The 63,802-nt window shown below is 37.8% G+C and overlaps 2 protein-coding genes across 2 annotated transcripts in view; both read right to left on the bottom strand.

Annotated features, from left to right (window-relative positions):
- Nucleotides 1-8,250: 8,250 nt before the first annotated feature.
- TBC1D15 (TBC1 domain family member 15) lies at nucleotides 8,251-43,036 on the bottom strand. The gene is made up of 17 exons (XM_064701949.1): nucleotides 42,930-43,036; nucleotides 31,913-32,011; nucleotides 31,607-31,681; nucleotides 30,736-30,874; nucleotides 28,750-28,960; nucleotides 24,561-24,660; nucleotides 23,363-23,560; nucleotides 21,768-21,896; nucleotides 20,167-20,270; nucleotides 19,803-19,897; nucleotides 18,286-18,402; nucleotides 15,410-15,510; nucleotides 14,603-14,702; nucleotides 14,153-14,250; nucleotides 10,013-10,129; nucleotides 9,299-9,385; nucleotides 8,251-8,614 (listed from the first exon to the last, which is right to left on the bottom strand). The coding sequence occupies exons 1-17, from the start codon at nucleotides 42,951-42,953 to the stop codon at nucleotides 8,408-8,410; spliced, it is 2,001 nt and encodes a 666-aa protein (XP_064558019.1). The 5' UTR covers nucleotides 42,954-43,036; the 3' UTR covers nucleotides 8,251-8,407.
- Nucleotides 43,037-54,974: 11,938 nt separating this feature from the next.
- Nucleotides 54,975-63,802, bottom strand: part of RAB21 (RAB21, member RAS oncogene family) — a 12,650-nt gene continuing 3,822 nt past the window's right edge. The window contains exons 2-7 of the mRNA XM_064701948.1: nucleotides 60,721-60,780; nucleotides 60,443-60,550; nucleotides 58,729-58,792; nucleotides 57,904-57,958; nucleotides 57,379-57,467; nucleotides 54,975-56,473 (exon numbers count right to left, since the gene is read on the bottom strand). Of these exons, the coding sequence (XP_064558018.1) occupies nucleotides 56,334-56,473; nucleotides 57,379-57,467; nucleotides 57,904-57,958; nucleotides 58,729-58,792; nucleotides 60,443-60,550; nucleotides 60,721-60,780 (516 nt within the window). The 3' untranslated portion in view covers nucleotides 54,975-56,333. The remainder of the gene's footprint in view (nucleotides 56,474-57,378; nucleotides 57,468-57,903; nucleotides 57,959-58,728; nucleotides 58,793-60,442; nucleotides 60,551-60,720; nucleotides 60,781-63,802) is intronic.

Genomic DNA, 63,802 nt, shown 5'->3' with positions numbered 1-63,802 from the left:
AGTCATTTTATCGCCACCAGAGATATCAATTGCCATATTTCAGCATATTTTCCTTAAAAATAACTGTAACATTTACCATAGCTTAATTAACTAGAAGGTGAAATTAACAGGGCAGAGAAGCTAGTATTGCCCAAAAAACTATTCAAATTTAGCCCTGGCTCTCCCAGATCACCAAGTCTTTGTCTCAAGGCACACTTCAGCAGAAAAAAGAACTCTCAAGTCATCATGGGGCAGAACAGAGAAAGAAATTAAGTTATGAAAAGGTATCAAAAAAGCATAGAGAAAGATGGCCTCCACAAGGATCTAAAATGTAACCACCATTATTCACTATCAGGTCAAAAAGGCAGGGCAGAGAACAGATGTGCTGATTATTAATGTAAGAGATGTTGACACAAGCAGAAAATAGAAGTCCCAAAACCCTTTCAAATCACAATTTTGTTGGTAAAACAAGGACTTTGTGAAACAACTGACAAGTGGACTAACCAAAGGAGACTTTTCAACAAAGAAAGATGTACATTCTCTTTCTGTTTACTAGAGATACACACACACACACTCTCTCCTAAGTCCAACTCTCTGAGAAACCTAGGTCTACTGAAAAATCTATGATGAAAATGTACACTTCATTTTTAAGTCATGAAGATATGGATTTTCAAGCAACCATCAAAACTATCCTCTTTTAACACTGAGGGGATTTTAACCAACTATCAACCATTGGGCAAGGTTATCCACCAAAAGATAAACTGGCTAGGAAGACCTGGGTTCATAGATGACATAAGGAACATGAAGCAAATTCAGTTATTAATAGACCCAAGAAGAGGGAACCTAGAGCAGAAAGACAGTTCTTTCCCTGTTCCAGTGAAAACTGGTTTAATCAGGAAACTATTTCATTACAAAGGAAGTGCCGTCTTCTACTACACTTTTACTAGTTGTAGCATAAGTCCTTAGTTCATCATTACCTTCAGTTCAGAAGAGGAGCTTATAGGAGATGCAAACAAGGACCAAGCTACTAAATACAGGTAGAATAGCACATAGATGAAAGCTGTGGTACAAAATTCAAAGTCATTAATATAGGACATCAAAAGCAACTTCTAAAAAAATTACTGCAGCAGCAGCTATAAGAAGTGAACTATCAGACCAGTGAACACAAGGAAAGGACAAAACAAAGAAAGCCCTTAAAATTAGCTAGGTATTCAAGGTACTTTTTTTACATCAGTCTTTGTTAAAGAATCAGCTGTAACCAGATGTCTATCATAACTAATAGCAAGGGCAGAGAGATAAGCTCTTTGCTTTTAACAACATGAAACAATGTTGAAGAATACTCATGATGAGTCTGATCATAGCAAATGAGAGCACAGAAACCACTTACAGAGGAGACTCATTAAACCTCTGCCATCAATAACTGTTTTAAGAACTATGGGGAAGAACAAGTGACAAAAGACTGGGAAAAAGCCAAAATTATGTCAATCTCCAAGAAGATAATGGGGAGGAAGAAGGGCTGAAGAATTACAGACCAGTCTGTTTTCTCAAACAAATGAAATTACAAGTACTAAAATTATTTGTAACGATCCAGAAGATAACAGATGATTAAACAGTCAGGACAGATTTGCTGAGAACAAATTGAGTCAAGCAAATTTCATTTCCTCTTATGACAGTCCTGTAGACAAGGCAAAACAATGCACGTCATTCATCTTGATGGTAGTGCAGCATTTGGCATAATTTCTCATAACATTCTCACAAGAGAGATAAGGAAAACAGGTGCAGATGAAAGTAACAAGTCATACAAAGGGGTGGGTTCAGTTAAATGGAAGGGTGCAGAGAACAGGAGAGCCTCAAATACCTACCTTCACACCTAAACTATTTAGTAGAAGCCTTACATGAGCATTTAGAGTGCAGCTGTAAATTCCCAGACTGTACCTACCTCAGAAATGCTGTAATGGTTACAAAATTTAAACAGATGCTGGGGCAGAGAGGGCTGCTTGCAGATAAGCAGCTGCACAGTCACCAGGGAAGGCTGACCTCATGTGAGGGAAGTCAGAAGTTACAGAAAGTCTCCAGCTGCATGCAATCACTCTATCTGTGCTGGAAATCCACAAACACCTGAAACTTGTTTGCATGATAGAGTGCAGGATCTCCAAAGGTATCCTGCAAATGGAATAGATAGGCATCCAGCACAAGACATGCCTTCCAACAGGAGATACTGTAGCTATTCAATTATTGACAAGTTTTTAAAAATACCTTGCAATATGACAAATCTGAAATTTTAACAAACTTGTTGTATGCATATATACAGGCATTCACTACATGATGATAAAACGTGGTATGATTTATCTGGCTAAGATAATTTTGGCCTGAAATTTATCAGCTCCTTTATGTTGTTCACCATATGCTGCACAAGTTAATCACAATGGCATAAAAGGTGCAGCACCCCAGGGCAGAGCACAAAGAGCTGGGATTGCCACTTTTGGTCACAATAGTAGTACTGTTTGTTGCTTGAGGAATTATTAAGTCCCTGAACCCAATATTTTGGACTTTTAAAGACTTCCTTGTTCTCCTGCATCATGTGCTGGAGCAGTAAAACCAGAGGAGTGGGTAGAAGCTCTCCCAGAACAATGCCCAAAGGTAACATGTACTGTTGGAACCTAAAGGTCATCTGGACCAATTCATACACCAAGAGTGCTTTGGAAAAAATCTAGTGTTGCATCTCACTGAGTTTTGGCAAGCAAAACAGAACATCGCCACACCAGTTGTATGTAGTACGACTTTTTTGCACCAGATCTGGATGGGTGCTTAAAAAGTGTCCTCTTCAATATAGCAAGGAGTTTTTCCTAACATGATCTCACTCATCACCAAGAATCATCACACCCAAGGGGTCAGGCCGGGATGCCTCATAGCAGCCCGTATGGTGATGTGTTTGGTTTGTGCCTGGGTCAGTGTTGGTAACACAGCAGGGTTTAGCTGCTGCTGTACACTGCACAGTGCTGAGGTTCTCTGGCTGCTTCCCAAGGGTGGGCACGAGCCCCAGAGCAGTCACAGCCAGGACAGCTGACCCAAAGGCACATCCCACACCACATGCCATTGTGCTCTGTAATAACAGCTCAGGGAAGGGAGGAGGAAGCAGGTCATGGCATTTCATTCATGATCATGGCCCTTATCTTTCCAAGGAATCTGTGATGAGATCTTGCTCTCCAGGAGGTGCATCAACACCTGTCTGCTGATGGCCAGTAGAAAATCCTCTTTGTGCTTTCCTTGTGGGAGCAGCATTTGCTTTTCCTGTTACACTTTCATTGCCTCAGTCCATGAGCCTTCCTGCCTTCCTTTTATTTTCTCCCCATCCCATGGAAGAGAGGACAAGGCAAGGGGCTGGGTGAGTGCATGGCTGCTGGCCAGGGTCAGCTGCAATACTCTGAGAGGACACAAGTGACCAGCCTTTGCTGAACTGCTCTAACCTGGGCAGCAGTTTCAGCCCTGCACACAGGGCTCTGCAGGGGTTGGTTAATAACAAGAAACACCTGCAAAAACAGTCTAAGAGCCAATGTTAAGGTAGGGTATGAGGCATGAGCCTGTATAATCAAAATATATACTATAATTGAATTCTTTCAAAAAAGAACCCCATCTAGAAGAATGGAAGAATGGAATTACTAGAATTCATCTATTTGAATTACACAGAAAGTCTGAAATATATATTTGATTCAACTGTGAAATTGATTTTGGATGAGGTAAAAATTGACATCCTACAATATATCTTTTGTTTTCAATTCATCAGAAAAATTCAATTTTGGCCAAAGATATTGTGATTTAACATGAAAAAATAGCACATTCTCTAAAAATGTTTAAGAATAAAATCCTCAGTTGAATGAAAATTTAAATTCAAGCTTAGTTTATACAAGGCCTGCATTGCAATAATATCACTTATTTGAATAGCACATTTTGAAGTCCCACTAAACATGAAGCACATCTTATCTTTTAACACCATAAAAAAAAACCAAAACCATTTGAAAGATTCTTTAAATCAAATATAGTATCACACATATATGAAATGTCTGTTAAGTGCTCAGTTATGTATCTGTGTCTCATCACCTTACCAGTGCTCACATACAAAGCTCATGGTCACACCAACTACCAAACTAGACGCAATTGCACAGACAGAACCAAGGGTTAGGATTTCCAGCTTTAAACTCAGCTACCATACAGCAGCTCATGGAATTTTTCTTGTAAGAACAAGCACTGACTTCTGTCACCATGCTTCTTTCACACAGAGATGGCACTGGCCACTGAACAAATACTCAGAAAAAAAAAATTGAAAAATATATTTTAAGATATTTAGCCAGCCACAGGTAAAACTTTTATCAGTCACTCTTCTGCAGCCCAAACTTCAGTTTTATGTTGCATCAATGCAATTACTAAAATCAAGTCAGAGGAACATTTAACACATAAGCAAATTATTAATCCTTACTCAGCCCACTTAATTGCTTTTTTCCAATTATATTTGTAACATTAATCAATTCACAGATGCACTTTTAAAACGTTGCTAACCTCTTCAGCATTGTCATCTCTGCTGTCCAACAGGGAATGTTTTGAGGAAAACATAGCTTCCACCTACAGAAATTCAGCTCCATACTTGGTATGGCTTCATTAGCATCACAGTAGTATGCAAAAATCATGCTAGCCATACCAAAACAGGTTCATAATCCAAATTCTTAATGCTAAATTATTTAAAATAAAATCTTTTCTTCAAGTTAGGCAACTGTCTTGTAAGAAAAATTGATTTAGACAAGTGAGGAACAAGTGCCTCACATATTTTGAATGAAAATATTATCTCAACAAGTTGAAGCTAGAAGAACACTTACACATTTCTGAAAAGTTTCGGCAGTGGAGCTTTTATTTGGCATTCAAGAATGTATTTGAAAGTAATGAGGAAACCAGTTCCTCACTGTTTGGCTGACTGGGGCCAAGGAATTTTGTCAAGTAATGTGTAAGGAAAAACTAAAGAGAATAATTAATGAGGCACCAGCAGCATTTTAAAACTGTCCACTATAAAAAATTAAAGGTTTTAAGAAAAATCTTGTTAGCAACAAAACTGGGCTCCGTTGAACACTAACACCTTAATTTGAATTAAACTACAGATGAAAACAAAAACATTGCTAATACAATGTTTTAGCAATGGTTTGTTTTGATCTGTAGCTAAATTATCACAGTATTTCTACATCTGATTCTCAAGTAATCAGGACCTGTTGTAACATATATATAGCCTTGAATTCCTTATGAAGATTACCTGCAACAACCAAAACAAAACCTCCAAACCCAACACAGGATTGAAGGCCAATGGTTACAACATTCACTATGTGCCAACACAGTCACTAGCTGAACAGGACAGGCATTATTCAATGTAACTGAAGCTTTAAGTGATTACTGTGGGTAACCTAGGGTCATCTTTTTACAGTTTTTAACTTCCCAGTATCAAAACCATTTCATAAACATTCACATCAGTCCACATTTCCAAGAAACTTCCACCTCCATTTTGTAAGCTATTTCCATTTCTCTGTTTTGTAAGCTACCATCTTTCCCACAAATAGTATAAAATAACTCCAAGAATGTAATTTCAAAATGAATAAGATTTCCCAAAAAGGTAAAATAAGAAAAAAATGTATTTGAAAGAACTTCATCAATATAATTTTACCTTGGAACAGATAACACTGGAAAACTGCTGTGACTAAAAAATATGAAGTTTTAAACCTCATCCACTGAAGATAATTATCTTCAAGTGTCAAGGATTAAAAAACAAAACAGGTTTGCAAGAATTAAACCAGTATTGCCTCTTTTATGGTCTGACAACTGTGGCCAAACTGTGTTCTGGTTTAGTTCACATTTATTAATTCTAACCAATCTAAGTTATTTAAATACAAAATAAATTTAAACATTCTGAACTGTCAACCCAAAGCATTTTAGCCATCATGATCTTGATTAAAGCTTCTCAGAGTGTTTTTGAAGTCTCCACTGAGACTAAAACAATCAGGAATAGCTTGGTGAAGGATGAGGTTCCTCCTGCAAGTCTTTGCAAGGCTGCCTGTCAGCAGGAAGGAAACTACAGATAATGAATACTGCAAGAGGCCTTTTATCTTATTGTTGGGAAGCTGAGCAAGCCTAACTACCCTGTGCCCTTCACAGCAGCTGCTCACTGTTAGCACACAAGCAACCTTCTCATCTTTGACATCCAAGTGCTGAATACAAAGGGAAAAGATGAACAATTATACCCAAAAAGTAAAGGCAAACTTTATGGGCTGGTAGATTTTCTTAGCAGCCATAGCTATAATCCTAAGAAATTACAGAATTCCACTTAAATATGTCTTTCCCAAACATTTGACTGTGTTCAGTCAGTTATGGCATTCTTCAAGATCTTAGTATCTTGAATCAAGATTTTTTGTGGCTGCACATGCTAAATAACTAAGAACCATGTACAGTTAACTGACAGCTTGCCCACTGCATTCCTGTCCTAGACATTTCTCTCCTCCTACCATAGCTGCATTGAACATAATTTTGGATGAAAAACATTTTGCAAGTACACTTCAAAGTGAACTAGGTGCTCCAAAAAATACTGAAACTAACTTGCTTAATATCTTTGAACCAAAGTGTTGAATATCTAAGTTCTAATGCCTTTCTGTACCCTATGTCACATTAAATTAACTGCCAAGAAGTACAATGCTCACCAAGGAACAAAGGCATGATGCTTCACAGTAATTTCCTGGGCAGGAAATGAAAGGCTACAGATAACACTGAGCTGTGCATCCTTGACTTTCATGGCATAGGACTCAAGTTCTTATTAACTGATGAGAGATAGCACATTGACGATATTAAAACCAAAATCTGAACTGATTCAGCTGTCCAGTGTTTGCTGACAACTGGTGAGAGAAGTTGAATCAACTTCCAAATTATTTTAACAACTTGATTTATCTATGAAAGCCTATTGTATTACTTGTATTTGCTTAAGATGGCACAAATAACATTTGTAAAAGTAAACTGCTCCACAAGAAAAGAAAGCCTTGCTATACCCCACACTTCAACTACCTAGAGAGGAAAGGCGTGTTTCGCTCTGTACTAACAAGCAGAAACCCCACAGCCCTCCATTACCAACAAAATATGTCATATCCATGGACTAAGCACTAGCTCTCCCCTCTGTCTCATGTTCTTACATTAACAACCAGACAACTAGATTTTTTCTCTAAATATGATTTAATTAAAAACACTAAATCAGCTTTGACTTTTATTTTATATATGTACAATAGTTACCAAATAATGAATACACTTAATCAGTTATGTTAAATTTCACATAACGTCAAAGGACATCAGCATGGCATGGAATAAACTCAGCCTTTTGCAGATACAAAAAAATGCATTAATGTTAATTGTGATTACTATTTTGGTGTGTGGTTTGTTGGTTGACTTTTTTATAACCTGCTTATCAATTCTCCAAATAATGTTGCCATAAAAACACTGTAAGTGGTTAATTGATCAGTTAATATATTAACAAGTATGAACATTAGTAAAGTTTGCAAGGTATCAATTGCAAAATTACATCGAGTGTAGGACAGAATGTATTCACATGAAAGTTAGCTTCAGTTAGAAAAGTTTTGAAAAAGAGCCCAGGTTGGAGCTGTGCATTAATTTGGTCAAACTGATTCATATGAATGAACAGTCAAGTTTATTTAGATATTGAAAATACAACTATCCTTTTTAGTATTCACAAACAATTGTGTATATAGTGTGTGTATGTGTGTAAATATATATATATGTATATATAAAGTGAAGATATGTTAATGTAAAAATATACTGTTCATCCACTCCCAATTACACAAAATTCAGTATTTGGACATTAAACTGTGCAAGTATGAATGTCCATTTCAAATCTACATTCAACCAGCAACAAATACTTAGAAGTATTTTGTAAACATTTGAGATAGGGAAAATCCATTTACAAAAGAATCCTCCTTTAGCACATCAGCATCACTTCAGCTTCAAAATTTTGTACAGCAGCTTCAGCTGGCATATTGTGAATCTGCTTAAATCAAAGAGCTCACACTGTCTTAAATCAATATGTGTGAAAGCTCAGTAAATGCAGAAATTTCTTTCATTCTTAATCACCATCTATTTCCAGTTTACCAGCAAAAAGAAAATGCACTTGGCTACAAAAATATTAAGGAATGTTATTGAAAACAAAAGGCTATTTTGGTAGAAGAAACTACAAAAATAGTTAAGTTGAGTCATGTTGTAAAGCTTTAATGCAAAAGCATTACAGTACAGATTTTCTTTACAACCTTAAAGCTTAATCAACACCAAATTTAAATATCCATCTCTCAAGTGCTTGAACAAAATGTGCTCAGTGAAAGTCTCTCTCCAAGGGGACCAAGGGTAATTAGGCAGGTGCCAGGCTCTGGGTCTCAGCCGCCTGTTGAGTGCCGTCCCTCGTCCCGTTGGCAGCAATCACAGGGGTTGAGATACTCTGATACAGTGACGTTGGACAACTCAACTCAGCTGCACTTTCATCCTCTCCAGTATCTGAATCCGGTGTTACCGAACTGTTCTCTATCCCCAGGATCTCACTGACTGTTTGAGGCAATTCCTAGAAAGGAGGCAGCACGGGAAATATTAAAAATCACTGTAATTAAATGCAAAAAGTTAACAACAAAGTCCCCTCTGTCCATCCTGCATTCCCAGGACTCATTCATGTGAGAAATCATTCATCTGAATTTAGCTGCACTGAAAGCATCTCTCTCAGCAATACTTCCATTAGAGTTAACATTTTCTGTAGCTGCTTTTCAAGAAGACAGCAAAGGGAACACACTCAGGAATTGATTCCTGATTAATCCTGATTAATATAATCTTCATTACAAAAGTTAAAGTCTAGTCAACTATTACAATTACACTTCATGTTATTGAAATTAGTTTTATTGAATGATCCACTAGTTTTTGCCTAACAAGTCTGGCATGCTTTCAATGCAATGCACCTTTCAACTAGTTTTTCTCAAGCGCACCAAACATCAAATTTCTTGGAGTGAGGTTACCTAGTGAGAGTTGAGAAATCACAACCAAAAAGCACAATTCAACTTTCTCCCAGTGAACAGTACTACTCTATAAAATCAATTATTCTTGCTTACAGACTTCTCAAACACAGGCACTGCACAGCTACCCAACACGCTTTACTGTACCCAGACATTCAGTTCTTTCACAGGTCATACATGAACACTTACAGCTAACTACATACTTTTCCTGTCTATAAACATTCACAGTAGATAGATATCTTTACCTTGCAATTCATCATCTGCATAGAAATTGCTTCTGCTTTGCAGAGGATATATTCCACATCGATTTTCATAGACAGTTCATTGATATGCTAAAAATAGATTCACAAGTTATAGTGAGATAAATTATAACTTTGTTTCACCCAAAATACATTAATGCTGCACTGCACTGCTAGTAAGTATCACCTTATTAACCTGCCTCTCAAGCTATGAAATGCTAGACATAGTCTATAAGCTTTGAGAAATGGCTACTCAAAGATACAGTATGGGACAGCTGCTTTTCACGGGCATCCAAGGTCTGCAAGAGGAATCCATCGTGCCTCTAAATGTGACAAACTACCTGGCCCTCCTACATACCTCCCCCTGCAGCTCACATTTTCAGAGATGATAAAGTAGATCATAGAAGATAAAGCAAAGGTTAGTATTAAATATAATAACTCATCTGAGGAGAGAACCATTTTTGATCTATTAATGATCTTATCACTAAACACAGACATCCAATAAACCATTTTGAAAGCCTGCAGGATAGACACTTAACCCTTCAGAAAATGGTATCCACCTTTCCCTCCCCCAGTACAAACCACAATCATACTGCACAGTTAACTAAAAAGTTAAGTAATATTTTAACTTCGTACCCAAAAGACAGCCCCATACTAGCCACTGGGAAGACAATTCTACTGCAGCCAAAACCAGCACAATAATGCATAAGAATTTGGTACCTTTAATATTTCATTAAAGCCATAGTGCTTGTCCATTATTTGCTGTTTTTCAGATTCTAGGATAGCACAACAAAGGAGAAGATGAAAATTCTGACAAGGCAATTCCGTCCACATGACCTGTTAAAATATAAAAACCCCACATTTGAAATGCTCATACTTTTCTGCTGAAAAGTAGTTCTTAGAATATAAGTCCTCCAGCTAAATAATTTAACTAACAATAAGCTGTTTTTGAAAGCAACTAAGTATTTGTAAAATTATTTGGAATTTTACTTTTGGCCCTTTAGAGATAACAGATAACTGCAAGTCTGAGTCACCAAATGCTTATCTGCTTCTTAAGCCATTGTCCACTATATCCTACTAAACTGCTTTAGCTTGTGGTCTTGTGAATGTGGGCTCTGCCTCTGCTCATGTGAAACTGAAGTAAGTGAAGCTAACAAATTATTTGCTTAGAGTATCTGCATTAAGTGTGAATTGGCAGAAGAGTGCCATGCCCAGCAACAGCTAAAAAGGCTCTAATGTTTATAAATAAGGTGCTAAAGTTGTTCCCAATCCTGAAGACATGTACATACAGGTACGTGGCGGGGGATGGGGGGGGGGTGGGGGTATTCCCTTCCAACTGCAGACACATCAGCTTTTGGTCCCATGGAGGACACAGTTCACTGGGACTGAAATGGGTAACCTCAGTACTAATACCCTATTTTAGTACATTCACAAAAACATTTTTTAAAAGTATTTGAAAAGAACATGTATAGTGGGCAGAAAGCTGGAGAACAATTTTGCCAACAAAACCAGAAAGAAGCAAAAGTCTGCTTGCACAAATGCCCTGACAGATAAATGGATTTAAAACAATGGATTTACTCTCAAAAAAGGCAGGTAAGAAATCAGACTGCTGAAAATTTTTTACTTCATTAGTAAAAAACTTTCTTCATCATTATTGATGGAATGAAGCCTTATAGCTGAGCAAGAGCTTATACTAGAACTTTCATTACTAGTACATGTAACCTGTAAACAGAGTTGCATAAATACCAAAGATACCCAAAGAAAGTTCACCCAAAATAGAGTGCAATTAAACTTGAATCTTTCAATTAAGACCCAGTTCATAAATTAAATTTCGCATCTTTATCAGACAACCAATATTCTGTTAAAGCATTCTCTCACTCCAGTAGAAAGATTAGAATGCAAGTAAGCTGATAAAAAATTGAATGAAAATGCCTGTAATCTACCAAACACAGTCTGCCTACACACTTGTGCATTGATTTGCTTTAACATCATGTTGCTGCCAAAAAAAATCCATACAGTTTGCTATTGTTTCTGATAAACCTTTCGAAATCTGGAGCAGAGCATGCACTTAAGGTTATGTAAATGTGTAACAGCAGCATCACAACATGCTGCAAGGGTGGAAGAAAAAGCAGCATTTAAACTATAAGTATGAAACTAAAAATATAAAAATAAGGAGCAGTAACTTTTTTTCCTTTTTCTTTCTGATACTGCTACACAATTAATGACTCGTTTGTCCCAGCACTACCTCAGCAGCCATGAATATTTGTAACCAACGTATGTAAAGAAACTTACTACCAACTCATTCTGGCTTTATGTTACTGACTGATACTAGAATAACATTAAAGCTAGATATGAATTAGTTGTAATTTTGTTACAAAATCTTTCTTCTGGGTTCCTTCTAAACCACCCACTGTGCAAGCAAAAGATGAAGAACTGGCTGGAATTACCAGGTGATAGTGCCTGTCTCTCCAGTGTCAAGGAGAGACTGAACTACTTTCAATTTTGGGGCAGCTAGGAAGTGGGTCGGTAGGCTATCTGGGCTGTGTTTGAGAGACTCTACTAAAATGTGCTAAAGTTAACCCAGAGCACTTTAACCCACACACAAAAGGCATTGCATGTAACATAGGAAATAACTGCACTCACATAACATGTCTCAGCTTACCCACACATGGTGGAATGTCACCTCTCTATCACACACAACTCTGTCACACAGCAATGAAACAATCACATTTTCTACCACAATGGTTATGGCTCTTGCTCAGGAATTGCAAAGGCTGGGAGTTAGCCTCTACTCCAGATTATAAGAACCAATATCTCTAATTTCCAAGGTGAATGGAGATGGGAGAAACCAGACAAGTGAAGAATCTTTTGATTCCTTTTTTTGTGATAAAACACTACAAGTCATGAAACCAGTGGGAATAGGGAAAAAGTGTCTGATGCTTGCTAAGTGGTTCATACGAGTCACAGGACAGAAATAGAGATTCAGAAATATTCTGAAATTAACAGATTAGACAGAAAAAGCCCCAGAATTCCTGGAACCTTGGACTAGAATTTCAGATGGTACTTCTCCTTCATCCCATCCTATGCTCTGCAAGAGTATGTTATAGGGTAATGTTGCCCTCAAATGGATTCCCTCAATTCATGTGCTATTACAAAACTGGACATGAGGTTTGCTCAGCCAAATACCCAAAAAAGGAGTTAATTTCTCTATAAAGGGAAAAGGCCTCCTGTGACTATAGCTTGCCTTTGTAAATCCCACATACTTCACTGATACCAGTGGAGCTGCATGGCTAGGCACAGGAGAAAAAACAACCCACTGTAAGATGGACTGATCAAAGGTGACTCTAGCCTTCACATAAAAACATTAACATAATGCCTTAATTACTTTGTTTTAAAAAGGAAAACAAGATATTCCCTTTCCCATTCCCTATCTCCTAGCAAGGAAATTGAATACTTGTAGTAAACTTACATTATGATGTGCTATAAGAAACCTACAATACTATCATATATCAAAAAGTTTCCACCATCTTCCTAAGAGAGGAAAAAAATACTTGAGAGAGAAATATAGTGTGTTTCTTTCCTGTATGTACACATATATACACCTTAAAGCAGAGGTGATAAAAACATGCTAGCCTGGGACTATAAGCTATAAATAAAAATACTGTTGTCATCTACTTAAAAAGAAAAATTAGTCTTTAAAAAATACTGAGAAAACAACATAATACTGAGGGGAAGAGATGAGTGCATCTCCCCTCCCAAATCATTATCATTTATACCTTTGAATAAGAGAATTCTTATAGTTTTTTACATATTGGTTTCCTTATTTATGGATGTTATCCATAAACTTTTTTGTCCTCTGGTTGAAATACCACCTCAATACTCTATGCTAGTGAATTCCACCAACTGATGATAAAAAGCTAAAAAGATTTACTTTAGACAGTTTAAATACTGGTCCTCCTCTTTATGTGACTCCTTTTTCATTAGTGGAAAAAGTGAATAAAAGTATCAACGTTATTTTTCATCACACCAGAAACAACATTATTTTTTATTAAGTACAAACTTCATGCATCTCAGCCCTGTTCTTTTCATTACCCCTCTGTTCCTCAGTACATATGCTGTTATGTCCTATAAAATACTCCCTCCATTCATCTGAACATTTATTCTGTTCCTCTGAGTTCTCAGTGCATATTGTGCCCGCATTTTCAATAATAAAGCTGAACTGTTGACAGACTTCTCAATTTTCCCAGAACGAAAAATTAAATATAAAATATTGGTTAATCTTAATTATTTCATCTGATCCCAAGATCACCTATATCAAAAAAAGATCTCATTAACCCAGAATGATCAGAACTTGAACATTTTGATGTTTTACATAATGTTGTTTGGCATCACAAGGCCTTATCATCAAGATTAACAATCTTCTGACATCATCCTCTTCATGGCTTTGGCTAACACAAACTGCCCTGACAGTGCTTCATTCAACTTAATCTACAAAGAATCACCAATACCACGAATTAATCAAACAAATGCTTTCTTTTATCATGAGTTGTTTTCCATTAACAGTTAACTGCTACTCTCCACTTACTACTTTCACTTAAGAGTATCAGTTGAAGGCTCCTGTCCTAGAATTTTTTACAGCCAATTTATCCAAACCAGCTCTAATAAGTATTTTTTCATGAATTTCACAAGTTGTTCTTTAGGCTAAAAAGGCAAGAAATGCTCACTTGTCCTCAGGTCATTGTACAAAATCCTTTTTTTTTTTTAATTTATCAGAGTATTAAACATTTTGCAAAATGATTCATGCTTTTTGTTCTAAAGTCCAAAAACTGCTGGAGTTTGTATGATGAAATATTTCCTTACCTCCCAGAGTCGAAGAATATCTTGAAAACTAAATTCCCTTTTAAATCTGATAAGAAGCCACCGGAAGCAAAAATAAAGGTAGCCTGAGTCTTGAGATTCTAGGAATAAGAGTGTGACATTTCAGAAGCATCAAATTTGGTTCAGACAACAGGTGAAAAAATAAAAAAAACCTACACTTTACAGGTACATGCTTACACCACTAATTTTTAGGATGGCATGACCTTTTTAGAATCAAGATATTTGCAAGAATACAGCATATTTTTAAAATTGGTAACAGGATGACCCTGTCTTTTCAATAAGGATGGAGCAATTATTTAAAGATTTTAGGCATGATAAAGTTACAAGTGCTTTACTATACTATACTCATATAGTATTGGAATTATATTTACACTTGTGAGGAACAGAATGCAGGAAGCTGTTTCAGTTACTGTGCATAAATAATACACCCACCTAAATAACTGCAAAATCCACTGTCTAGTAAACGAAGCAAGTGACTCAGCTGAATAAGTTGTGTCTTCATACCCTGCATCTGCTCTTCAAAATTCTGATGCTGTATGGAATAAAACATTAGCACTGTCACTTTTATTAACTCAATTTTGAGATTTGCAGCTATTTTAAAAGAAGTTTTGCTATTGCAACAGTGGTTCTCTCCCTTTAGGTATTTAATATATAGATATTTAACTATTTAATATATAGATATTTAACTGTACTTCTACCTGCCTTTTACTGAGAAGTTTAACTGAAGCACTGAACTGTATTTCTTTGCTAACATTTTCGTATGCAGTAAATGATAGTTTAAATCTGATTAAGCTCTGTACTTCCCAGCAGCATGACTGCATTCAAACAAAAAAATATTCTCTTTTACGTTCCTATCAGTCACACAGTCTTTTGCCACATGCACAACTCATAAAAGCTTCAGTTTGTGGGAAGTCTAAACTGCATTTACCAAAACCCAAAAGGCAGGTATATAATGAAACCATTATCGCGAACAAAATTCTGCGTGAGGACTCCTGATAAATACAAATTTGTCTGTGATGATAACTCTGGAATTCTTAAGGAGCCAAATATGCCTGTACTGTACAACAATACTATTGCAAACCCACAACAACATCAATCAACAAAAGCATATTGACTCCACACATAAAATGACTGCTTTAAAAGAATTCAAAAAACCCAGTGAACTTTATAAAGTAAAATTAACCCCAAATACTATCTGTAGCTTATCTGTTTATGAGAGCTAAAAAAGCCTTATTTTACCATTTGATCCATGTATGATACAAAGCACCAAAAGGCATCTACTTCATTCTCCATAACATACAAGACAGGTGACAGCAAGTCGCTCATCCCCTGCACATAACCTTGATGGAGAAAAACCAGAGGGGGGAAAAAGCAAAAAGAAATTTCAACTCAGCAGTTAAACAGTAAATTTTCAAGTGTGATGAATGACTGAGTGAAACAAATATTAGCACATGCACATACTATAATTCTCCAAATCAACTAGCAGTAAAGACAAATTTGTTTTAATAGGCACTAGTATCCTGAAGATCTGATAAGATTTACAAGTCATTTCTGCCAATCTAAAGAGAACATAAAGCAAACACATTGTTCCAATAGCTGTTAAAACATGTACAAACTGAGTTTGTACACAACTTATTTTTAGTAAAAATGTTCCTATTTAGAATTCAGGAGCATATATTGATATTTTTAAGATTAAGTCTCTGCCTTGCACCATCACAAGTACAAACTTGTATATAATTTCCTTTCTATTTGTACTTGATTTCTTTCTTCTACACATCTAAAAATTTTGAGTATCTTTGCACTGCCCCACCCACTCCCTTAAAGAAGATTTTCTACTCAAATTCATTTAAAGAGATATAGAGTTGCAATTCCAGAAAAGCATAGTGCAATAGTCCTTATGAAGACAATTTGCATTTTACACTTATTTTTTTCCTGTCACTGAATATGCTTTAAAGATTCCTTTATTTAAGGAAGTTGGGACTGTTCTGCTTGGACAGTACTTTAAATACACCCAAGCCTAAGACCATCTGTGTAACTAAGCAGACAACAACGAAGAATTTAACCTATCAAAGTGAGAATTAACAGTAATTAATTAGTAAAATATTGCTTGCAAGAAGCACAAAAGCAACACATGTCTAGATCTGATTCAAGGACGTGCTTTTATGTTTTGTGCCTAGAACTGGTGAATAAAGTTCATACCACCTAAAAAGTACTCACACGATTTCAAGAAAAGCTTTCATTTAACTGGACAACGAAATGCCCACTAAAGCATATCATTTTTTACAAACAGCTATACAATTTTAGTTGTATAAAAAAAGTTTTTCAAGTTTTTAGTTTTTAAATGGTTCTTCCAGCTTTCTTGTTTGTAATTGACAGTCCATTTAAGTAGAGCATAATGATTTCTACAGGTAATTTTTTCCCCCTTGTTCCCAACTCTTCCAATTACCACTGATGCCAGTTTCAGCTTATCTATTGCCCAATTGTTGCTGACCTCTCTCAGTAAGAGAACACAATTAATGTGTGTATCTATCATCAATGATTGGTTCAACATAACATTTCTCAGCTGGCTGACTTTATTTCATAATGATGTAATTGTAACTCTGTAACTGAAAAGAGGTTTAGAGTCAGCAACTGAAAATATGGAGCAGCTGTGAGAAGAAAAATAGAATAAGTAATAGCAAACAGGTAAATAATTAAAAGATCAAAAGAAAAAAGTTTTGTTCCCCACATATTAAATACTACAGCTAACTAAAAATAAATGCAGAGAAAATTCTGTCTAAGACAGTTTAAAAGTCCATTTGATAATAAAGCAAATTTCATTAATGCAGACTTAAGGAATTAATTCAGAAGAATATTCTATTAACAGCTGTTCTGTCCCCTCCCCTATATGGCAGCTTGTGTCATTATTCAGACCTGTCAAAAGATTAAGAGCAGCACTGCACCAATGTGTTGAAGCCTTGGACAGTTACTATGTCAAATTTACTGTATTTCCATTATTCCTGCTTGCTTATAAAACAAAAGACTTATGCAGCATGCACATTTAAGCCATCTCAACCATGTTTTTAACAGAGTGGGTGGTGAATCTGTTTTACGGTCACCTATAATGTCACTGTGCATTAATGACTGTTGAAATGTGGAAAGAGATGAAACAGAGCTACATGTTTTAACTATCAGTTTCAGTGTTCTCTTTTTTCAAGCCAAAGATCAAGACTCTCTTTCAGAGAGAATGAAAACTGACAAGAATTACAGCCCTGCAGCATGTTTACTACAGGTTAAAATTTTAATCTTACTTTTTGTTTTCAAAATCTGGCACAAAGTGGGCTTTCAGAATCCCAAAACTTTTCTGATACAGAATACGCAAAAAAACTCCAAAGTATACAACAGCCAAATGTCATGCCAGGGGAGAAGGGGGAACCAACTGCAAGTATCTTTTCCCTCCCTCCCAAGACGATTAACAAGAAACCAAGACTTAGCCATCACATTAACAGTGCGATAAAAGAAAGATGTTATATGCTCTTCTCTCTGCAGCAGATGCATGCACTAAAATGTAATTTTTGACAGACTGCTAAGTGCACTTCTCAAGAACCAGCTTTTAACATATTCACAAGAACACCATGTTTACAAACAGCTGGTTCAGCATGCTGAGCTTTAATTACAGCAGTGGCAGCTGGCTTATCATTTTTATGATATTATCAGTCTTAAAAACATATAACACTCAAGCTCCGAAGACCCAAACCCATTTAAAACTCTGAAAAGCAAGACTGCTTCAATTCTTTTTAAAAAGTTAAGTCAAAAAAACCTAAACCACAAAAACCCCAAAAACAACAAAAAAGCCCCACAACAGTAGGTCTGTGGTGAAGACTACTACTAATTTCCAATCCCACCACAATTGATGAGTTCAGATGCCTAAGACAGACACCAAACTGAAAAGAGAAAGAAAAACTGAACAAAGTTATCTACATTATTGAACACTACAAACTATTAAATCTTTTTTAAAACATGTACAAAAAGCACTGCAATCAATACAAGTTCAATTCTATTAACAGGACTTTGCATAAGCAAAGCTGCATATCACAAGCCAAGAAGGCTTTTACATTCAGAGGGACACAACTTACCTAAGTCAAAGTCATACATGCAATAGGTCATCAAAATATCATGAAGTAAAATCAGTCCTGGATTATCTTCACCTTCATAGAACTTATTTGTTCGATCTGTCCTGTTAACATCTTTTTCTAAGAAAACAGTCCAGATTTAAAAACACTTTCAAAACCAGTTGTACAAAGACAGTATCAAATTAATTCAGAATATCTAAGCTGATGATTTCTTCCTCAAACACTGTTGCAAAGCTTTGAAGTGTTTAGGCATAACTGAATGTCATTTCAAAATAAAGAATGTTTTAAAATAAATAAAATCCTTCCTATCTCCAATGAAAGTATTTGCTTACAAACAAATTTTAAAGCTTTCTGCCTCTTCTTTGATAATACATTTTATGGAAAAAATCCTGATTATAATTCAGCAAAAATGTTTAAGATTTAAGAGGATTAAAAACAATTTTATGTGAGCTAACTGTACAATGCCATTTATGAATACTGATGCGACACAGCATAATCCATAGCTGGAAAGTTCCCACATGATCATCTCAAAGACACTGTGACAGTTCATAACAGCATTTTATAAATACTGTGTAACAAGCTCCTGTAACTGAGAGCAGATGAAACTGCCTCTTTCATCAGGTAGTTTTGATGTCTGAAACACACCAAGCACACAGCATACTCCATAATAAGGTGACATTCAAGACCAATATATTTCGAAATTTTGCAAAATTTTTGAATGCAATTTGACAAAAGGAGTATTTTGTAGATTTGAATCTATTTTACTACATAACTCTAATATTGCCACATACATTTCAAATGCTTAAAAATTAAAATAATTGTCTCAACAGAAACAAACAGCTGGCCCTTTTTAAATTCAGAATATATTTTTTCTGTTATCATTCTCTAAAAATATAGTTTATTAGTCTACCAAGAAAAAGACTACTTTGACCTTTTCAGCTTGCTTGTTGAATAACTGCCTGAAATAAGTTTAGTCTTTCTCTTAGAATAGCAAATAAATCTTGGCCTGACTCCTGAAAAAATATTTAGTAATCCACAACACTGGTGCCCAAATCTCACTACCAAAGAGAAATGAGAATACAAACTGCTAATACTCAACATAATTTGATGAAATTTTTAGAAGTAGGTGTAAAACCCCAGAAATGAGAATCCACATACACAAATCCCTATAAGAAATTATAAAATATGAACAGACACATTTTCACATTCTTACTGTATGTCATTATTTTAACAACATTTCCAGCAGAAACACATAATGATATAACACAAAATGAAGAGTCTTTTGTTATTGAGTAAAGGAAGTTTAAAAATCCAGCCAAAAATCAGTTTGTAACACTAATACGTAAAGCTCTGAGTCACTCTACTTGACAAAGTTTTATTATTAAGTATATAACCAAGTTTAGACACCTCTGAAAAGAGTAACATTTCATTTTTAGTGCCTCTTCATGCAGGCTCTTCAATTTCACATAAGCTTTTAAAAGTATGTGTGCATTTAGGTATATGTCTAAACATGAATTTACCTATAAGACTCCGGTAATCTCTTAATCTTGAGTTTCGCTTTTCCTGCTCCTCACTGACAGATTTCCACTGCAGTTTCATCCTGAAATATTCATCCCTGAAGAAGAACGACAATTTTGAAACCAAACATCCACATTTCTTTTTTTTTAATTTAAGCATTCATTCATCCATGTATTCTTTGAGATAAATGGACTAACAACACTGTTTATGTAATATTTTTAGTAAAATAATTTTTAAGAAAATGTCACAGGTTCTTGCATTCAACAGTTTCAGCAGCTGTCTTTCAAAGGGCTTTCTACATCACTATGTCTTAAAAAAGATGCACCTTTAAAATTTCTTTTGTAAGAAAAAAGTCACCGTACTCACGTTTTCCTTTTTTGAAGATTTGCTCTCTCTTCTTTCGTGCTATTCCAAGGAAAATATCCCAAAAGAAATTTCCATGCCTCTTTTCTTAAAGTATGGCAGAGACCCTAGGGAAAAATGGGTATGATGCATCAACAAAACTATTATCACACTGTGAGGAAACATTCCTAGATTGATATAACACTTCCCAAAGTAGCAACTTCAAGTTGGTTTCTTTTTACATTGTAGCCAATTCTCATGCGCTACCTAGGTCTCACATAGGGAGGAAGCAGGAGGAAAAGAGAATGACTAAACAGAATACTGTGGAAGCACTGGATCCACACTTAGCTAAAAAACTTTAGAAAATAATTTTCTTACTATATTTTTGCTTCACTGCTAAAAATAAAGAACTTACAAGGCATCACAAACTTTAAGAAGTAAAAAGAGTAACTTTAAAAATGTATAAAAATATAATGCTGGTTCTGGTCACAGTTGCCAAATTTCTGGTCTTGCCATAAAGTGACCTTGAGGACTAGTCTTCCATTTATTTCTTTTTTTAAACAAATATTTTCATCTCACAACACATAGCCAAACTTCAATTAATCTTTCAGTCAAAAATACTAGTATCCATTCAAGAAGCCTGCTTGTCAGAAATATTCCCAAGTAATGCTCAACATTTTTAGATAACAAAACTATATGGAGCTGAATCATATCTTGCTCTCATCAAGAGTTTCTTGTAACTCCTGTAGTACAGTCACAAGAATAAGGAACTTTTGCTATGAGAATCCCCACTTTGGGGATCTTGAGTCATAAATAAAATAAAGCACTCAGTCCCGTGGTAATGGGCAGAGATTGACAGGAAAGTGGGCTACAGAGGAAAAGGTTTGTAGTGATTTTCATGATTGTGGAAGGGTCCTTAACTGGGCACATCAGGCACAAAAACATTAAGGAACAGTGCTATCATTCTCTACTTCTGCTTGCATCAAGAAACATACATCAGCAGGCACAAAATGAATGCATGAAGGCAGCTGCATTCCCACCAAAATATGGAAATACTGAAGTAACATTAGGCAGAAAAACTACAGGACAAAATTAGTTTTCAATATTTCCATCCCTGAGACTAAATTCACATTCATATTGCAAAACCCCTCAGTTCAATTAAAAATACCCGCAAAAGTATTTAGCACTGCTCTGCTAAACAGGGTCAAATCCCAGCAAACAGCTGGGCAAAACCAGAAGCTTCTGCTAGAGAAGGATAGGAAAAAACATTGTAAGAGAAAAGAATAAACCAAATATCCTAACACTGAAATACTGGTCTTTTCCTGAAAGTCACGTTCATTTGTTTTATCACTTAAGCTTCTGTATTTCCAACTCATTTCCTTTATTCAGCCACGACAAGATCTCTCTCCTTGTAGAGCACTTCATATAGCTGCAAGACTGCTGAGGGATTTGACTGGCATGAAACCATGCTTTACGAAGTCTCCCAATAAAGACAGTCTGGGTCATGCTCAAAGTTCTGCATGAAACATTACAAGTTAATGAAAACAGCATATCCACAGTTTGGGAAGGAAAGAAAAAGCCAGAATCAAGCCATAGGTCTTGCTGAATTTAGAAAAACTAGTTACCCCTTTGAATATCAATCGTTTTATGTAGTCAACATCTAAAATTCTTCCTTCAGAGTCCATATTCTTAGCCCATTCTTCAGCTGACACAGGCTCTCTTCTACTAACTTCAGGCTGTTTCCCTAGGTCGATCTGAAACACACACAAAGGCCTTATATGAATCCCAATGAAGTGCTTCAGTAGCTGCAAACAACTGCACAAATGGTACTAAGCCTGCCAGTTTCTAATAGTCAGTGCAATGACATTTCCACATGCACACACCTCAGCAGCTCTAAGGATCTAAGGCTGCACCCACATGAGCAAGTCAAGTGGGCCAACACAAGCAGATCTTTAGAGTAAGACACTCAGTGCTGAGGACCTGACTATACGTGTTAATATTTCAGATTTTGGAGGATGTATGTGTTTTAAACAACCTTCTAATTCCACAAACACCTCTGAGCTAGCATCCCATGAACTAATGCAACACAGCAAACAAGGACAATTGGGAGCTTCACTTCAAAAGCACATTCCCGATACACAAGTGCATCTTACAAGAGAACTGACAACCAGCTTGGGTTTAGAGATGCTATCCCTACATAGACTGCACAATAGGACTGGAAAGATCAGTTTTGGTACACAGCCTCTTAAAAAAACCAAGGATGCATGAACTTTCAGAATTTATAACAACCATGAAAAGTTTCAGTTTTTGCTTAGTCTCTCAGTTCTGAAATTCCATGTACAGGAGAATTCAGCAGAAAGCAAATTGTTACTTTCTAAAAACATTTTTATGATAGCAACCCCCAAATCAATTTGTATTTCAACTCTTTATAAGCCCAAGGCATTTGTCAGATTAAGACATATAGATCAATGTCAATTTCCATATATAGCATTGGTTACACTTTTTCTCATTGACAAATTAATTAAGTGCTAGGCAGCAACTTCTTAGAATTATATTTTTCATGCAGCTACTGCTGAGATATTAACACTAGCTTGAACTCAAAAAAACCCCCATATAAAACAGTTTAATGTTTTAAAAATATGTAAGCTTCTCAAATAATAATCACAAGCATTTAAAAATAAACCTTTTCCATATATCTGTAAAAGACTCCAACAGGTGTCCACAGTGATTCATGATCCAATTCTAAGTTCATTCTAGCTTTCATTCAACTCATGCATATATCTGTAATTTAAACACCCTAGACATTAATCATCCGATTAAATTTTTTTTTTAAATCTCAAAAGAAACTGAGATGTTAGGAGCAATTAGCCAAGAAAGTTGGCTATTAGCCTGCATGCTCCAATTTTACTTAACGGAGCTCTAATTGACCTCAGAGGAAACACTGAATGTAAAATCAGTCACCTTTTAAGGCAGTGCCTCTAACATATCTATAGTCACCATTTCATTAATTACAAACTTCCCTTCAAAGAAAACTCGCATTTGCATGCATAAAAATGAAATATTCAAAAGTAACCGATGATGATCTTAACTCCTGAGAATAAATGGTAATATGCCACAATTGCATAAACAGTACAACTCATCATGCTTCAAGTCCTACCGTTCTTTTAAAGGAGCGCATAAAAACAAACAGTGCATCCATATCATTAATTTATAGACTCACTCGTGTGATGACTTCAAATCCTGGCTCTTCCTGCTGATTTATCTTCAGCCCTGGAATGGTGTCATTGAAAAAGTCTGCCATTTCTGATGGTGGTCGCCTCTGATTTGACTGATCGCTTGAACGTAAAGTACCAACAATATAGTTTGTGACTTTGGAAAATTTTCCCATTGTTACTACGTATGGATCTTTCTTCCATTTCTGTTATAACATGGAAAACAAGAAAAACACAAACATCTGTCTTTATAATATATTTGTTTTATATATATACATCTACTTTTAATTCTTGTACTCAAAGAAAAACATCAGGAAAGGTACTGTAGATCTCAAAACTATTTAAGTTTCATGTATCGGTAGTAATACAGAACAGTCATCACATGATTAAAAAACACAACTTAAGTATGAAGACAATACTGCTAATTGATTTGAAAGATTGGATAGCAGTGTTCTCAGTAAGCCTGACCTATACATAGAAGTGGATCAGATCCACTGTTTGTTGTCAGTGATTCATGGCACAAAACAGAAACCTTACACCCAATTTCTCCATCCTCACAGAAAAAACAGTCTGAACAATCATGTACTCTGCTAGGAATTTCACACAAATTTTTATTTGACAACTAAATCCAGAAACTAACGCAATTAATTAATAAAGAATTTCTTTAATTCAACACATCAGTGGATCAATGGTCTGGTTTCATTTTAGTCACCCAAGTTTTGCTCCTGACTTTCACAAGTCCATAAGCTCCACCAAATGATAAGCCATTGTAGGATTAAAAAAACCCATATGTTTAGCCAACACTGTCCTCTTTGCTGCTGTATTTCCATTATCTCTTCAAAGCCTCAGAAAATATCAATGAAAAGAATACTTAGTCAAGGAAAACTTAGAAAATTATCATTAATATGTTGTGATAACTCCTAAAGTATCTCCTTTCCCCACTAATACTAAGGCAAATGTCTGAATCACAGAGAACATGAACTTGAATAGGTTTGAAATAACACCACAGGAAAGTTAAGAAGTTATTACATCATAGAAAAGAACATACAATTAAGTATACTTTCTATAGGAAGCATTTGGTTTAGGATATAGTTAATGCTTCTACAATGGCATTAAATCATTACTCAGCAAATGTTCCTGCGACACGGAAGGGTGCATTTTTTCAATATATGTCTTCAGAATAAAAAATTTGAAGATAATACATACTTGTAATAAGCCATATGATGGTTCATCAAAGAGATTTTCAAAAGACTGAGACAGTGACTTCTGAGTCTTCACAAGAAGAACCCGTTCATCATGTGGAGATCTGCAATAAAATTAAAAAAGGGTGTCTGGGTGCAAATGTTTTTTTCTGTTAAGTCCTCAGAACATTTACTGGTTTTATGAAGTGACATTTCAGGTTTTGTGCAAAAAATAAAAGATTTCATGCAAGATCATTTATATGATGCAAGATCAGTCCTTAGCACGAGGTAGATAACTAATGCTACATAAAACAGAACCTTCATGTTTCAAAAGATTGTGTCATTTTCATATTAATTCTGAATTGTACTATTTCATTCCCTGAGAAATGAAGCTTTAGAAAACTTTTTGAGAAATTATTCTGGAAGATAACTCCATTTAGATGTATGTAAGTGACAAAATTTTCTCCGGTACATTTTTCTAGTTTTGACAATGGACAAAAAAATGTGGCACAGGAAATGTAGTGAGACACAGCCAACCTCAACACAATATATGCTGAAACTCCCTTAACATAATAGAGGAAATGAAAAGAGCCTATGTCACCCATACAGTTAAGGAATTCTTTCTATCAGTTAGTAAATCTTACATTATGGCACCCTGTAAAACATTACATTAAGGAATACAAACTGCTTTTCAATGTATGAAAGCACATCGACAAATTTCTAACCAATAGTACTACAAGAGATCCTGTCAGAATAATTCTAAGATTCATACTGATAGGAGCTTAAATGACACCAGAGCCATTGTACTGCAAAACAGAACCATCTCAGTACAGCCCTGCAAATATATTTCTGTGTAGACTCCAGAAGCTTAATGAATACAAACCTGACTTGGTCTAACTCACTGTATTTGTACACTCCTGCTCAACACATTTGCTACTCAATAGGGTTCCACAGGCAGATGAAAATAGTGACAACAAAGGCACTGAAACCATGCTGCTCCCAGTAATGAATCTGTTCTTTTGCTCTAACACCTACTCCCCCTGCAACATCCCATTTTGCCCCCTTCTTCAGCACAGGCACCCCATTACTTCCTTAAGCAGCTGCTGAATCACCAATTTACTGCTCAGTAGGTGACAGAAGAGAGAACAGCTCAGAAAGCAGGCTGACATTCAAGCCTCAGAGTTTGCATCCAGGCAAGAGAAAGCCAAGCACTTTGCCATCTGACCCTAATCCATTGCAGATTTTCATTTATAAAATACCTCTCTATTGCTCTCTCACGAAGTTTAAATCCACTATTTCTAGTTTTTGAAAGAAAAATTACTTTTCTTTTTATTAGCACCTGCATCATCTGCCATGTTATTAAAGTCAAAGATAAGAACTTTAATAAGCCTTATCTCTTTCCCATTCCAACAGGACAGGACACTGTAAACACTGACGGATATGAAATGCAACAAGAGATCTTCTTTTGAGACAGCCAGACATCACAGTCATAGTTCTGAGGTACCAACAGTTAATGAAGCTCAACTGGCTTTTTCTAAAGAGCAGCACAGGGGCAAAGGCTGAATCATGTATTATGTTTCTCTTAACTAAAAGAATTAAAACTTTGTACCACACCTCCCTTTTAATTAAACACACTTTCTGGACAGTCAGGGGAACTGATATGTAATTTTTGAACATTACCTGATGTGTATCAACACATTAGGTAATGTTCAAAAATTTGTGAGCTACACATTTTCTGAAACTTCCTCATAGTCCTGTGACTTAGAAAGTGTCATCCGTGCACACGATATTTTCTCAATATTAGACTAGTGCAATTAAACTAGAAGGCACCTAATCCTAACAACAACAAATTACAACTATTTTGTATAAATTTAGCTGCTTCATGCTGATTTCAGCAATGATGTAGCATTATAAAGAATGGTGTTACAGAAGAACAAAATCTTTTGAGGTAATAGGAACATAAAAAGTGCCAATAATATAAAGATAATATATACATAAGCTAAAATTTCTGCCTTAATATCAATATCCCATGTTTATGAAATACAAGTTGTGATAACAAGTAATTACACTGACAAATATTTGCTTGTGGCATCCAGACAGCTGAGTAAACATCTTTTACTAAATGAGGTTGTGAGCTGAGATACATTATGTACCAAAGAATGAATAACCATTAGGAAACAACAGAAACATACAGATTGACTCTGTCATTTCCATAACTTGGACGGCCTATTTGTTCTTTTCTCTTTCCTTAGAAAAAAATAATGGTCATAATTCATGACCGAGTAACAGAAGAGAATTTGGTGACAGAAGACACCTTAACTGAATAAGAAAACTAAAACTCGAAATTCCTGCTCAGGTCAATGCTTAAGGCCATCCAAACTGAATTTCTGTAGCTATCATTGCTTTTTACTTTAAAGTTCCTGAAGTATCTGCTCTTGCATTCGTTAATGCTTACAAACTGCTCAAGGCGGCAATACAATACAGCAGCACAGCTCACCCTCCAAGCTTGAACATCACCTCAAGTTTTGCTGTTTTATCCTAGAAATCAGTTAGAAAATTTCAAATATGTTGCTGCAGTCCACAGGTAACAGATTACATAGATCTGATATAAAGCTTTCTGTAACTCACCACAGAACACAGTCTTTTTCCAGAGTTTGCTACATCAGTTGCTCCTAAAACCTGTTTCAGTTTACCAGCAGCTAGTCAGAAGGTATCCACAAATAACTAAACACAGTATGCTCAAAAAGGAACAGTTTCCTTGGGGAAAAAGGAAGAGAGGGGGATGGCAGGACAACAATGCTTCCCTATTCCTGCAGAGGCTGGGAAATTATGAAACTAAATGAGGATGTTTAAGGAAGGGAACCTAGAGAAAAAAACCCTCAGGATTTAAGATGAAGTTTTGATTCAGGATTTTATAACCTACAGTTGTACAGAGAATATTCCTATTTACAGAGAATATTCCTATTTACAAGTTCATCTTGTCCCCCTACTAGCCCCTCCTTTGCTCTTCCTGACTTTTCCCCTTACAAAGCTCACATAAATGCTACAGCCAGTGGCATTCCACCAACTAGACACACTGACCATGCTACCTTCTCCAAGCAGCTGAAAATTTCTGATTATCACAAACCCCAACACCATGCCTTGAAACTGTCAAAGCCTTTCACAAATCAATTCCATAAATATACAACCACTCACGTCTGACTGACTTGCTCTCCAGTAAAATTTTCCTTAGCATTATTCAGCATCAGCCTGCTCTAGTTGTTGAAGGCATCTCTGGCCCCAGTGATGCTACTAATGTAAGAAGAGCCCTCTGTAAGAATCCCTACAGCCATTTCACTATCCACCTTCAAATCTGTCATCACACTATTATGCTGCAAGTGACAACAGCAAAACACTTTTGAAAACAGATTACATGCTACACTAATATTACAGCTGTTATAGGTATCATGTTATATCACTTTTTTTTCTTCATATTCTATCTAACCTTATTTACCTGTTGGCTTCTTCAACTATATTTATGCCTACATAGTGAGCGCAGAAAATTTTATTTTATTCTACACTCATGGATGCTGACCAAAAAGGCTATCCTAGTAAAAACCTTGGGAGGTAGCACAATATAACTACACAACAACACCAAATTATTTAACAGAATGATAGGATCTTAACTATATTTACACTCAGAGAGTGGATTTGTGTGGTAAAGATCAAGAGTGAAAAGTGAAACACTGATCAGGCAAGAAATTACAAGGGAACAGAACTGTCGGGGAAAACATTTATATACTAATTGATTTAGTTGACAGTACTGTAAGTTACCTTGCACACTCACATAAATACTCATGCATATTTTGCACAAAGGAGAGCATCTCAAATTGTAACACAAATTATCCCATTTTATAGGAGTAGCTCATGAAGGATTTTACACTGCATGTTCGTAACAAGCTTCTGCATCCACTAGAGGGAGCAACTGAGGCATTTGGAGCTAGTAACACTTCAGATTCTAAAATACTTCATAAATCAAGCCAATAATTTTTAAACTTCAGCTTACATCCCAAATGCATATGTGAAACCACAGTTTCAGTCACCTTGAAAACTATTTCTACTAATAAAAAAAGGAATGGAATAACAATCAGGAAGTATTACTCTGAAATTCATTACGTGGTTTAAGTAAACCACTAATCTGTATTTTACAGAACTAAGAGTTGTCTGATACTTACTCATTCAGCGCAACATGCTTTTCAAGACATTTAATCAATGATTTGCTATCTCCATGATGAAAGTGAAGAGCTGGAAGTTTCACATCATCCTTCAGACAGAACACCAAATAAGACCATCCCATGCCTTCTTTGTTTTGTTTGATTGATTTCAGATCTGTCAAACTGAACAGGAACGACCACTTGCTTTCTCTGTTTGCATGAGTTGTAGCATCTTAAAAACAAAATTAGCACATTGTTTCAGTTTGACTTTCAGTGTTAGCAACTATAAATACATATCTGTCACTGTTCCTAAAAAAACAAACTCAAAACATAAACACCAGCATTGGTTCTAATAATAAAATACACACTGTAACTACTATTTCTGCATTTTCCTTTGAGCCTCCTTGTCTTCTACGGACTTGTAAAACAATCAACAAGTCCATCAGGCTACTCCCCTAAAACTGTACCTACAGTTTATAGAAAAAGGTTTTTCACCCAGAGGATGGTTGGGCACCGAACAGGCTCCCAGGGAAGTTTAATGTTTAAGTTTAAGCATTAAACTTAACAAGAGTTCAAAAAGCATTTTTGACAATACTCTCAGGTACATGGTGGGATTCTTGGGGTTGGCCTGTGCAGAGCCAAGAGCTGGACTTTATTGATCCCTGTGGGTTACCTGCAACTCAAGTTGATCTGTGATCCTACAACAGAAGTGATCAAGCAGTTAAATGTACATCTGCTGTATCAAATTCCAGCAGTAAGCTAAACCCAACCTGCACCTCCACCAGGTAGGGCTACTTACCCAAACTAAACATCATATGTGCTACAATCCTGTAACCTCTATGTTACCCACAGTTACTAGCCACATGTCGTGTAAGGCTGCTGTCGAAGTGAGGGCAAAGGATTTGGAAATCTCCCCCTCACCCTTTCCTCCAGTAGTGTGCAAGCTTGCATACATGCTGTGCAAAACTCCATATATTCAAGGAGAAGGGATTAATGTGTACTTTACCAGAGGACACAAAATTGCCAGCATGTCCAGAAGGAATTTGGGACACCTCCTGGCCTGCTCCCATCAAATTACAGCAATTGGAAATAAGCAAGAAGTGGCAAAGAGCATAATCATAGTCCTCAGTGACAGTCGCTATGGATGAAGGCATGCCCTGCTGACTGGAGATGAAAATTCAATACAAACTAGTGATATCGTAAACCATAATTACCCAACAGAGATGCTGTGTGTGTGTGTGTATGTGTGTGTATATATAAAAGCCAAGGACTGTGTTTTACTCAAAAGCATTCATAACCTGACATCCAAACCCTGTAGATGACAGATATGACATTTAAAACCATTATAAAGATGGTAAAACAAGCACAATAATCCCCAGTTACAGGATGTGAAATACTACATGGAAAACAAGTATTATTAAAGAAGAAACACTATGTGAGAATCAGAGAAAAAAAGATTACTCAAGAATCACTGTTCTCTCATCACAACTTGTTTTTCAACATCTCTACTGAGACACTATAACAAAAATGTTGTAGCTATAGAATTATTTTGCCCACGTAAAAAAGACCATATTAAAGACCCATGTATGTCATAACTGCACATTCCATCTCCCCCTGCTGCTGCAGTATGGAAAGGCATTTGAGTAGCAAACCACTTATTTTTCCATTTTCATTTCTATCATGACACCTAGTTTGAATTCCACTTGTTTTAAGGAATGCAAGTGCAGATAAAACTGCTACTACATCTAACGATGAAGCAAGAAGTTAGATTTAATGTTCTTTTTCAATACAATTCTCTACCAAATTAAGGAAAAAAACAGAGGCAGATGACAGCTACTCCACTTGTGAATTTTTTTCCACACCCAGAGATTCATCTTTTACCACAAATAAATCCCAGCCTTTCAAAAAAGCTATTCTTAAAGGCAATTCTTTAGTTACAAGTTACCATCATGGAAGAAAACCAAAACACTGTACACACAAAAAACCCTCCACATTGCTTTCAAGTACCTCCATTTGAATGAGGTTTTTTCTTAAAAGAGACTGTGGTGACCATGTCCCATTCTGCTTCATAACTACTCGGACGATCTGCTCCTCGGGAACATTTTTCTTTCGGAGTTTGAGTCCACTCCACAACAGAACTGGAATCCTGAGATAAAACAACAAAAGCAACTATCAAAAAACACAAGACATGAAAATTGACCTGGTTTCTCAGATTCAACCTGAAGAATCATCATCTCTATTTTGTAGATTAAAAGAAAATGTATTGAAATCCTCAGAAACATAATACAGTTCAACACAGGAAATTTGGACTTATGACTAAGACTATGTGGTTTTTACTTAGTAAATTCCAACATCCTAAAATATCTTTGCCTCTCTCACAGACTTTATGAGCATAACAAATTATTCATTTAAGTGTAAAACTTGAATCTTTTTTAGTCACATAGTCTTAATACTGATTAAACACCACATATCATTGCATCTTGGAACCCCCACAGACTTCTATTTTTATTTTGCATTAGAACAGCACCTCTCACTTTTGTGTCTAACTATGAAGAGTGAATCACCAAACTACAACACAGTAGATGCAGAGGGACTGGTGACTGTGATATATTTATACTCATTTGGTCTTTACTATTCATAGTTAGTCCTCTACTATTTTATTTGTGAACCAAGTAAAAACTAAACACAGTCAGCCTACACATGTATTCTAATAACCTGAACTGGCCTGCAATCTGCAAATAAGATTCCTACATATAGCTATTACTACCAATAATAAATAAGCTTTGCTTCCAGTTATGAAATCACCTATACATTAGTTAACACAAAATAAAATCCCTAGAGAAACATAATGAAGAACACTGATAATTAACAAACAAACCTTTCCAGCACAGAGGATATTAGAAGTATCCAAAGTCTCATCCAGTGGTCTCCAGTCTACTACCACTTCATTTTCCTACAATACAAATCACAAAAAATTCAACACTACACAGCAAAGTATTTATTGTCATATATAGTCACCGTGTGTCTACGTTAAAACTTACATATACATATAGATGATGCCAATGTCAAACACAATGTGATGTTTGTTCATGTACAAAATCCTACACTTTAAAAAGGCATTTAAGATTTGCCAAAATTGTTATGTGTCAAATACAAAAGTTCAGTAAGTGTACTATGTACATACCTTTTCTATGACACGCAGTATTCCTGCTATTAAGTTGTCCTGGTCATCATTTTTTCCACAGGAGGAGTGAATAAAAACTCCTTCTTGCTCATATACAACCTATAAGAAAATGAATAATGAAATTTAAAAAACAATGTTTTCAAATCCTTTAAATTGTTTATCCCCCTATGGTACTCATTATCATTTTGATTCACTGACAGAAGTGGAAATAAACACTTCTATCTTGTTAGGGATTTTGTTACAAAGAGTCCAAGATCCCAGTCTTTCACTTACCTAAATCAAGAAACAATAGGAAATGGAACTGATCAAACTTATTCTCTAAGCAACATACTGACTAGTACTACTTTGTTAAAACACCACAAGAAAATGCATTCAATACTAATTATTTTTAAATCAGCAGGTACAGGTTCAGTGAAAGTCCTATACAGCTTTTAAAACATTAAAAGGCTTTCTTATATAGCCTGCCTTTCTGCCACCTGCCATTAAGCATGTTGAGATTATAAAACTAATTTAAATTTAAAATGGACCAAAATACTGTAAAAAGATGAACTCCAGAGAAATAAAAAATTATACCCTAAAATTAAATTCAGGGCCAGTGGCAAAGATTCTATCTGAAAGGTAGAATATGTAACAGTTGGATAAGAAGGGCTTGTAGGAGTGCACATGGCCCACATAACTTTTGCATTCAAGCATTTGCAAAACCCTTCACAGTATTCTGATCATGCTCTCAAAAAAAACAAAATTAAAAGAAAATCAAAGAACCCTTGGCTGTCAAAATTTAGCAGGCTTTTGAAAGCTACATACACAGACTCTTAAAAGCTCTATAATGACTGTAAATGGGTCCTACTTTACACAGGTCTAAGAGTGAAAAGTCCCTTCAATTCTGTGAAAGTGAAATAAATCAAACAGTAACAGTAATTGTTTGAGAACCATTTTCATTTTCACACCAAACTGCAAACACTGCCTTAAGAAACATATTTTTAAAGGCAAAGCTTAGAAATTTTTAACTATTCAGAGACAGATAATGCATTTCTTTGGTTCTAAAATAACAGGAGCTATTTTTCTCATTTATCCGCTTTCTAAAATCATGACACTTGTAGTCAGGCCAGTAAACTAAAAGGTTCGTTTTGCCTGTCTGTTTCAAAAGGTTAGGTGTGCAAGCTTAACTAGCTAGATGAGAAAACATGGCTTAAAAAGAGCCATAACATTTATGTAATTCATCCTTTCTGTTTTAGTTTTGCTGCAATTTTTCTACCTTTAACACAAGCAAGAAATTTCAGAAGTGCTCTAGTTAAGCAGAAATATCACTTGAAGAAATCTCTAAAGGTCACTTAGCACATTTCCTGCTTGAAGGACATTAACATCATTGCCTTGCAAATACTGGAAGTCTTCTTTCCTGTTCTCCATTACAGTTTTTTTCTCTTTTCTATCAAAAAACCCCACCCTAATTACTGTCCAACATGATACAAAAGAAATAACCAGAATTCTACAAAGAATAAAACAAAATGCAGATCATCACTGGTACAATTATCTGTTTTCAAATTCAGTTCTGTTCAAACAAGGCAACCTTGATGTTTATTTAAATTTTACCTTCTCTCTATTTGGATCTGATCTATCATGAAAACTAGTCAGAAATGTGAATCAGTCATCAACCCCTTGGACAGCTGCTCCAGAAAAAAAAAAAATAAAATCTATTTGTATCAGAGTTATACTGGTAGAAGTGCACTTCTGCCAAAAATGCATCATAAAGTATACCTTCTCAGTCTAGAAGGTACGCCACCTAATAACTGGTTTTATTATTCTTCTGTCCATTAATCTCTCAGAAGGACAAACACTTCCTTTCATGAAAAAAGAAAATGTGTTTCTAATGCTACAGTTGTCATGCAAGCACACTTTTAACACTTCCCTTCATGCCAAAATAGAACTGGTTCTGTACAGGTGTCACAAGCACCTTATTCCCCTCATACTGTTATTTAAGAGAAAATCTTCTACAAGTTTGAAAGGCCAGAAGGCCAAGCTGTTGAGATTCTTCTTTTCCAATCACAAGCATGATGTACTTACTGACTTTTTCCAACTGCTAACTAGAACTGTAACTAATTTGAAGAAAGATATAACATTATTGTATAAAAGAGTATCTAGACATTTTTTCACAGTTAATCCCTCTGCAAAACATTTTGGGAGTTACCATATTGAATTCATCAAAATACTGAGCCACTCTATTCAGCAGTACTTTGTAAGGTAACTCCATAAATGCATTTGAACAAACTGAGTTTGAGAATGTAATTCTATAGTGGTAGCACCTGAAAATTAGCTACATTGAGTGGCTATATTTCACACAGTGTTCTTAGCAAGCTGAAAATTCAAAAATGCTATTAAGTATTCTTACAGTACTTTACAGTGAAACACAGTTTGTTACAGATTTTTCTTTTCTGGTACTGCAACACTGACAAGCTATTCAAAATCAATTCAAAGAAGAAAAGTAATGTTAAATTACATGTACAAGTAATTAGTACTAAGGAAAGTATCAAACCAAAAGACAGTATACCAACAGATTTGAATAAAACCCCATCCATCACTACAACCACTAGTTGTGGTTGTAGTAGTACACAACCACTACTACACTTAGTAGCTCTATCTCTCACACCATGTGGCCTACAAAGGTTTTGCTCAGGGCCTCTGCAGCCCAACGCTCAGGGAAACGCCTGGTGAGTCAGCACACTTGGACCTCTTAAGCATTCAGGAAAACAGATTTCAAAACTAAATCATGGCTTCACACACTGACTCTTGCCTAAGCAGTAGGTTACTGCAGAACATGCAAAAAGGTAGCAGATGTTAGAGGATCACCTGAAGCATCACTAAAATGCCAGGGACTTGTGTAAGGTCTGCATGCAACAACTGCATAGTGAGATCCTGCTACGCATGAAGAGAGGAGAAGGAACTATATACAGGCAGGGCAAGATAATGAGACCGATGCCCCACATTAGCTGTTGAACTAACTATAACCCCTCGAAACCCAACCCAAATCTGCTTCTGTAATACCTGTCAATGCCCTCGGCACAGGAAAGCAACCTAAACTCCTTGAAATCTTGATAATCTTTAGCCTTCAGTGAACTAGGAAGGCCTCATTACCCACTGTGTGAAAGAATTCAAGAGTTTTAAAGAATATTATCTGCTCAGTTAGTCCATTATGCTTTTTGTATTACAAGACAGGAAAACACACTGCTGGCTCACCTTGGTTTTGCACTATTTATTATTTTACATATAGGCTCCTCCATATTTCACATGGGCTCCTTTACAGAGGTAAGAAGAAGGTGGAGACAAGCTCAACCTTCTGGTTTGTTTTCATATGATTAGAGCCATCACTCTTCCCCTAAATCTACACAAAATCACTAAGCCCATCATAAAAAAAAGACAAGTTGATGTTAATAAGTGCATACCACAGGTCACTAGATAAGTTGACATGTCCCTAGGATTCCCCAGTATTAGAGCCCTTCCACCCATGCAGCTAATAAGAATTCTGTGTTCTGCAGTCCATCCACTGGTCCCTGGAACAGACCCTCAGGGAAGAAAAGCCGCTTGTGTTGCTCAGATGCTTGAGGCCAAAACAGCTGTCCAGCAATGACAGACCTCACTACAGCTTTAAACAGTGATTGTTCTGTTTTCTTCTGTACCTGTTTGCAAACATCTACTGAACTGCCCACAGAGAAGCATCTGTCACAGGTTTAGATGCTATTACCTACATGAAAGCCAGACTCTGTTGGTTCCACAACAAAAACACAAATTAAAAAAAAAGAAGAGCGTTTATCAAAAGCACACACCAATGCAACCAAAGCAAATGAAGATGTAATGTGACAGAAGCTGAACAACTTTGAAAATAACTTGATTTCAAATAAATTTTAATTATATCTTGTGGCTATACATTGGAATTACTGAAAGATTTTCAGACATTTTACTAGCTTAAAGCTAGTTCTGTGCAGACCAGATTTATCCATCCTTGGTATCCTTAAGTTTCCAGAATACTTCAAATCATAAGCATTACTTAAGGCAACTTAAGACTGTAAAAGCATTCAGCTGGCAACTTTTTTCTCTAAGAAAATCATGGAGACAGTAGAAAAAAAGTTAGTATGATTTAAGTATCACTTTTTAATAATCCTAGTTTCAAGTTTGAAATAAGATGTACCTGAGAAGCTTACGAGCATAAAGTCTTTCCTGCTTATCAAGCAGTCCGTGCTGGCAGCGTACAAGCACAATTCACAGCATATTTATTTGTCCAGTTCTACTGAATGAAAACTAGACCCATTGCCTGTCTGTTTTAGAATCCCACCAAAAGCTGAAAGCTGATGCAAGTTTCCAAATGCTAGTGAGCCACTTTGACCTGTTTCTTTTTTTCCATGGGTGCTACAGAGGTTAAAGGCAAATTCACAATTCATCTGATCACTCATTGAAAGCACTGGACCACACAGAGACAACAGCTATTCCAACTCGTATCCTGAGTGAGGGTCTATAGAAGCAGGGAACCACAGCAGAAAATTCAGGAAAGCTGCACAAAGCAATAGCTGCCTACCCACCTACTATTAAAAAAAACAGATGGAAGCAGCAGGATGTAGGCTCAGTTTACATGTCATGGCATATGCTAGTTAAGGTTCTGGAAAACTCTTCAAGTATTTATAGTTTGTGTACAGCAAAAAATAGGTTTCTGAAGCCCCACCATTGCCCCAGTAACATTTTCTGAGAAATAAATGGTATCATTCTTAATAACATAAGGACACAGCATGGACAATGCATATCTCCATATTTCTATTGTTCTGATTACAGTGAGCAGCAAACAGGCAATGTCTGTAGCATTTTTATTGCCAAAGACATGTATGAGCAGGCCTTTGGGATGCTACAGCACCACCAACAACATATGGGAGAATACAAGCAAAGCCTTGTGATTTAATGCTTGCCATTTGATAGCAATTTACAGCCCTGTGCTACCCGCTAGTGAAAGATGACAACATTGCACTCTAAGACAATGAAGTACAGACAACAAATAAAAGGAGAGCTAAGATCTGGGGCTGCCACAGAACAGGATGGTCCTGCCATCCTCACCCATGTATTTTCCACCCTGCCTGTGCTGAGCACCTAAGTATTGGCTGTCACCACGTGTACTGATTGTTGTATCTCCTGTTCCTAGGTCTGTAACATACCAACAACCTGTCAAACACAGAACAGTTGACAGAAAGCAGAAGCTGCAACTCTCCCAGCTAGTTTGTCCCATGTTTCAGACACTTCATATTCTCACCCTGTGTTCCTGCAGAGTGTGTTCCACTCACTCCCCTTTCTGCCACCGAGTACAGCTCAAGGCCAGCACTGCTCTGCCAAAATGCCATCCAGCATCTCATAACAGACAGAGTCTGAAGCTCTTACATAGTCAATGAGCCACTGCTCTGGAGTAATTAACTAATTATGGCATGTGTAAATACTGGTATTAACAACTTTTCAATAGCAGTTACTTCATTTTTTGCCTCATGTTAGGGAATCAGGTAGAGGACCTCACCAAGGGTTCAACAGCTGAAACAGCAAATGGGAATGCTCACAGAAAGTGACTGAGCAGAAAAGTCTGAATGTTCTGCAAACTTCAAATTAAGGAAAAATGGCTCTGTCCACAAACATCAACAACAGATACAGCAGCAGTGCAGCACCTTATTTTCAGATTCTGAATGAAAGGAAACAGAACAAAAAATGTTACACTGTAAGGAAACAATTACAGGACAATAAAATTAATTCAGTTCAGAGAATGGTTGGCCTAAGTGACCTCACACCCACAAAAGAAAGCATCTTAGTTTAGAACTATGCATTAAGTAAAAAGAAATATAATTAAATATAAAAGTCTGTATTATACTGTTTGAATTTCCATCTTCCTCTTTGGAATAGCTGATGTTTGCCCAAAGCTTACTCACATATCCACTGCTAAGGTGTCACTGGGCACAATGATGTACCTACTACATCTGGAGTCTGTTTCCAAGGACTAGGTGCCAACACATTTGCGTGTCCCACAAAGCATCAAGCCAACATTATCAACATACCAACTTGATCAACATACTCGTCTGCTCCACAGAAGATATGCTACAATATCTTGCATTCAGCTTGTAATAAAATGCAAATCACAGAATGGTTTGGGTTGGAAGGGACCCTAAAGATCACCTAGCTTCAAGCCCCCCACAATGGGCAGGCAACATTCCACTAGACCAGGTTACTCACAGCCCCATCCAGCCTGGTCTTGAACACCTCCAGAGACAGGGAGCAGGCAACCTCTCTGGGCAAGCTGCTTCAGGGTCCCACCACACTCAGAGCAAAGAACTTCTTCCTGATACCCCATGTAAACCTATGCTCCCCCTTCAGCTGAAGGCTATGACCCCTCATCCTATTACTACATTCCTCTGGAAAAAATCCCTCTCCAGCTCTCTTGTAAGCCTCCTTTATGTACTGGAGGGTGCTCCAGGGTGTCCCTCCTCTTCTCCAGACTGAAAAACCCCCAACTCTCTCAGCCTTCCTTCACAGGAGAGGTGCTCCACCTCTCTGACCATCTTCATAGCCCTCTTTATTACACTGGATCTATGCCTATGGTGGGGACTCCAGAGATGGACACAGCATCCACGTGGTGTCCTATGAGGGCACAGGAGAGGGGGAAAATCCTCTCCCATGATCTGCTGACCACACTGCCTTTGATATGGCCCAAAACACAGTTGGCTGAGCTGCAGGTGGACATTTGAGTGATACTGAGCTCTTCACCCGCAAACACCCTCACGTTTTTCTCCCCTGAGCTCATCTCAATCCATTCTCCACCCAGACTGTACTTGTGCCTGGGACTGCCCCACATTTGGCCTTGTTGAACCTTGTATGCCTTTTGTTTGCTGAGCCTGTGGCTCAACTTTTTTCCCAAGAAAGTAAAATTTCACACCTGCTAGTCTTAAAGATGCCCAATTTCTAAGCAGGGAAGGGGTGGAGAGGGACAGAACCCCACAAATGTTGCTCATGTTGTGACAAATATGAGAAAGCTCTCAACACCAGGAACTACATAAGAAAAGTTTCCTACTTGACCACACTACATACTTCAAGCTCTGCCTTGTGCTCTGAAGATTTCTTGAACCACAAGTATTTCTGCTACTCATGCAACAACAGCAGGGTATCAGTGAAAATATAAGTCTGTTCGGGGTACTGAGAGCAAGAGCATCAGGTAGTAACCCACTGGTTCCATTATAAGCACTTCTGCAAAGAGAAATCCTTAATGAATAGAAAAAAGAAAGAAAATATAGAAATTTCAGAAATATCACTGCACTCCTATACATTCAAGCATAATAAGGCCTTAAATAAATTCAAGAGAGATAGTCTTCTGTTCACAAAGAAAACCCACAAAGTACAGTATAATAAAAAAGAATTATGATTGTATTCATAGTAAATTATAAAGGCTGAAAAAGATTTAACAAATGTTTAAATCAAATGTTTAATAAAGTGGCACAACAATGCACAGTACAGGAGTTTTGTGCACTCACATTTAATTAGTAGAAGGTGGAGCAACACACTGCCTATCCCACAGAATAGATATACACCTAAAATAACTCACTGTGTCTATGTCAACAAAATACCTGTAGGATGCAAAGTTAATTTGAACATACCAAATTAAAAAAAAAACAAAACAAACTTCCACTGCAAACACAAATTCCCTCCCCAAACATACAGCACTAACACGACTATTTAGCAATAGCTGCAGTGCTTCTTGGACACTTCTAGTTGCTGAACTGGCCAGACATCTGAGCTTAGAGATAAAGCTCAGATGTTTGGCCAGTTAACACTCTGAAACTTTAACTCCAAGAGCAAGAGCACAAGCAAGTGAAAAATAACTTCTCTGACAGCCCATGTGTCAATTGGTAACCTGAGAAAGATTTAATAGCCCATGTGCTGAAGATACTCTGAACTCCAAGAACATGATAAAAGTATCATTACTGTCTTTAGATCAGCTGCAATAGTCATCTGTATACTGACAGACTGAAATTGAAGCTTGTACTTCTCCCCATACACAACTTTTTAGCTCATTTTCTGACATGGTTTTCTGTTATAAGGGTGAATCCAGAGTAGGTTCTCTGAATACAATAAACTGCCATTTGCTAAGCAACAAAAAGAGAGAAAATGTACCTGTTTTCATAAAGTGTAACATATAAATGTACCTGTTTGCATAAAGCCAAAAGCTCTGAAAACAAATGACCTTATTACCAAGTTACTTCCAGAAAAAAAATGGCAACTCTAAGAAAGGGCAAAAAAACTGAAGTTCACACTGTTCTAGGGCAGACAGTCATTTATAAAGAATGAGTCATGACTCCAGAATTCAACAGCAGAAACTTTTCCTGAACAGAGTTAACTATCCATATAGAGAAAAACGCTGATAAGAACCTCGTGAGAAGTTCCAGCAAGAAAAAAAAAAAAAAACACAGGACGAAAGTCCAAGTAAAGTAGTACATGAGATAACCACATTTATAATTCATATCCCATTATTGTATGGAGCAGAAACCAGAGACTACATGAAATAGCAGGATTCTGAATCTACTGATATTAATAAGGTCTGGGAAATAAAATTAAAAATAAAAACAAACAAAACAAAAAATAAACAAAAGCCCCCCACAAAAGCCCAAAAATAGAGAAGAGAAAGGCAAACAGGGTAAAAATGCAATAGAAACCACAATCTTTTACGGTTTGCTGAAACAAATTTTTGTAAAAGCTGAAACAATGCAGGTTATCCCAGCTGCTTAATCCACTGACATGAGCTTTCCATGGGAACCACTTTGTGTAATATTTTGCAGAAAAGAGCACATTCATTAAAATACATTACTTTCATGTGATAAGATCTGCCACTTGAGAATAAAGCACTCCACAAAATAATGCCTACTGATCCTTCAGACAGCCACCACCTGAAACACCCCACTACAACACAGTGCAGAGCCAGAAGGAACACTGCAGTTAACCCATGACATCCACAGCTTGTGCAGACACAGAAGTGCAAAAGGCCTGAAGTGAGAATGCTGGGTCTGTACCAACCTACACTGCATTTATTCTACCTGGAGTGAAATTTCATTAGTTTGTAAGCCCTCCCAAAATCCTGCAGCCACTCAAAGGAACAATTTGTGGTCCAATGTGCTCCCAACAGAAAACTAACCCAGACAAAAGTAAGCAGTTGCATGTATTATTTCAGCTTGCTAGATCTAATTACTGACACATCAAATGAGTACAGTATCCAAGAAAGCAACAGTGCAACACACAGGTGGGGAAATACAGAGAAGGATGGAATTGCTCCTGAGAGCAGTGAAACGTCAAACCAGCCCAGCCACTTCATGAAATTTGAGAAAACACAACTGTCATTTTTCCTCTGAGTTAAAAGAGACACGGCAAAGAATGCAACTGAATTAGAGGTTGCATTAACAAATTGCATTAGGACAGTGGACGTGGCATAACTAAAACAGTTTTGCAACATCTTGGAGATTTAATCTCAGGCAGACATGGCTCTTGGAAAGGAACAATGAATACACAGCAAATTTATAAACAACTAATTCACAATCATTCTAGCATCTCATATAATCCATCACAATACAGCTGCTTTCACAAGAGACATCCTAAAGAAGGATGATAAAAGAAGAAGATCCTGATAAAAGCCTAAGTGGAAAACCAAAAACAACCTGAAAAATTAAAATAATCAAATATTTACCAAAAAAAATAAAATATTTCCCTTCATTCAATAAATTTCTGTATTGATATTAAAATGGGTAAAACTAAAAAAGGAACTTTTCTGTACACATAAAAAGTGGATGTGCATAGCTAGAAACAGCTGGGAGAACACTATGACTATCTTTATATTTACACACCTAACAGCAGTAAAGAACATAAAAATAAAATTGCAAAAACTCGAGCTGCATAAATTGCCTGCTCCAACAATTCTGGTTGAAACGGATCTGCTTTCAACACCTGGGCGGAATTTTCGTGCTATAGTTAAGGGCACTCCTCAGCACCCCCGGGGAAGCGCAGACGTGGCTAATTACGGGTGTTCTCTTGCGCCGAGATCAGCGTGAACTGAAACCATCATCTTCTGGCCCGGGCTGGAAAAGTGAAACCGCACACTATCACACGCTCACCATGGCTGCTACAATCGGACACCGCACCGAGATTTTAAATCCTAAATAAAGGATCCACGTGCTCGAGAACACCGCGCTGCAAAGCAACGCTTTCATAAGAGTAATGAAATAAAACTATTTTTACAAAAAAAACCAATACGGACACAATTCGTATGTGTTGGCGGGGGCGGAGGGAAACAGTGGGTGTTGCTTGCACCTCCCCCTCCTGCGAGCTCAGTCCCTGTCAAGCAATAATGTTTCGCTCCGGAACGTTCGGCAAGAATCCGCGGCGCACCAAAATTTTTAAACTACTAAACTATGGGACTGACAAGGCTTTGTACGCACGCCGGGGGCAGCTTCCCACACGCTACCAGCGCGCAGGCCGGGGGCAAGGCCGCTACCGTCCGTGAGCGCCTCCGGGACGCTCGGACACGTAGACGGGACAAGCGGCGTTCCTCAGCCTCCGGCGGGCAGGCGGGGAGCCAGCGCGGCCGCGGGGCTGCCCCCCCTGCGGAGAGCGGCCTCCCGCCACCCCGGGGCCGGGGCCGGGGCCGAGCTGCCGCGGAGGCGCGGAGCGCTGCCCGGCCGGCAGGTGCGGGAAGGGCCCGAGTCCCGCCCGAGGCCGCGACCACCTCCGGCACAGAGGGTCCGCGGCCGCTGCCAGCGCCCGGCTGGGTCCGCCCGGGGCCAGGACGACACCCGGAGACGCGGCCCCGGGAGGCGACACCCGCAGGCAGGGGAAAAGGCGTCCGCCCGGCCATTCAGCGGCCCAACTCCCCCCCTTCCCCGCGATTCCCGCCAGCTGGGGCGACCCAGCGCCCGACACGGCGCGTCCCGCGGCGGGAGAGACCGGCCCCGCCGCCGCCCGTCCCCGTTACCTTGCCGCTCGGCGGCGCCGCCATGTTGCCCACGAGTGTTTATGGTGACGTCGCACTCCTCACGTGCTTCCCCGCCGCGCCACAACAATAGCGTCACTGCTGCGAGCCGCGCATGCGCACTGCGCGGGGCCCAGTCCCGGGAAAGGTTGCGGCCGGGGTGGCTTTGCTGTGCCAAAGGCTGCGGCCCGGGACAGGGAGCGAGGGCTGGGGCCGTGCCGTGCCGTGCCACAGGTTGCAGCCCGGGACAGGGAGCGAGGGCTGGCTGCGCTGCGCTCTTCCCGACGGTGGCCGCGGTCCCGTCCCTCCTGTTGAATCCCTGGCATGGCCGCAGCCCTTCGGGAGGTTGCCCAGTGTGCAGCCGCGGGCCCTGGGCAGCGGTGACCGCTCCACAGCGCGGCGAGGAGGAAAGGGGATTGTTGCTCTTTATTTTTTTTTCTTTTTTCCACTCTCACCCTTTTTCAGAGCTCCCTGAGATTGCAATTGTAATTTGAGCAATGTTGTATCGTTGATATAAAGCGCACATCATACTCTCTCAAACTATTTTCTTTCTCTTTACGCTGTTGTCCAGTCACAGAATCATAGAATAGTTTGGGTTGGAAGCGACCTTAAAGGTCATCTAGTTCCAGCCACCCTGCCATGGCCAGGGACACCTTCCGCTGGACCAGGTTGCTCAAAGCCCTATCCCACCTGGCCTTGAGCACTGCCAGGAATGGACATCCAGAATTCCTCTTTACAACTCGTCCCAGCGCCTTACCACCCACACAGCGAAGAATTTCTCTCTAATATCTGTTCTAAACCCACCCTCTGCCTGCTTGAAGCCCTTCCCCCTTGTCTTACTGTTCCATTCCCTTGCAAACAGTCTCTCTCCAGCTATCTTGCAGACCCCCTTTAGGTACTGGAAGGTTCTGTAAGATCTCAATGTTACAGCACCCACAGGCACAACTAAGCTGCCCCAATACTCATATACCAGATCTTTAATGTTAGCGAAAAATACACTGCTTTCAATATGGTAGTTTTTAACACATAAGGCATTCAACACATCAAGGGACAAAAGGAGATCTTAATTACAATCTCATCCATCTTAGCAAATATTCAGCTTTCAAAAGTGTACAAATCTATAAAGCCTGAAAGAATTCTGCAAAAGTCAATGGATTTTGATTGGTCTTCTTTATCTGGAAAAGTATATTGTGTGTGGTATTACTTTTTAAAAATTGGCTTTCACATAATGTCTGAAACATAGCAAAGATGGTTTTTAACACATTGGTTATATTCCAACAATATAAAATATTTTAAGCAAACAGTATATCCCCAAATAGTGTTTATTTGAAACAGACAAACGAGATGTGTGCAGGGAAGTGATTTGCTTCTCTGAAGGAGCAAAGGTAATTTGAGTTTTGGAGTGGGTTAGTTGGGAGGTTTTATTTCTGTCATAAAGTGGCATTATAATTTCCTTCTGACTTTTTGAATTAAAACCCCATTTAGTTAGATTAATACCCATACCCTACTTACCTTGGAAAATCAGATTTCCAAATTTCAAGACAAATACTGATCTGCTTCAAAGTTGGAAAAGCCTGTTGTGACTCTCTGTCATGCATAAACATGCATAAAGATGATAAAATTAAATAAAAACACAGTTCACAAGTTCTTGTAGTAATCTCTAGGTCTGGAAAGTGTAGCAAAAATGGACACCTTAACTTTGGTGGTCCTTTTGTTTAAGAACACAACTTAGTGTCAACATGAATACAAGGGAGAAGGCTACACACTAAAAATGCATCACACATCACCATAAATTAATTGCTTTGAGGGGTGCAAGGGTTTTAGCTACCTTCCACATTGGTTTAATCTCACTTGGTATCCTATGTGTTCCTTTTCATCCTTTCCTTTTCCTACCCTTTATTTCTTACTCCTTGCAATATAACCATACATTACTTTCACACCATCTGTAATCCTGTTTCTCTGCACTTCCTTTTCATCTCTAACCTCCCTGAAATTTGCAATGAACACTGAGGACTTCCTTTGATTGGTTCCATTGCATCCCCTTGTTCTGGCTCTTCAATGAAACTGCTTTGTCAAGGTTTCTTTCCTAGGAGAAGCTCAAAATTGAGATTCAGATTGCAACTCTGTTAGTCAAGCCACAATCTACAGTAACTCCTCAAGGTCTGCTCTCTTTACTAGTATGATTGCCAGTTTCTAGTTCTCCTGTCTCTTGAACTTGATCATTAGCATATTGAATCAAAGCCTCTGTTTCTTTGTAGGAAATTGTGTCAATAAATACATATTTATCTCATTACTCATTGCCATATTTCTACCATAGCCATCAATTCTGATCCAAATTATCATTGCAGATAGCTAACAGACAAAATGGTTTTATTTTCCTCCAGATTCTCTTGGCAGTCATCTCTCTCTTCAATATCAATAACCATATGTCTCCAGGGCCCACAGCTTGGTTGATGCCTTAGTCTTAGAGAACTCTCAGGACTCTGTCTTTACATGCTTTATCCAACACTCTTGCTGGCATTTTCTAGTACAACAGCACTAAATCACAGCTTTCCCCATCTATCCACACAGCTAAATATTTTCTCTTGTAACATTCTGTTTGCTGACAGTGACCCACACCATTGTGATACATCCAGACTTCTGCAGAATGTTTTAGTCATTCATCCAGCCCATATTATTTTAACCCTCTCATCTTAATTCCTCCTGTTCATCTACCCACTCCCACCCTTCTACAGGGCCCAAGATAAAATGCCATTATTCTTTTTGAGGGCAATTATCACCCATTCTCACTCACTGCCAAAGGTCCTGCTTCTGTCAAGTCAGCTCAGTGCTAGACTTTGCCTATTATTTGTAAAATTTGCACACAAGTTGTGTGAAAGGCTTTTTCCTCAAGCTGACATTCGTGGAGCTGTCAACTAAGTAAAAATTGAAAAGATAAATCCCATTTGTGCTGTTCTCAGCGTGCCAGTCACCATTACCTCAGTGTCAAGAAGGCCAGTATGTTTCAAAGAACTCAGTCCCACAGACAGATCTACTCCATGAGATATATATGACCATCTTCTAGCTACTTACCCAATCTTCTAGACATCCATCTTGGGCCTTCTCCCTTGTTCTTTAGCAAATTTTCATTGTATAACAATGTGTATATTGTTACTTGGGGAGCAAAATTACTGTTTGCTATCAGGCTGCTGTATCAAAGGACTGCTGAAAGGTTGAAGTTGGCAGGAATCTTTAGAGATCATCTAATCCAACCCTTCTGCCCAGAGCAAATCACAAATGATTGCTCAGAGCTTTATAAAGTTTGAGAATCTTCAAGAATATACATAACCACAGACTCCTCAGTCCAGCTCTTTCATCAGTGTTTGGTTGCTTTTGGAAAGCCAAAGGTTTTTCTTATGCTTAAATGGAATTTCTTGTATTTTGATTTGGGTCCATTTTGTCATTGAATACCACTAAAGATACCAGTGCCTTCTTTACTTCCTCTCATAATCTATATTTAGATATTGAAAAGATCGTCTGAGCCTTCTAGAGACAACAGTCTCACAGCTGTCAGCATCTCTTTGTATGACAGATGGTCCAGTCTCCTAATTGCCTTTGATTGCCCTTCACAGGTCTCACTCCAGGCTGTCAGTGTCTCCATTCTACCAGGGAATCCAGCACTAGACCCAGCATTCCAGAACTCTCTCACGAGGGCTGAGGAAGTATCATCACCCCTCAGCTTGCTGGCAGTGTTCTTCCTGATGGAGCCCAGGATGGCTTTATTTTCTGGCTCAAGATTGATTTGTTGTGCAGAGGTTTTGACACTCAGATACCTTTGTGCAAGGCTGCTTCCCAGCCTACATTATTGGTGTGTTACATTATTGTACTTTGCAAACCTGAATGATACACAACAGCAAGTTCCATAGGCTGACATGGTGCTAGCAGGTCCCTCTCCCTCCTCCATAAGCCCCTTAAGGAAACAATGGGACACTAGCTCTATGCTGAAGTCCAACCTTTCACACACTACACAGATGGGAGTCTAAGGAGGAGGGTATCTGTAGCCTGGGGGCCCACTCTTTGTTGGATTTTAATTAACCATCTGCTCTAACACTTCTGTCACATAAAAGGTGGTCACAGCACAGCAGCCAGCACTGAGTGTGCAGCCAGAGTGTTCCTGGCTTTCCCGTGGCTTCTGTTGCTGTCACAGCTGCAAGCATAGCTATTACTGCTGTGCCAAAAGCTGCAGCAGCTGCTATTGTTGTTTTTCACACCGCTATTTCAGCAGAGTTCCAAGATACTTTCCTGTGTTCAGAAGTGTCAGCTGCCCACATGCTCAACCACATGAAAACCTGGCCCACACAAGACAAGTGCGGGTTCTGTCAAGTCCTTCCATCACAGGCTTAATTTGTACAAACAACCCCTCAGCAGAGGAACAAAGAAAAACAATACCAAAAATATCTTTCCCTTTGATCTTTATTTCTCCTCATAGGAAATGGATGTATTCCAAGCCTTGCATGGACAGATGCAACCCACAATTTTTCTAGGCTATTCCAATTTATCACAGACCACAATGAGATAGTAAATGGGGTGCTGTCCTGGACTCTGGATGCAGCAAGTCACCCAGGAGAGAGCTGCAGACTAGGCTTTTCAAGTTCCTCATATTTTAAGAGGTACCCTTCCTCAGCATTAGTTGTACTGTAGACAATAAATGAAATATCCAAGGATTTAGCTGTGAAATGCTCTTATTTTCCCCATGCAAGAGGAAAAGATTTTTTAAAATACCTTCCATTCTATTCCACAATTAGGAGAGCAGGAGGGAGATCAGTCCCTGCCCACATCCATACAGGTCAACCAAGAAAGCCCCTGGGGTACAGTCAGCCTTTACATTTTATTAATAGTTTGCTCTTTTATGTAATTATGGACCATACCACTTACGGTTTCTCAGGCTAATACATAGAGATGGGGTTGGGGACAGCACAGCCACTGCAAGCTGGCAGCATGTAAATATGATTTAAAGGGCAAAAGAGGACTAAAGCACCTGGATTAAAGCTGCATTGTGCCATCTGCTCTCAAGGCCAGAGCTCCTTATGCACTCTGGCCTAATTTATTTGCCAGAAAATGCAGCCTCTGGGACCACTTAGGACCTTCTCTACTTACCAATTGTTTCTACCTCAAGGCAGAAACTAAGAGATAAAGATAGGATAGCCTTTCTAACCTGTTCCTCAAAGAAAACATAAAAAAACCCACTAACCTGAACAAGTAGAGCATGCAGATAGAGCACTGTTCCATGCTTAGCTACCTTCTGCAACAAGGTTAGACAAGAATGGAGACAAACTAAGTATACATAGACCAAAATTAAAAGGAAGGAAATGCCATACCCCAGTGGCATTTATTTGTATTTACAGTGTGAACGCATGGAGATGTAACAAGACATGAAGGCATGTATGCTGGGTGATGAGATTTCTTGAAGCATTTGCAGCATCGCATTTTGAATATCCTTAAGCACAGCACTGAGCTCATGTTTGTGAACTTGATTTTTTATCTGTGTATCAATACAATTCCAGAATATGAATCAACCCAAAACATATAGAAGTTGTCACGTAAGAAAACATTGTGGTTGGTGTAACCGACCATCACTTTACCATTGGTTTTTTCTCTCAGTGGGGTATAAAACTGTGGGGCTTGTAAATACAAAAGAAGCAGAGCAGATACTAACATGAATGCTCTGCATTTGTCATGCAAGGAGAAATTCATGATTGCATCAGCCTCCATAGAGGGTAGCTGGAAGCTATCCGACAGCGATGACTAAACAGAAACTGATCTGTTGTTTGCCATTGGCACACCAGTATTGCCAGAGCTAGGAATGCAGCACGGCAGACAAATTGTTGTAACCCTATCACTTCTACATATACATCATAATAGCAACAAACAACATTTCCTGGAAAGAGCAGAGAAGTAAGAGAACAATTGCTTTAGTGTAAGGGCAGTCAATGTTTACTTCTTGATCTTAATTTGCTACCATTGTCATCTTCAGAGATCACTTCATTTCCCATACAGGCTGAAATCCCTAAGTATCTGAAAAAGAAAAGGTGCACATAGTGCTAAACACTGCAGTATTCACATGCTGAAAGGATTCCTTGCAGGCCATTGATTGGAGCCATTTTAAGCCCCAATCCAACTTCAGGATGGACACAGCTTACAGCTGAGGATTGTTTTGCAATTACTCTACATCACAAAACAGTGGGAGAGTAGATGGACTTCCGAGGTATATCAGATACTGTGCTGCCTCTTGCTATTTGAAATATTCACCCTAGGACTCTGATTGCAGGGTGTAACTACAAGTAGTACACTTGCTCTTCACCACTTAACATAGCCCCTTTAGAGAAATGCTGACATATTTTGAAAAACAAATTGTGAAGGAACTACATTTATTCTAAAAACTCTGGATTTTAGTTTCTTAAACTACAACAAAAAAAACTCCCACTTACTAGAAAATGCACCTTTTTTGAGAGAGGTTGTGGAGACTCCCTTACTGGAGATACTAAAGAACTGCCTGGACAATTCCCTGTAATGTACTCTAGGATGATCCTGCTTGAGCAGGGAGGCTGGACCAGATGACCCACTGTGGTCCCTTCCAACCTGACCCATTCAGTGATTCTGTGACAAGAAGATAGAATTACTGACTTCTTAGAACTGCAAGTGAAAGGGCTAAGAACAGCTAAAGCAGAAACATGCCAATTGCTGTCATCTTGCTGTGCTTTTCCTGCTGCTTGCTGTTCTCACGCACAATGTCCACCCAGTTCAAATCCACAGCATCAGCCAGCCAGCAGTTTTCACTAGGGAAGCATGAACGAGCACTCATGGTGGAGACAGGAAGCAGCACGTTACAGCTGGTGGAAAATCCCCACCCTAGCCTTGGTTCCATGTTTGACTTTGTTTTGCTGCACAGAGGCAGCATCCCTGAGGCTACTATTAAACATAAATGTAGCTCAACAGCAACTGCTCCTTCCTCTGTTCTGAGATGCCAAAGACCAGTGTTGAGAGTCAAAGCTTTATTTTACTGGGATATGCTCACACTACAGTCTCTGGCGTATATGCTAGGATAATTTACAGTAACCTCAGTGAGCCTGGTTTGATATCTTAAAGCCATCTTTTGACTCAGGTGAGTTCAGAAATATTATATGTGTAACATAAAAAAAAACCTCTGGTCTCAGTCACTGCCCCCAATTTCCAATAACTTTCAGTGCCACTTTATTATACACTGTCATCAAGTTTCAAATTCTGTAACATTCTGTAAATGTAAGAAATGACAATATTTTCTTTCTGCATTGATTTTCAGTACACTTTTTTCCCCCTATTGATCCATTTCCATGCATTTTCACTTTTAATATGAGCATTGATCAAGCAGCAGTCATGACAAAAGAATCCTTGTTTTTATAGTTAATTGACCATTTGGCATTAATTTATCACAGGACTATCTTCCTCTAAATGCATTGGTATATAAATATATCAAGATGTATTTAAGAACTCCAGCTGCAGAAATGCACTGGGAAAGTTAACATTCGTGAAGCCCCTGCAGGATATTTTTAGTATGTTTTTACAAAATTTCTTTTATTCACAAACACCAAATAGATTATTCTTATAACATTTGTCAATGTTAAGTTACTCAACTTTAAAAATGCTGCATCCTTTTCAGCATTGGATTTGCCCTGCTAATGTTTTCTTTTTATTTGAGTATGACTGATAAGCTTAATGAGCTTATCTGATGAGAAAAACCTTGTAAGACAATGATTATAATGCCTGTATGATCAAATAGCACTGACAGCACTTAAAGATTTAGGTATCAAATGGTTTTTCTCTTTTTTACTAAAACAAGCCTGATTAGTCAGTTTAAAGTTTCCTGTTCTGAAAAAGAAAATACTTGTTCTCTTGCACTGCAGGTCCCAAATTTGTTGATGTTTCAGAATGGCTAACTTGAAGAAGGGCCTGCAATTTAACAGTTAAAAAGCCCCGTGAGTTTGGATCTGTCACAGGGTATCAATAATTTGCATCTGATGAGGAAGTCCTTGCTCTCTCAAACCCTCTCAACTGAGATTTCTTATAAGTCACTTCTAATACCCAAGAATCAGAAGTCAGATACAGAGCTAGCAAGGACTCACCATTAAACTTGAATCTTCTCTCTTCATTGTTTTAGAGATGGGATATGGCCAATTGTTAGGGAAGACTGCTGCAAAATTGCTACTCATTATCCTTCCTTGTCATGCTTTCAAATTAAACATCTTTCAGGTAAACAACAATAAAGTATTAAAATCCTTTGAAGGATTTTAATCCTTTGAAGGATCGTGAGACTAGATACACAAAAAGAATTATTTGTCAAGATGTAAGAAAAGCTCCACTTGAGGAAAAAAAGGGTTATCAAGCTGAGAGGAACTGGGTATAACCGCTATAGTGCCTATCACTGTCTACAGGAGCTAGAGAAGCAAGGAGCAAACGTGCACTTCCTTTCTTGCAGAGCACTGTTTCCTGTAGGAGGAATTTAGCAACACAGATCAATGCAGCCAAGAAGCAGGAAAAGAAAGAGAAGTCCCCTTTTCACAGTGACCCTGCAGCTGCATCACATCCATGTTACTTGCCTGAATGCACAAAGCAGTGGAAATAGATTAAAACTATTTTTCAGTCTATCTTTTAACATCCTGGTATTGAATAAACACAATCTTAGATCTAAACTGGCCAGTGGAATATGAACAAGTATGCTGTTCTTCACAACAATCAAAGTTTAGTTTACGGCTGTATAAATGGCACTCAATTTAAGGCTTTGGCCAAGTTAAGTAAACCTAAAAAAAAAGTTAAGACTAGAGAGATCAGCTTGAAATAAGTTTTCACTTTAGAAGTAGAGCAAATTATCCTTTTGAACATATTACAGCAAAAATTTATCTGAGCCAAACTATTTTCTGTTATCTTGGGCAGAATAATACTTTGTCATAATGTTGAATTTTTCACAGACTCTCACTTTCCAAGCCATCTCAAGACAAGAAACATTCCCTATTCTCCACAACTCTCAAAATCATCTCCATCTCATTCTGCTCAATACAGGGGCCAATGACAGCCCCAAAAAATGCAGGAGCAAAGAGTATACATTGTTATTTGATAGAAAAAGCCTAAATTTATTAGACAGCTACATCATTAAGTTGCACAGGCTTGCCTGTATGGAAGGAAAAACCCGGTGTTGAGCAGAATCCTCCAAAGAATAGCAGAAGCAAGTGCCCAGCACTGTTAAGAGCTAGTGAGTTAGTTTGGGGACCTTGTTGAGCTTGCACAGCAAGTAGTGCAAAGGGTCTTGGTCATCATCTGCAACTCCTTGACACAACTGCAGTGAAAGTTATCCTCATGGCATGATGTACTTCCCAACTTCTCAAGAAAAACTCCTAGGATTCGATGCAGACTAAGATTAACAAAGTCAGTGAAATGTAAATAGTTAATAAATTAGCATATTCTAATTAAAAATATTTTAAGCAGGTTAGTATTGTGCCTGAAAGCCTGCTCAAAGTTAGTTGCATTCTCTTCAATGAAGGAAGAAGAGTATTTCACAGAAGTAGGAACAACCCAAGAAGTGCTATCAGAAATCCTGAGTCCGATATTGCCATTCCTGAGACTCTCTAGCAACTCAAAGGTTAACTCGTCATCTTACTCAGCAGCCTACCACCACCAACCTCAGTTTTTCCAACATTCCTTTTTTTTCCTACTTCTCCTTTTCATTCCACTAAAAGCAGAAAAATGGGATGTGGCTGGCTCCAACTCTTATTCCCATACTCTACTATTCATATCACTTAACTGCTTTCAGCTTATGGAGATTCCTGACCTTCATTTTTACATTTTGCATTTTGACAGCATCCAACATTTTTGAGAACTCCATTTGAGATCTAACCACTTTCCATAATTCATACCTTTTCGCAAAGTCTTTTTCATCTTGTTTGGAAACTAAAGTAGAAATTTCATCACTAAGTTCTTTAAGAACTGCAGGCAGTTTTCTATGTGGTAGAATGCAAAAACACCTGTCCACAAAATGTGTGAACACTGAAGGAAAGCATGCAATATAATCAAGGCAACACTCAATTACTTGACTGCTTCAAAAGACCATCTCATACAGTTAATCTGGCCATTGGACACCTCCATTCTGAAATCACGTGCAAGACCACTGCTAGCCAGAAGAAGCCATCTCTCCCAGTCTTTGCAGCTAGTTACAGTCATGTCCAAATATGATACATCTGAATTTGTGTGTCCTTGTCTGAATCAGTCTATCCCATCTTTTATAGCTTCTGAAGTAAAGTCTAAGTGCAGTATACAGTGTCCATAAATAACAACCAGCAGAGAGACATACTGCTGCATTAAAGCTGTTGGACTTTGGCTTGTTGGATTTTATTTCAGCAAGGGATAAAGTTTCATAGGCAGCTCATGTACTCATAGTAGCAGCATCAAGACTGTGAGCAAGCACTTAAAAGTTGTTTTAGAAAGGTATTGTACAAAGTTACATTTTATTTTAGTATGTATGTGAGTAATCTCTGTCAAGATACACCCTGAGGAAGTGTGCTCAGTGTTGATTTACACATGCTATAGTGGGTGTCTGGCTACCTGCCCCACAACAGAGGTACTTCCCAAAGACAGGCAGCCTCTTCTCTTTCACTTCTCAGAAGAATGAAAATAAGCTTACTTGTTTACAGCCACAGAAATCAGCAACAAGAAAACAGTTCTCCTTCAGACGTACAAACCAGGCAATCTAGATCAAATGCAAGATTCAAGACTCTTGAAAAACAACTCACATACTAGTTACCAGGTTACTTGAGTAAGATTCTGCTCAAATATAGGCTATTTGTGCTTTTCTGTATATCAAGTGCAAAGAACACTCTTGGTATCTTTGACAAAGATGCTTTCTCCTGGAACTGTTGTATTTTGTCTGCTAACAATGAATAGTTGAAGTCCTATGTAAATTAGCCCAAACAATTCATGTTTTCAACTTCTGTCTAGTCTTCAACCAGCTTCCCTGACTTCACAAAGCTATACTTTCATCCAGTTATACAATGCTACCCTGCAAACACAGGTTTTAAGTTTCATAAATCAAGTCCAACCAAATCACAGCTTAGACAGGAAGGTTTCCAGTGAATATTTATGTTGTAGCTTAAGTAAGAAAAGTAACTTGAGAATTTTAAAAATATTTCACTAATAGGAACCAGAACCTTTTTAGTATTACAAAATTGTAGACTTCTTTATCCCCACCTAAGTTTTCAGTAGTAATTGCTTTAATTCCATAAGAGACTTAAGAGCTAGTATCAACATGCCTTCGTTAGTTTTGTAATTGACAGAAGTCACATGGGATGCCCCTACCACACAACACACTAAAAAACTCCTTACTGCAGGCAGAAAGATACATTCTACACACTGCTTCAACTATGTCTAGTTGAAGTTGGGCTGTTCAGGGTTTTATTTGCAGAGATGGAAAAAATTAAATTTGAATAAAAAAACTGAAACTCCTATTCTGAGGCAATGCCATTTTTGAACATCAAGACTTCACAATTTCACTCTTCATATATTGTATCACAAGGCTGATTGTCAGATACCAGCGTTAGACCAAACTGATCTGGTTTTCAACTTTGTCAGAGCTCACTGTTGTTAGATATGTGCAAGGTAACAGTGTTGCTACATGTTGACACATATAATCACAGATTCTAGGTTCACACCAAAGCTCTGCACAGCCAAGAAACTTGATCTTCACTACCAGGAACAGACCACCTTTCTCCATCATGCACACAAACACGTCAGAAGAACACAGCAATGGTGGTCTAAGAAAAAGTATCTACACTACAGTTAAGGCAGGAAAGGAGAAAATGCACCAGGATCAGTCTGTATCAAAGCCCTCTAGTATTTCAGAGAAAACAAATCAGATTGAAGACAGCACACTTCTTACACAGACTAATTCATTACTACTACTTTTTTGTCTATCAGAACATACCCACACGATTCAGTGCATTCATATGCAATACTAAATCTACCTTTCAGAAAAAGGAAGGCCAAGGATATTCTACTTTGTCATAGACATCACCTTTACTGTTTTTCCAAGCATGACAACTTAAGTAAAAAAAGTCAGAGCACAAAACATTTCGAAATTTCAGCTACCACCACTTGTGGTTTTTTTGTGACAGTAGTTCACACTTTTTTTTTTTTTGAAAACCCTCCTCCTGAAACTTAAATGGGCTTTTTCAAAACACTTTACAAGAGAAAGAGCAAGTTAGGAATAAGTTCAATTCTGCCTAGAATCCCCTTAGTTACAGCTACATCTGGCAAGTTTCACATCTTCAATTTCATCACTCCAAATTAGAAGTTCTAGTTAATGTCAATTAATTGTTCACTCAAGCCCTACAGGGAAGAAAAATATGCTCATGAATAGTTTATAATGCTGTCTTTGGAAACAAATGTATTAGAGCAGCTAAAGAGTTTCCCATGCATCTGGTTTACTGGCTACCAGACAGATGAGGGCTAAGGTTGCTTTGACTTTCTGGGGATCTTCTGAGAGAACAGAGTAACTGCAGAGGCAAGGTATGTGCATGCACCAACTGTTTTAGCTGCAAGTCAAACACCTCAGTGATAAACAGCAGTTTACAGAAGCATTCTCTTCCAGTAAGGGGATGCTCTAAATACTGCTGCTTGCCAGAAATGGATTAAAGAATTGCTGTAGCTATGGATGTACCCAAAACAAAGCTGTTTTCAGGTAGGGGAATAGAATGAGCAATTTAACAGTGCACATGAAAAGCTTGCATCTTTCACTGACTTATTCACTTCACGATCACAGACAAGACTGATGTACATATTTCTGCACCTGCAACTGTAAAAGCAGATAAAATATTTAATATGTAATTTACAATGTATTTTATCAGCTTGGCATACAGATGAACAGAATATATCAAAGTAGTTGAGTTATAGGCTTGTAGAGGCCCTGCAAAAATATTAATTCAGATATCTGCTAATTTAAAAAAAAAATCAATTTGCATTTTAGAAGTGATACAATTCCATCTACCACAAAGTACAAAGAGCTGCAAAAACGTATACCATTCCAACAACAATGTATATAAGTTATTAAATAATGATCTGATTTAAAAGAATATAAATGAAGCCTTTAAGTAGGTCTTTTCTACATGCATATTATTCCTCATTAAAGAAAAATATGTAAAAAGGCCATTGGTAATTGCTTTGTTAACCACTGTAGAAAACGCCAATTCTCTGGTCACAGACGCCACTAGTTTAGCACTTAAGGTCTCTGCAGTGTTACATGTGATTATTTTTAAATACTGTTAATTCTATTACTCCATTGGTAAAGAATGTGTGACTTGGAATATGGCAGTCTTCATATTGAGAGGGCAGTGATGCACAGTTTTATAATTATCCAGAAGAACAGCACCCTCCGCTGCTCTGTACTTGTGGCTCATCATCAATGATCTGTACACCTCGCCTTGCTGTTCCTGACTGACTGGAGCCATTGCCTCTTGCTCTTTCATCCACTTGAGCAGTTTCTATCATTCCTGTAAAGAAAGATGTGTATTAGATGACATACCATTGTACTTTTAAGTACAATCAATCTGCTATCTTAGTCTCTCTGAACTATATGCACAGAGAGAAAAGTTCAGCAAGAGTGGTTCTCCTATTTGTTATGCAGAAGTAAGTACTCAGGTATCACATGGCATAACTGCAAGAACATATTAAATCTGTTTTCTAAAGCACCCAACATACACGAGCTCCTGGTACCTAAGGGGGATCGTAGTGATCCTCAGGTGTCCTGGAGTTAGCTACTTGAAAAGCTAGATTTACACACCCTTATCAGTAACACTGTTAAAAAAATCCAACCAAACAAACAACAAACTCCAGCCCCCCAAAAACCCCAAGCAACTACTTCTTCAGAAACGCACAAAACCTCTTCCTTAAATTCTTTTATCTCATAAATACAACTAATAGGATGATTTGCTTATGTTGGATTTTCATCCCACATACCATGATCTTTACCATTTGTTGAGATTTCTGCGTAAAATTTGCATTGTTAGAGCTTTGAGTTTATGATTTGTAATTGACATAATTTAAGAAAATTTTTGAAAGAGTATGAAACAGAGGATTTAAAGCAAGCAGTGGTGAGACCAGGAACATGAAGTTTGATTTAGGTTACTATTTATGCATGGTAAGTAGAACAGCAGTCAGTGCTTCAACAAAAGACCAAGACAGTTTTGGAGCAGAGCATGAATTTGCAGTATTGTGAGCATCCATACATGAAGCTTCCAGAGCTGTTACAGAACACAAGTAGTTTGGAGTAGACTGAAATGAAGTCAGTTGTAAGTAGCACTTAACACTCAAACTTTCTATATGGCCTGAAAAACATTTCTGAAGCCTGAAGCATTTTATGAATCAGCTCCTTACCAACAAACTACATAATACTTACTTTTGCAAAGGTCAAGAAACAGTTCTTCAATTCCTTTGTTCTGCTTAGCTGACGTATGATAATGTTTTGCTCCAACAGATTCAGCATACCTGTAGAAATTAAGATATGGAGCCTCATTGTAGTAAAGGACTCAATCTTTCTAAGCCACTTTACATGAAGGAATAAGATGATCACAAGAGGTTTTATTCTGACCTCAGAGATAACCTACACATGCTTACTTAATACAAAAAAAAGGAGTTATGTGTTTAAAACTGCCACAACTGATACAGCACACTAGTTGAAATTAAGACAATTTCATGTCTAGAAAGGGATTTAAACTGTAAATGTTGACTTTAATATCAAACAACTCTCAAAGTAGCTTGGCCAGCCAGGACACCCTGTGACTCAGTCACTAACAGAACACTCAACAACTGGCAGGCATAAGCCAGCAGTGCCTAGCTGGCTGCTATGTTAACAGCATCACGAGTTTATTACTCCAGCATAATTCTGCAATGACTGTTTCTGTTAGTAATAGATGTGACTTACATTTCTGCTTCTTGCACTGAAACATGTCTCTCTTTTTCCAAGTCTATTTTGTTACCTGTTGGAAACAAGTTAATCTTTTAAGTCTTTGTACTCTAAAATTACCCCAAAAGAAAGCAGACATGTAATCATGGTATTCCATTTTCTCAAGTAAGTCCCAGTAAAGAGCAGCTCTTACACAGGTCTCACTTTCAAGAACACTATGATTTGAGAATCTCCTTTCACCAAGCATTTGCATGCTATAAGGGGCTAGTTCTGTAGAGAGATCAGGACAGCTAAATGCCTCCACCCAATTCAGCCTTTTGCACTTTTTTGTGATTTATTAGTGCCTTCCATGTGCTGCAGAGGTAATTTTTGTACAATGTCCACATATGTAACCTCATGGAAGTGTTTTAATAATTAGATCAGATTTAAATCTAAACCCATCACTTCCGTTGCATTCCATTTGCATTAAAATTTCCAACCTTTAAGACTCATTCCAACCTGCAAGCACTTAATTATCAAAACAGACAAGCACCTAGTCTATGCCACTGAGAAAAGCCATGAGTTTGAGTACTTGAAAGAAGGAAAATGTACATTTTTTTGTTAAACTAAAGTCTGCAGGTGTCTGTACCATGCACTTCTAATAGTGTATAATTAAACAGCTTATTTTTTCAATCAAACTCTTATTTTCCTCCATGTGATCTACTGAAACTTCTAGCTCCAGTTTAATTTTAAATATCTAACATAAGCTTCACCCCTTCACATGTACAAGCGGTCAAAGCAGCATTTGGAAGATGCTATTGATCAAGAGATGTTTCCACTTCAGTCACGTTGAAAAAGACTTACCTACTATACATAAACAGATTTCATTTCCCAACATTTTTCTTAATTCCTTAACCCAGTTTTTTACCTGCAAAAAGAACAGAGGTGAGTTTGTTTTCACTCAATATGCTATTATCTTAGGCAGTGTGGAACCACCCCATTTCCTTAACCCCATCTACTCTAAACTTAAAGCAAAAATGTTTAGAGCAATACAGATGAGAAAATATTTAGATTGCTACATATGGCCCTTGTTCAGCAGGTTTTATTTCACAGGTGAAATTAAGAGCAAATTACTTAGATAAAATGGTTCAATTACTCCAAAAATATAACTCACCACACTCAATATAGCAAGTTCACTGCATGGGCCACTTTAGGTCAGACATGAGATCTTTTATCAATGGGCACTTACTGACAGACCACAAATAATACTTTAGAGGCAGAGGCACCTAAAGTAAGTTTTTCATGTTAGATTATAACAGATGTTTATTTCATGAGAAAACAAATGGGACTAGCATGTTGAGTCAGCTGATGGTAAGGTATCTGTTAACAAATCTGTTGTCATGAAAAGTTTGAAAGTGGTATGATCACTGCACTGGCTTAGGAACTGCTATTTTAAGGGAATAATTGTGAAGAGAGACAGTCACGTCAAGAATCTAAAAATAAGTTAGGCTACATGATCCAGTAGTACTTCTGCAGTAACTTCTGTAAATCAGCTTTCCCTCTTTTTCTGCACATTTAAATGTTTTGGTATCACAGGGTTTTACTATGTAGGACTCAGCATGAAAAGGCACAAGTTGAAGTAGCACCCACAAATCATCATCATTCTGCAGGTGGCCACAAATGTTGAACTGCTAGCACAAGCTCTCTACTTGCTCTACACCAGACTATTTAAATTAGATAAACTGCTGTGGATCTGTACCCTCACACTATTTCCATCACTGTTAACCCAAGCCCTGCCCATGCAACCACACTTTTTCACTTCTCTCTACACACAAGTCTGACTAGTTTTGCTGAAAATCGGAGACAAACTTTCTTAAAAGAGTGTCATCAGTTTTCAGCTGAAAAATCCTATAGAGTGGTAGCACAGAGTGACGCAGGGTGGAAAAAACTCACTTGATCAAACTGATCAAGTAATAGAGCCATAAAATAACTAGCCATCAAATTACACATTTTGATGAGGATTTAACAACAAATAACTTCTCACAGAGGAGGTAATGGCTCCACTATCACGTATTGCAATTTCAGGGTTCTCAGATCTGTAAAAGGTCATGTCACTTAGTATCTTCTAGTAATTTGGTTTATACACTACAGACCAGTATGACATACCATGACAACAGTCCATGTTTATGCTTACAGGTAACATGCACAGCTACAGTCCAGGTTTATGTCACAGGTAACTTGCACAGCTACACCACAGATTATTTTGAGCTGGAGGGGATCCACAAGGATCATGAAGTGCAATTGTTGAATGAATGGCCCATACAGGGATCAAACCCACAACTCTGGCATTATTTGCACTGTGCTCTAAGAAACTGAAGTAATGCTTTGGTGTTCTTTGAATAACCTGATAGCAGGAAAGGCAGTCTTCAAAAGAATACTGATAAACTGTACACTTCCATTACATGATCTACATTTGCAAATATTATATATATTGCTGAAAATAGAAGAGTTCTGTTTATATATATCACAGATTATCTTTCAAGCAGTTCCCAGTTCAGATGTAAAAGCTGCCCAGTACCTTTTGAAAAGAGTCTTCATCTGTTATATCATATACTAGAATAGCGCCATTAGAGTCCCTGTAGTAGATAGGCCCCAATGCATGAAATCTTTCTTGCCCAGCTGTATCCTGCATTCAAAATACACTTGTTAGCATTTAAGACAAAGCAAACAATACTTCAAAGAACTCCAAATACTTTATTAAGAAGTGCTCAACACTTGTGATATAGTAAGCCCAAGTAACTTTTTTTTCCAGAAAAACATTCTAATTAGCTAAGGAAGAAAAAAATAGAAACATACCCATATTGCAAGGTTTACTCTTTTTCCACCAATATTTAGTTTCTTCGTAAGAAAAGATGCCTGGAAAGCAAAACAGATTAGAGTTAAGTTTTATGCACCAAACACGTAATTTGACTTGAAAATAATTAATAAAGCATCAGAATCAATAAAAGACAAATTTCCAGATCAAAAGACTCTGTAAGCAAGAAGGCTAAGTCAATATTAAGCCAGTTAGTAATTTCACTATAGTTTGCCAGCAGTCTATTCTAAATAAATTTGAGTTAAGCCAATCATTTACTACATCTTTTGCAGTTATTCTGAATGATTTGGGAAGGATGAACTGTGTGGAAAGACTCTGAACTCACAAACTGATAAGTCTAAGCTGAACTCAAAGCATTTCACAAGAATCTGTGAAGTTCAGGTAGGAATAAGCCTATCAGGATTTCTAATCTGTAGGAATTAGGCAAAGTAGTTTGCTATTACTAAGATACTAGAACCATAAACAATTGTTTTATTTTATCACTAAATATCTTGGAACATGAGTATTTCACAAGTTTCCTTGTCTGCAACTTTTCCCTTTTTTGCTGAAGTGAGCCTACAACTCACCCTCATCTGTTTTTTGGTTCTATATTTCTGTTTGTTTGAGCTGAGAAGCCTCAGAATAAGCATAAAAGCTGCTTTAGAATTCTACTACTTTAACTTCTGGAAATATTTTACAGGACCAGAGCACATTGCAAGGTTAATCTAATTTAAGTAACTTGAGTAGGTCTAGTTTCCTCTAAACTTACATGAGCCACCTCTGTTACCAGGTCTATAATTTGACAGCTAAAAAGGGAATATAATTTAACACAAGTTTAATGGACCAGAACAGGGTCTCAAGGTGTTGATGCATTAGGAACTTGCTCTCCCCATTCTGAAGACTAGCAGTAACATGTTATATCAAACAATTCAGTCACCAAGGGCTAACTTTTTTCTTCTGCCTTAAATTATAGTGAGTTTTCATTTCAGTTTTACCTCAGTTTGCATTTGGGTTCAAACAAGTACTCAGTGGTATTTTATGACACATTCATCACAGATTATCTTAGGCTGGATTGCAGCAGCTCCAGAGGAGCTCTCTGTACGAGCACTGACCAGCCACAGAATCGAGTCACATGTGTGCAAAGTGTCATGGGCCAGATGAGCTGCTTGAACCAGCTTGCTGCTTAACTAAACAAGCAACCAGAAATGCACACAGGAGACCACAGCAGTTCAATGCACACCAGCCTAAATTGCTGTCACAGTGTCTTTCTGGAGTGCTGCCTATGTTACATCAACATTCAGTTGCTAGAGCAGCTCCTGCTCTTCAGCTACTTCCCTGGCATCTGTATGACCCAAGATGAGATGATTAAAAAAATCCTTTTCATCTTTAAGTTGTACCTTCCCCCAAACCTTTCCACAAAGCCTGATAAAAAGAACAAAGAGAGAGAGAACAAACCAGAAGAAAAACACTTTGCAAGAACAGATAGCAAAGAACTGATCACTACAACCCTTGTGTTCTACATACCTAAAGCATTAACACTACACTACCCTCTCAGTCTTACAGTGAGGAGACTCACTGTAATGCCAAAAGTCTGGAAAATTTCCAGACAGCACATTAAATGGATTTGGCCCTCTAAGCAACCTGTAACAAACAGCTTAAAAGAAGAGTAACAAATCTTCAACATCAGAAAACTTTTCATTCTTTAATTAAAAACCCTAGAGAAGGTAGCTGATGGCTTTCAAACAGCTGTCCCTGAGGATTAACTCATCAGTAGTCATCACTTGTTGTGTTACACCACAGTTTAAAAGCCAGAAGCTTGGAGGCAACGTCAGAAGTTTTAATTCACCAACACTTCGGCCACAGGGAGAGAAGCTATTGTAGGCACAATGAATCAAGCTTACCTGACAATATTTTATTGATCTGCTGTACTATAGTACTCAATATTCTACTGCAAATCTCAAAGGAAAAGCTCATCTGAGCAATGTTTGATGTTGATGTGAATTCCACACAAGTGTTTGAGAATCAATTTCTGAGCAGAAAAATCTTTCACAGAAAGGGGATTTATATTTAAAAACACAGAACTCCGTATCCATAAAGATGTATCATTGTACCTTTAGACAACAAGCCAGTTAATATCACAAGTTTATCTCCTATCTGACAGAGCAAAACCTAAAGTAGGTTTATCTACATAGGTAAGTTTTGCTTCAGTATAACCTGTCCTTCAGGTACTACAGCTTTTGCTAGGAATACTGTCTTTTATCACTCAGATATAGATTTTCATTTTTTATATAGCCCAACACTAAAATACTCCTACATGCATGCTTTTTTGTACTGCAAAAACATCCATAACCACAGAAGACTGCGGCAAGGGCATTTACCATTGGGCTATCATACTTGCTCTTGTATTAAAATTTGATGAATTTGTAATGATTAAGTTTTAGTCTACGTAAGTCTGAGGCCCATAATCAAAAAAGAGAGACAGTATCCTCTATCAGATACCCTGATAACAAGCAGGTTTGTCTGATAACAAGATTGGAACTTGGTATTTGAAGCAGTCATGTTTAGTAATGAGCAGAAAGCTTTGTGAACATGCTGGAGGAAGCCATCAATACTATACTACAGATTTAATTCTTCATTCTTCTTTATTTTGTTCATATACTTGAAGAATCCAGTTAGCAGGCTCTGCTCATGAATTAGTAGATATGGGTAAGTTTGGTGCATTTACTATCAATAAAACATTTTTACATCCACAGTGGCAAACACACCAAAGACAAATCAACTAATAGCTTTTAACCTTTCAACTCACATATAGCCCTTCCCAAGCCATTCTGAGGTTAGTGAGGGAGAAAAAAACCCCAAAAATGACAAAGAGAATAGCAGGACTGTGCAGTTTTTAGAAATTTGGGAAAACCCAACACATAAGTAAGAGTCTCAGCTTCTGTTTTGAGATACTTTAGAGAAAAAGTCAGTTGCCAAGATTTTAAAGTTTGTCAAGTTTCAAAATCAAAGCCTTTGACTACCCACAGGGCATTAGGTAATTACACATAGAAAAAGCTTCAACATTTTCTCTAATCTCCAAAAAAA

Source organism: Zonotrichia leucophrys, chromosome 1A (genome assembly GCF_028769735.1).
Source record: "Zonotrichia leucophrys gambelii isolate GWCS_2022_RI chromosome 1A, RI_Zleu_2.0, whole genome shotgun sequence".
NCBI classification, from domain to species: Eukaryota; Metazoa; Chordata; class Aves; order Passeriformes; family Passerellidae; genus Zonotrichia; species Zonotrichia leucophrys.
Note: the sequence above shows the minus strand (reverse complement) of the source record. Positions and strands in the feature narration are given on the sequence as shown.

Bases quoted from the DNA above. Each gene is read 5' to 3' on its own strand.
- TBC1D15 (XM_064701949.1), bottom strand. From the start codon at position 42,953: ATGGCGGCGCCGCCGAGCGGCAAG. The intron at 28,961-30,735 runs GTACTTGAAAGC...TTTGTTTTTAAG, and splicing joins AAAACCTCATTCAAATGGAG to ATGCTACAACTCATGCAAAC. The intron at 24,661-28,749 runs GTAAGTATCAGA...ATTTTATTGCAG, and splicing joins AAGCATGTTGCGCTGAATGA to ATCTCCACATGATGAACGGG.